The following is a 59,321-nucleotide window of genomic DNA, read 5'->3' as shown; positions in this document are numbered from 1 at the left end:
AAACCAGACAAGGATCCCATCAAAAAAGAGAACTACAGACCAATATCCTTGATGAACACAGATGCAAAAATTCTCACCAAAATACTAGCCAATAGGATTCAACAGTACATTAAAAGGATTATTCACCACGACCAAGTGGGATTTATTCCAGGGCTGCAAGGTTGGTTCAACATCCGCAAATCAATCAATGTGATACAACACATTAATAAAAGAAAGAAGAACCATATGATATTCTCCATAGATGATGAAAAAGCATTTGACAAAGTACAGCATCCCTTCCTGATCAAAACTCTTCAAAGTGTAGGGATAGAAGGCACATACCTCAATATTATCAAAGCCATCTATGAAAAACACATCGCAAATATCATTCTCAATGGAGAAAAACTGAAAGCATTTCCGCTAAGGTCAGGAACACGGCAGGGATGTCCGTTATCACCACTGCTATTCAACATAGTACTAGAAGTCCTAGCCTCAGCAATCAGACAACAAAAAGAAATTAAAGGCATCCAAATCGGCAAAGAAGAAGTCAAACTATCACTCTTCGCCGATGATATGATACTATATGTGGAAAACCCAAAAGACTCCACTCCAAAACTGCTAGAACTGGTACAGGAATTCAGTAAAGTATCAGGATATAAAATCAATGCACAGAAATCGGTTGCATTTCTCTACACCAACAACAAGACAGAAGAAAGAGAAATTAAGGAGTCCATCCCATTTACAATGGCACCCAAAACTATAAGATACCTAGGAATAAACCTAACCAAAGAGACTAAGAATCTATACACAGAAAACTATAAAGTACTCATGAAAGAAATTGAGGAAGACACAAAGAAATGGAAAAATGTTCCATGCTCCTGGATTGGAAGAATAAATATTGTGAAAATGTCTATGCTACCTAAAGCAATCTACACATTTAATGCAATTCCTATCAAAGTACCATCCATTTTTTTTTTCAAAGAAATGGAACAAATAATCCTGAAATTTATATGGAACCAGAAAAGACCTCGAATAGCCAAAGGAATATTGAAAAAGAAAGCCAAAGTTGGTGGCATCACAATTCCGGACTTCAAGCTCTACTACAAAGCTGTCATCATCAAGACAGCATGGTACTGGCACAAAAACAGACACATAGATCAATGGAACAGGATAGAGAGCCCAGAAATAGACCCTCAACTCTATGGCCAACTAATCTTCGACAAAGCAGGAAAGAACGTCCAATGGAAAAAAGACAGCCTCTTCAATAAATGGTGTTGGGAAAATTGGACAGCCATATGCAGAAAAATGAAATTGGATAATTTCCTTACACCACACACGAAAATACACTCAAAATGGATGAAGGACCTCAACGTGAGAAAGGAATCCCTCAAAATCCTTGAGGAGAACACAGGCAGCAACCTCTTCGACCTCAGCCGCAGCAACATCTTCCTAGGAACATCGCCAAAGGCAAGGGAAGCAAGGGCATAAATGAACTATTGGGATTTCATCAAGATCAAAAGCTTTTGCACAGCAAAGGAAACAGTTAACAAAACCAAAAGACAACTGACAGAATGGGAAAAGATATTTGCAAACGACATATCAGATAAAGGGCTAGTGTCCAGAATCTATAAAGAATTTAGCAAACTCAACACCCAAAGAACAAATAATCCAATCAGGAAATGGGCAGAAGACATGAACAGACATTTCTGCAAAGAAGACATCCAGATGGCCAACACACACATGAAAAAGTGCTCCATATCACTCGGCATCAGGGAAATACAAATCAAAACCACAATGAGATACCACCTCACACCAGTCAGAATGGCTAAAATTAACAAGTCAGGAAATGACAGATGCTGGCGAGGATGCGGAGAAAGGGGAACCCTCCTACACTGTTGGTGGGAATGCAAGCTTGTGCCACCACTCTGGAAAACAGCATGGAGGTTCCTCAAAATGTTGAAAATAGAACTACCCTATGACCCAGCAATTGCACTGCTGGGTATTTACCCTAAAGATACAAACATAGTGATCCGAAGGGGCACATGCACCCGAATATTTATAGCAGCAATGTCTACAATAGCCAAACTATGGAAAGAACCTAGATGTCTATCAACAGACGAATGGATAAAGAAGATGTGGTATATATACACAATGGAATACTATGCAGCCATCAAAAGAAATGAAATCTTGCCATTTGCGATGACGTGGATGGAACTAGAGGGTATCATGCTTAGCGAAATAAGTCAATCAGAGAAAGACAACTATCATATGATCTCCCTGATATGAGGGAGAGGAGATGCAACATGGGGGGTTAAGGGGGTAGGAGAAGAGTAAATGAAGCAAGATGGGATTGGGAGGGAGATAAACCATAAGTGACTCTTAATCTCACAAAACAAACTGAGGGTTGCTGGGGGGAGGGGGGTGGGGGGGTGGGGTTATTATGGACATTGGGTAGGGTATGTGCTATGATGAGTGCGGTGAAGTGTGTAAACCTGGCGATTCACAGACCTGTACCCCTGGGGAAAAAATATATATGTTTATAAAAAATAAAATTTATTAAAAAAAAACGTATCTATCAATAATCACTCTCAATGTGAATGGCCTAAATGCACCCATAAAACGGCACAGGTTTGCAGATTGGATAAAACGACAGGACCTATCCATATGTTGTCTACAAGAGACCCATTTTGAACCTAAAGATACTCCCAGACTGAAAGTGAAGGGATGGAGAAGCATCTTTCATGCCAATGGGCCTCAAAAGAAGGCTAGGGTAGCGATTCTCATATCAGATAAATTAGATTTTAAACTAAAGACTGTAGTCAGAGATACAGAAGGAAACTACATAATTCTTAAAGGGACTATCCACCAAGATGACCTAACAATTGTAAATATCTATGCCTCCAATATGGGAGCAGCCAATTACATAAGAAAACTGTTAATCAAGATAAAGAGTCATATTGATATGAATACATTAATAGTAGGAGATCTTAACACGCCTCTCTCAGAAATAGACAGATCATCGAAGCAGAAAATCAATAAAGAAACAAGAGCATTGAATGACACATTGGACCAGATGGACCTCATAGATATATACAGAACATTCCACCCTAAAACAACAGAATACTCATTCTTCTCAAGTGCACATGGAACCTTCTCAAGAATAGACCAAATACTGGATCACAAATCAGGACTCAAATGATACCAAAAGACTGAGCTTATTCCCTGCATATTCTCAGATCACAATGCTTTGAAACTGGAGCTCAATCACAAGGAAAAGTTTAGAAGGAACTCAAACACCTGGCAGCTAAAGACCACCTTGCTTAAGAATGCTTGGATCAACCAGGAGATCAAAGAAGAACTGAAACAATTCATGGAAACCAATGAGAATGAAGACACTTCGGTCCAAAACCTATGGGATACAGCAAAGGTGGTCCTAAGGGGGAAATACATAGCCATCCAAGCCTCCTTCAAAAAAATGGAAAAATCCAGAACACAGCAGCAGTCTCTACACCTTAAAGAACTGGAGATTCGCTTTCTGCCCGTGGACGCCGCCAAGTAAGCATCGTTAAAGTCTCCCCTCCCACTGCCGTCATGTCTAAGTCAGAGTCTCCCAAAGAGCCTGGACAGCTGCGGAAGCTCTTCATCAGAGGTCTGAGCTTTGAAACAACCGATGAGAGTCTGGGGAGCCATTTTGAGCAATGGGGAACACTTACGGACTGTGTGGTAATGAGAGACCCAAACACCAAGCGCTCCAGACGCTTTGGGTTTGTCACATATGCCACTGTGGAGGAGGTGGATGCAGCCATGAATGCAAGGCCACACAAGGTGGATGGAAGAGTTGTGGAACCAAAGAGGGCTGTTTCAAGAGAAGATTCTCAAAGACCTGGTGCCCACTTAACTTTGAAAAAGATTTTTGTTGGTGGCATTAAAGAAGACACTGAAGAACATCATCTAAGAGATTATTTTGAACAGTATGGGAAAATCGAAGTGATTGAGATCATGACTGACTGAGGCAGTGGCAAAAAGAGGGGTTTTGCTTTTGTAACATTTGATGACCATGATTCTGTAGACAAGATTGTCATTCAAAAATACCATACTGTGAATGGCCACAACTGTGAAGTAAGGAAAGCGCTCTCTAAGCAAGAGATGGCTAGTGCTTCATCCAGCCAAAGAGGTCGAAGTGGTTCTGGAAACTTTGGTGGTGGTCGTGGAGGTGGTTTTGGTGGGAATGACAACTTTAGTCTCGGAGGAAACTGCAGTGGTCGAGGTGGCTTTGGTGGCAGTCGAGGTGGTGGTGGATATGGTGGCAGTGGGGATGGCTATAACGTATTTGGTAATGATGGAAGCAACTTTGGAGGTGGCAGAAGCTATAATGATTTTGGCAATTACAACAATCAATCCTCAAATTTTGGACCCATGAAAGGAGGAAATTTTGGAGGCAGAAGCTCTGTCCCTTATGGTTGTGGAGGCCAATACTTCGCCAAACCACGAAACCAAGGTGGCTATGGTGGTTCCAGCAGCAGCAGCAGCTACGGCAGTGGCAGAAGGTTTTAATTACTGCCAGGAAACAAAGCTTAGCAGAAGAGGAGAGCCAGAGAAGTGACAGGAAAGCTACAGGTTACAACAGATTTGTAAACTCAGCCAAGCACAGTGGTGGCAGGGCCTAGCTGCTACAAAGAAGACATGTTTTAGACAATACTCATGTGTATGGGCAAAAAAACTCAAGGACTGTATTTGTGACTAATTGTATAACAGGTTATTTTAGTTTCTGTTCTGTGGAAAGTGTAAAGCTTTCCAACAAAGGGTTTTAATGTAGATTTTTTTTTTGCACCCATGATGTTGATTGCTAAATGTAATAGTCTGATCATGACGCTGAATAAATGAGTCTTTAAAAAAAAAAAAAGAACTGGAGAATCAACAAAAAATCAAACAAATCCACACATAAGAAGGGAAATCATCAAGATTAGAGTTGAGATCAATGAGGCATAAACCAGAGATACAGTAGAACGTATCAATGAAACTAGTAGCTGGTTTTTTGAAATAATCAATAAGATTGATAAACCATTGGCCACACTAATCCAAAAGAAAAGAGAGAAAGCCAAAATTAATAAAACTATGTATGAAAAGGGAGAGATCACAACTAACACCAAGGAAATAGAAACAATCATCAAAAGTTATTATCAACAGTTATATGCCAATAAGCTAAGCAACCTAGATGAAATGGATGCATTCCTGGAAAACTATAAACTCCCAAAATTAAACCAGGAAGAACTCGATCACCTAAATAGACCAATATCTAGTAACGAGATTGAAGCAGTGATCAAAAACCTCCCAAAAAACAAGAGCCCAGGACCTGACAGATTCCCTAGGGAATTCTACCAAACTTTCAAAGAAGAAATAACACCTATTCTTCTAAAGCTGTTTCAAAAAATTGAAGCAGAAGGAAAACTTCCAGACTCTTTCTATGAAGCCAGCATTACCCTGATCCCCAAACCAGGCAAAGACCCTACCAAAAAGGAGAATTTCAGACCAATATCACTGATGAATATGGATCCTAACATTCTCAACAAGATCCTAGCAAACAGGATCCAACAGCACATTAAAAAGTTTATCCACCATGACCAGGTGGTATTCATCACTGGGCTACAAGGATGATTCAACATTCGCAAATCAATCAATGTGATAGAACAAATCAATAAGAGAAGAGAGAAGAACCACATGTTCCTCTCAATTGATGCAGAAAATGCATTTGACAAAATCCAGCATCCGTTCCTGATTAAAATGCTTCAAAGTATAGGGATAGAGGGAACATTCCTGAACTTCATCAAATCTATCTATGAAAAACCCACAGCAAATATCATCCTCAATGGGAAAAAGCTTGCAGCCTTCCCGTTGAGATCAGGAACACGACAAGGAGGCCCACTCTCACCACTCTTGTTCAACATAGTATTAGAAGTCCTAGCAACAGCAATCAGACAACAAAGAGAAATAAAAGGTATCCAGATTGGCAATGAAGAAGTCAAACTCTCTCTCTTCACAGATGACATGATTCTTTTTATGGAAAACCCAAAAGACTCCACCCCCAAACTACTAGAACTCATATAGCAATTCAGTAACGTGGCAGGATACAAAGTCAATGTACAAAAATCAGTGGCTCTCTTGTACACTAACAATGAAAATATAGAAAGGGAACTTAGAGAATCGATTCCATTTACTATAGCCCCAAGAACCATAGGATACCTGGGAATAAACCTAACCAAAGAGGTAAAGGAACTGTACTCAAGGAACTACAGAACACTCATGAAAGAAATTGAAGAAGACACAAAAAGATGGAAGACCATTCCATGCTCCTAGATCAGAAGAATAAACATTGTTAACATGTCTATACTGCCTAGAGCAATCTATACTTTTAATGCCATTCCAATCAAAATTCCACTGGTATTCTTCAAAGAGCTGGAGCAAATAATCCAAAAATTTGTATGGAATCAGAAGAGACTCCGAATCGCTAAGGAAATGTTGAAAAACAAAAATAAAACTGGGGGCATCACGTTACCTGATTTCAAGCTTTACTACAAAGCTGTGATCACCAAGACAACATGGTACTGGCATAAAAATAGACACATAGACCAGTGGAACAGAGTAGAGAGCCCAGATATGGACCCTCAACTCTATGGTCAAATCATCTTCGACAAAACAGGAAAAAACATACAGTGGAAAAAAGACAGTCTCTTCAATAAATGGTGCTGGGAAAACTGGACAGCTATATGTAGAAGAATGAAACTCGACCATTCTCTTACACTGTACACAAAGATAAACTCAAAATAGATAAAAGACCTCAACGTGAGATAGGAATCCATCAGAATCCTAGAGGAGAACATAGGCAGTAATCTCTTCAATATCAGCCACAGCAACTTCTTTCAAGATATGTCTCCAAAGGCAAAGGAAACAAAAGCCAAAATAAACTTTTGGGACTTCATCAAAATCAAAAGCTTCTGCACAGCAAAGGAAACAGTCAAGAAAATAAAGAGGCAACCCACGGAATGGGAGAAGATATTTGCAAATGACAGTACAGACAAAAGATTGATATCCAGGATCTATAAAGAACTCCTCAAACTCAACACACACAAAATAGATAATCATATCAAAAAATGGGCGGAAGATATGAACAGACACTTCTCCAATGAAGACATACAAATGGCTATCAGACACATGAAAAGATATTCATCATCACTAGCCATCAGGGAGATTCAAATTAAAACCACATTGAGATATCACCTTACACCAGTTAGAATGGCCAAAATTAGCAAGACAGGAAACAACGTGTGTTGGAGGGGATGTGGAGAAAGGGGAACCCTCATACACTGTTGGTGGGAATGCAAGTTGGCGCAGCCTCTTTGGAGAACAGTGTGGAGATTCCTCAAGAAATTAAAAATAGAACTTCCCTATGACCCTTCCATTGCACTACTGGGTATTTACCCCAAAGATACAGATGGAGTGAAAAGAAGGGCCATCTGTACCCCAATGTTTATAGCAGCAATGGCCACGGTCGCCAAACTGTGGAAAGAACCAAGATGCCCTTCAACGGACGAATGGATAAGGAAGATATGGTCCATATACACTACGGAGAATTATGCCTCCATCAGAAAGGATGAATACCTAACTTTTGTAGCAACATGGACGGGACTGGAAGAGATTATGCTGAGTGAAGTAAGTCAAGCAGAGAGAGTCAATTATCATATGGTTTCACTTATTTGTGGAGCGTAACAAATAGCATGGAGGACAAGGGGAGTTAGAGAGGAGAAGGGATTTGAGGGAAATTGGAAGGGGAGGTGAACCATGAGAGACTATGAACTCTGAAAAACAATCTGAGGGTTTTGAAGGGGCTGGGTGTGGAAGGTTGGGGGAACCAGGTGGTGGGTATTAGAGAGGGCACGGATTGCATGGAGCACTGGGTGTGGTGCTAAAACAAGGAATACTGTTATGCTGAAAATTAAAAAAAAAATAAAAATTAATAAAAAATCAAAATAAAAAATACTTATATACTATCAGGACAAACACAAATACACAGAAACACTGGCAGAAGAAAAAGTTTAGAGAGTGGTTATAAATTCTCAGTGTGGGCGAGGAAGGTTATTTTGATTCTTCCTGGATGTATCTTGATATCTTTGTTAAAGGACTCAACTTTCCTAAGATAAAGGGGGATTAAAAACTGGTTTACCTATTATTTATTTATTCTCTAATATTATGAATATTAGAGAATAAAAATAAAAAAGGAATAAACTAGACTAAACTAAACTAAAATTTTAAAAAAAATAGAAAAGCAAAAGAAAAACACGGGTGTATGTATCAAAAAGTTTCCGTTAGAAGGTAATTATGGAATTTGATGTACTGGATATCTCACTGAGATTGTAAATAGGTTAAAAAATTATCTATATATTAAAAAATGAACTAGAATAGTGGGAACAAGTTAAAAATAAAAGTTGTATCTATGAAGTAGTGTGGTTGTTCTCTTGTCGTCTTTTTTTTTTTTTCTTTCCTGCTTGGTTTTCTGGAGGAGGGGCCTGCCACGATTGTTTTCAGTCAATGATGTTCCCCGAGTTAAGTCCGCCAGCCCCCCTCAAGGGGGTGGGCTCTGAGGAAACTGGTTTTTCAGGCTTTTGTTCTTGGAGGTTTTTATGTTTGTTCATTTGTTCTCTCACCTTGACAGCTTTTGATGGTGTTTGGAGGTTTAGAGGAAAGCAAACTGCACCCCAATCTCCCTCTCAGAAAGAAGCCTCAGTCTATTCCCCTCTGGGTCTCCAGAGCACATAAAGGTCCCCCTTGGCCACTGGCAGAGCAGGTTCCTAGTCGTGGTCCCTGGAGACGCAGGATCTCCTGCTTGTACCCAAAACCACCGCAGCGGTGGTTCTCTGGGCAGCTCCAGACTGCCAGAAAGGTTCCAAGCAGCGATCGCACACTGAGATTTTCCTGCTGGCCCGGGCTGGGAGTGCCTGGTCTTTCCAGGTCCGAGAGCACCAGGCTTGCGCACACCTCTCTCAGGGGAGGGTGTGGGGTGTGCACGTCTCAGGCTCTGAGAGCACAGCGCGGTGTTCTGCCATCTGGCAAGGCTCCCAGCCCCTCAGGGGAGCCGGACCCCATATGTTCTCGGGCACACTGGCAGCTCAGGGACCAATACCTGGTTTCTCCGCCACACTCTCTCCGGCTCAGTGCCAGGGGAGGCTGTCCTGGGTCCAGGGACTTAAGCCTCTGTCCCTAACTGCCCTGATTCCCACAATTTCCCCCCACAATCCTTTTCTCTTCTGGAGTGCTTTCAACCAGACTCCAAGTTAATGCTGGTTCCCAGTCGCAGGGCACTCTCGTATTGGGGTAGTACTTTCCAATCGGTAGCCTCTGGTGGCTCCCTCCCCCTTTTGTTTATCTTCTGATATCAGTCCGACATTCCCACTCTGCTTTACCTGCCCACTGGCGTCTTCTGCCCCTGTAGAGATCCAGACGTGTATAATTCTGATCTCAGGCTGATTTCATGGGTGATCAGAGTTCTTTGATAGGTAATCAGCTCATTTTACGGTACAGGTTGAAATAGCGCCTCCTCCTACTTCCCCACAATCTTGTCTCCTCCCTCCTTCTAGTTATTTTGGTGAGAGAAGTCTGAGGGGATGTGTAGCTGAATGTATCAACCATGATCCAGGCTAGATGTACCCTGGAATGCTTCTGAGAAATCAGGAGTCCCCACCAAAAAGAGAGAAAAAAGAAAAAAGAGAAAGAAAGAGAGGGACAGGAGAAAAAAAAAGGGGGGGTGGGGGAAGACCCAGGCTGAATGGACCCCAAAGGTAAGATTTCCAAATTATACAAACAAAAACTGACAAAAAAAAAGACCGACAAAAGTAAAGGACAAGAAAAAAAAGAAAAAAGAACCCAGGCAAACTGAACCCCAAGTATAAGATTTATATACTACCAGAACAAAAACAAATACCAGAAACAATGACAGAAGAAAAAGATGGGAGGGTGGGTATAACTTCTCAGTGTGGGCGAGGAAGGTATTTTGATTCTTAGGTGTATCTTGATATTTTTGTTAAAGGACTCAACTTTCTTGAGATAAAGGGGGATTACAACTGGTTTATATTTAGCGGGTATTGACTGGGGAAAGAGGATTACCTTGAAGATTATCTCTATATGAATATTTAAAAAATAGAAAACCAAAAGAAAAACAGGTATATGTATCCAAAAAGTTCAAATTAAAAGGTTATTATGGAATTTGTTGTACTGAACCTCTCATTGTTATGGTAAATAGGTTAAAAAATATGAAAAATTTAAAAAGAACAAGAATAGTGGGAACGAATTAAAAATAAAAGTTCTATCTAGAAGTATGTAGGCTTTAGGGCAAAACCGGGAGCTTAATATCTTCTTTTCCCCTGATATTGGGGTTTTACAGTTATATGAGGACCGTGTGGTTGTTGTCCTCTTGTTTTTGGCTGGCTTTCTGGGGGAAGGGCCTGTCGCGTGGTTTTTCCGGCAGTCTTGCTAGAGTTGAGTCCTCCTGTCCCCTGTCAAGGGGTTGGGCTGTGAGGAAACCAGTTTTTCAAGCTTTTGTTCTCTGGAGGTTGTTTGTTTGTTTGTTTTCCTTCCTTTGGTGGATTTTGGCAGTTCTTCAGAGTTTTAGAGGAAAGCAAACTGCACCCAGTCCTCCACCTCAAAGAGAAGCCTCAGTCTGTTCCCTTTTGGGTGGTCCAGAGCGCATAGACTCCCCTCTGCCACCTCCCACTGGCAGAGCACATCCCCAGCCACAGTCTCAGGGATTGCAGAAGCTCCAGCTTTTCTCTGCACCCCAATATTGGTTCAGGGACCTCGCTTCCAGCAGCTGCTTTTGCCGCAGCTGTCTGGGGAGGTCCAGACCACCAGAGAGATGCCAAACACAGATAGTGTGATGGGATTTTCATGTTGGCCGGGGTTGGGAGTGTTCAGACTCTCGCCAGTCCTAGAGAGCACAAGCTAGCGCCCTCACGGACCTCTCTAAAAGGAGGACGCGGAGCGCAACTCAGACCCTGGTCACCCAGCGCATGTGCAGAGTGTAAAAGACTGTGGTCCTAGAGAGCACCAGCTGGCATCCACACCAGATTCTCTCATGCATGCCACCACCCAGATCTCTCACGCATGCCAGTGGTTCAGGGACCATGGCCTGGATACTTCCCTACACTCTCTCTGGCATGGCACTGGTGATGGTCATCCTGGGTCTGTGGGTTTAGGCCCATGCCCCTAACTGCCTGATTCCACCAATTTCCCCTTAAGATATTTTGTTCTTTTTGGGTGCTTTTAACCAGACTCCAAGTTAATGCTGGTCCCCAACCATAGGGCACTCTTGTATTGGGGTATTACTTTCCAATGGGTCACTTCTGGTGGCACCCTCTCCCTTTCGTTTATCTTCCAATATCAGTCCAATATTCCCACTCCACTTTACCTGTCCACTGGCATCTTCTCCCCCCGTACAGATCCAGAAGTGTATAATCCTACATCTCAGGCTTATTTCATGGGTGTTCAGAGTGTTCTGGTAGATAATCAGCTCACTTTAGGGGACCAGTTGAAACAGCATCTCCTATTGTCCACCATCTTGCCCCCCTCCACAGCTATCTATACTTTCAATGCCATCCTGACCAAAATGCCTGGAGGCATCATGTTGCCTGATTTCAAGCTTTACTACAAAGCTGTGATCACCAAGAAAGCATGGTACTGGCACAAAAAAAGACAGATAGACCAGTGAAACAGAGTAGAGAGCCCAGATATGGAACTGCAATTCTATAGTCAAGTAATCTTTGACAAAGCAGGAAAAAAATACCCAGTGGTTAAAAGACAGTCTCTTCAATAAATGGTGCTGAGAAAATTGGACAGCTATGTGTAGAAGAATGAAACTCGACCATTCCCTCACACCATACACAAAGATAAACTCAAAGTGGATGAAAGACCTCAGTGTGAGGCTGGAATTTATCAAAATCCTAGATGAGAACATAGGCAGCAACTTCTTTGACATCAGCCACCTCAACTTTTTTCAAGACATATCTCCAAAGACAAACGAAACAAAAGCGAAAATGAACTTTTGGGACTTCATCAAGATCAAAATCTTCTGCACAGCAAAGGAAACAGTCAACAAAACAAAGAGGCAACCCAGGGAATGAGAGAAGATATTCGCAAATGATACTACAGACAAAGGGCTGATATCCGAGGTGTATAAAGAACTCCTCAAACTCAACACTCAAAAAACTGATGATCATGTCAAAAAATGGGCAGAAGACATGAACAGACACTTCTCCAAAGAAGACACACAATGTCTTTTCAAATCCTTCATTTATCCCAGCCTCACACTCAGCTTGGAGGAAGTGAAGAGATGACTGACGTTTGGAGTGGTTAGGGTGGCAGGTAAGTGAGAGACACTGCCAGTCTAGAATGCCCTCTTACCTACTCGGAAGTTCAAGAGAATCATCTTTCCCCCAGTTGTACAAAGTGGTTCCTGCCCCAACAACCCAAGGCCAGAGGAATCAGCTTGGGCAGGCTCAAGTCTTAAAGGAAGCTTCCCTTGCTCTGGGCTGAGCTTCTTTTCTAACCCCCTACTCCCCAACCCTTCACACCACCCCACAGACCCCTTTACTTACCCACCACCCCCTCCATGTCTTCACTCTTCCCGCCCATTGGGATTCTCCTCCAGCTGGCCCTGGCCCCACCCCCAACACTCCCTCCATCCCCCACCTCAGTTGCAGACTACTCTGTCCCCTCACTGACCTGAGGCTGCAGTCCCCACTTCACTTCCACTTCCAACATGCCCCTGCCTGCACAGTACTTGGTCCTCCCTCTCCCTTGCCCATGAATGTGGCCTCTCCTCCCCCAACCCCAGCATTTCTATCCCATGTCGCCCCCTCCCCTGTTATCCCTACCCTCCATTAACCAGAGTGCAAGGGGGTGGCACCAATGGGCCCATTACAGGCCTTGGCTGACCTCAGGTTGGGTTGCTGGAGTGTACCCCCACCCCCACTGGGAAGGAAGTATCTGGCTGCAGGGTTTAACCCAGCAGTTCAAGGAAGCCAAGAAGGTGTTCATCCTTGTGGTTCTGCAGCTTGGTTCCTCTTGCTGGGCCTGAGAAAAAGGGGTCGGCAGTGGAACTAGGACCCAATACAGTTGTTACTCCAAAAATTAATTTTAAATGGACCTAACTCGAAGAAATAGGCGCTATCATGGGAGAATGTATATTTTGAAGAGGGGGAAGTCTCAGATTTGACTTTAAAACTGAAATATCCAAACATTAAAAATTTTAAAAGTATAAACTGGGGAATACTTGCAACACATATGGCAGGTAAGTAATTTCTATAAAACAGAATCCATACAAACCAATTCTTTTTTAAAAATTATTATTAACATATAATTTATTGTTTCAAGGGCCCCATCTGTGCTTCATCAGTCTTACACAACACACAGAACTCACCACAACACACACCCTGCCCAATGTCCACCACCTAGCTACCCATCCCCCATCCTACCATCCAGCAACCCTCAGTTTGTTTCCCAAGATTAAGAGTCTCTTATGGTTTGTCTCCCTCTCTGCTTTTGTATTGTTGCATTTTCCCCTCTCTTCCCCTATGGTCTTTTTTCTTGTTCCTTAAATTCCACTTATCAATGGATGATGTGGTAATTGTCCTTCTCTGATTGACTTCGCTTAGCATTAAACCCTCTAATTCTATCCATGTCCTTGTAAATGGCAAAATTTCATTTTTTATGGTTGTGTAATATATTATATGCATACGTATATACATATATGTGTGTGTACATGTGTGTGTATGTGTGTAATATTCCTATCTTCTTTATCCATTCATCGGTCAATGGACATCTGAGTTCTTTCCATAGTTTGACTATTATGGACATTGCTGCTTTAAACATTGGGATGCATGTGCCCCTTCAGATCACTACATTTGTATCTTTGGGGTAAATACCCAGTAGTGCAATTGGTGGGTTGTAGAGTGGCTCTATTTTCAATGTTTTGAGGAACCTCCATACAGTTTTCCAAATTGGCTATACCAGCTTGCATTCCTACCAATAGTGTAAGAGGGTTCCCCTTTCTCCACATCCTCTCCAACATTTGTTGCTTCCTGTTTTGTTAACTTTTGCCATTCTGACATAAGGTGGTATCTCATTTTGGTTTTTAATTCATATTTCCCTGATGCTGAGTGACGTTGAGCACTTTTTCATATGTTTGTTGGCCATTTGGATGTCTTCTTTGGAGAAATGTCTGTTCATGTCTTTTGTCCATTTCTTGACTGGGTTATTTGTTCTTTGGGTGTTGAGTTTGAAAGTTATTTATAGATATTGGATACTAGCCCTTTATCTGTCATTTGCAAATATCTTCTCTCATTCTGTTGGTTGTCTTTTAGTTTTGATGACTGTTTCCTTTGTTGTACAGAAGATTTTTATCTTGACGAAGTCCCAAAAGTTCATTTTGTCTGTTTCTCTTGCCTTTGGAGATGTGCTTAACAAGAGACTGAATGGCCAAGATCAAAGAGGTTGCTGCCTGTGTTCTCTTCAAGGATTTTGATGACTACCTGTCTCACACTGAGATTTTTCATCCATTTTGAGTCTACTTTTGCGTATGGTGTAAGAAAATGGCCCAGTTTCACTCTGCATTTGGCTGTCCAATTTTCCCCACACCATTTGTTGAAGAGACTGTCTTTTTTCTCCATTGGATATTCTTTCTTGATTTGTCAAAGATTGGTTAATCATTGAGTCGAGAGCACTCTTCTCAGTTCTCTGTTCTGTTGCATTGATCTATGTGTCTATTTTTGTGTCAGTATCATACTGTCTTGATGATTGCAACTTTGTAATAGAGTTTGAAGTCCAGAATTGTGATGCCACCATATTTGGCTTTCTTTTTCTCAACATTCCTTTGGCTATCTGGGGTCTTTTCTGGTTCCATACAAATTTTAGAATTATTTGTTCCAGTTCTGTGAAAAAAGTTGATGGTATTTTCATAGGGATTACACTGAATGTGCAGATTGCTTTAGGTAGCATAGACACTTTAACAATATTTATTCTTCCAATCCATGAGCATGGGATATTTTTCCATTTCTCTGTGTCTTTTCCAATTTCTTTCATGACTATTCTATAGTTTTCTGAGTACAGATCTTTTGCTCTTTGGTTAGATTTATTCCTAGGCATCTTATGATTTTAGATGTAATCGTAAATGGGATTAATTCTTTAATTTCTCTTTCTCCTGTCTCATTGTTGGTGTAGAGAAATGCAACTGATTTCTGTGCATTGATTTTACATCCTGCCATTTTGCTGAATTCCTGTATGAATTCCAGCAATTTTGGGGTAGAGTCTTTTGGTTTTTCCACATAAATAATCGTATTATCTGCAAAGAGTGAGAGTTTTACTACTTCTTTGGTGATCTGGATGTCTTTTTCTTTCTTTTTGTTGTGGGATGCTGAGGCTAGAACTTCTAGTACTATGTTGAACAGCAGTGATGAGTGGACATCCCTGCTGTGTTCCTGACCTTAGGGGAAATGCTCTGTTTTTCTCCATTGAGAATGATACTCACTGTGGGTTTTTCATAGATGGCTTTTATGATACTGAGGTATGTATATCCCTACACTGTGAAGTTTTAATCAAGAAAGGATGCTGTAGCCACTTTGGAGAACAGTGTGGAGATTCCTCAAGAAATTAAAAATAGAGCTTCCCTATGACCCTGCCATTGCACTACTGGGTATTTACCCCAAAGATACAGATGGAGTGAAAAGAAGGGCCATCTGTACCCCAATGTTTATAGCAGCAATGGCCATGGTCCCCAAACTGTGGAAAGAAACAAGGTGTCCTTCAACGGACGAATGGATAAGGAAGATGTGGTCCATACACACTATGGAGTATTATGCCTCCATCAGAAAGGATCAATACCCAACTTTTGTAGTAACATGGATGGGACTGGAAGAGATTATGCTGAGTGAAATAAGTCAAACAGAGAGAGTCAATTATCATATGGTTTCACTTATTTGTGGAGCATAACAAATAGCATGGGGGACAAGGGGAGTTATAGAGGAGAAGGGAGTTGAGGGAAATTGAAAGGGGAGGTGAACCATGAGAGACTACGGACTCTGAAAAACTATCTGAGGGTTTTGAAGGGGCTGGGTGTGGGAGGTTGGGGGAACCAGGTGGTGGGTATTGGAGAGGGCATGGATTGCATGAAGCACTGGGTGTGGTGCAAAAACACTGAATACTGTTACACTGAAAATAAATTTAAAAAAAATTTTTTTAAAAAGAAAGGATGCTGTGCTCATACAAACCAATTCTTACAAGGACCAACAACTCAACAAAAAACTTCTAAAGAGCACGAACAAGCAAATGACAGAAAAAAGAAACACAAGACTTTGTAAACACCTGACATGATATCCAGTTTCACTCCTAACTGAACACAAAATAAAACATGAGAGAAGTTTTTACTTGTCAGACCAGAAAACAATAGTTTTAGAGAAGACTCATGGAAATGGGAATTTTTACACACATACTGGGAAATGCATTTGCAATTTCAATCAAAATACCAGAAATAACTACCCTTTATCAACTTACCCTGCAAAGTCACACACACAAGATGGTGTGCCAGACTATTCAGCATGGCATTGTTTATAAAACAAAAAATAGAAAAGAACCTATGTGCTCTACCAATAGGATACGCTACATGAATCGTGGTACATCCATACAATTCACTATCACATAGCAAAGAAAAAAGAAAGAATGACATAGATCTTATAGGCTAATATAGAACCATCTCCAAGACACACAAATTAAAAACAAAACAAATCAAGGTGTAGACAGTCCATATCCTAAGCTCCAGATTATGAGTGTGTTTAAAGGGAGATACATAAGACTATAAATGTAAGGACTCTCTCTGGAAGATCAAGAAATTTCCAAGTTATTTCCAGAGTATTCCTAACCTGGAGTGCTCTAGGCTAGAAGGAAGACTTACTCTCTGTTGTTTCCTTTTGCAAATTTTGATGAGAAGGGTCTTTGGAGGGACATTGAGAAAGTAGCCTGGAAGAAAGGGGCAAAGGCTTTGACCCAGAGTTATTCTAACATTGACTGTGAACAACACTCTTGAAAGTAGGGATTATAAAAGAACTTCCCTCCTCAGGTGAGGACTAAATCAGATAAAGAATATTTGGCATTTAGCCTCCCACACAGAAATCCCTCAATAATGGGGTGGTTACAACCTTGCTACTAGGACTTTAGTTGCTTCTCCCAAACCCCTGCCCTACAGGGGCAACTTACCCCTTGCAGGGTAAGTTGATAAAGAGTAGTTATTTTTGGTATTTTGATTGAAATTGCAAATGCATTTCCCACTGTGAACAAAGGGTGGCCCCAGAGAGTCACAAGGAAGCCAGGGCTTCTCAGGTCTGGGCCAGGAATGATGGGTCACAAGTCATGTTTCACCAGAGTGTGGAGGCTGATTTCCGGCTTGGGGATTTGCTGCTTGATCTTTCATGCCTCTAAGGCCTGCTCATTCCATCTGTGCCTTTTATTCTGGCCCCAACACCGCCTGAGTCAGAATCTCCCTTGTAGTCTGACAAAAGCCATCTGTATGGTCTCCAGGATTCTTTTCTCCCCTCACCAGCCTAGCCTCCACACTCCAGCCACAGCTATATGTCACAATCAGTGTGGTTATACATATTCCCTGACTGAACTCTGTCCACCATTAGGTCCTTGGTAACTGTCTCTTTATTCCCCAGTTCCTTATTCTGCAGCTCTCAACTACCAAACTCCCCGAAATTTTCTCATCACTCTATGACCATGAATCTTGTTTTGTTTTTTGTTTTTAATTAGCTTTTCTCCTCCTGATCATAAAAGTAATTGAGGTATATTGCAGAAAATACACATGGGGTGCCTGGGTGGCTCAGTGGGTTAAAGCCTCTGCCTTCGGCTCAGGTCATGATCCTGGGGTCCTAGGATCGAGCCTCGCATCGGGCTCTCTGCTCGGCGGGGAGCCTGCTTCCTCCTCTCTCTCTCTCTGCCTGTGTCTCTGCCTACTTGTGATCTCTGTCAAATAAATAAATAAATAAATCTTTAAAAAAAAAAAAAAGAAAGAAAGAAAATACAGACAAAGCAGCAAAATTTAATCATTAACCATGCCATGTATTGCTGTCTTTAGTCTTTTCTATGCATGCATATTTAAGAAAACTGGGCTATCTGAACCCACCATTTAATTTTGTACTTAGCATTGTCCATTTAATATTGGGAATATTTTATAATACTAAATATCCTTTAAATTATGATTTTAGTGGTTGCATAATATTCAAGCATATCATAATTTAATCATTCTCCTATCACTAATCACTTGGGTTGCTTTCTTCTTCTTCTTCTTCTTCTTCTTCTTCTTCTTCTTCTTCTTCTTTCTTTCTTTCTTTCTTTCTTCTTCTTTCTTCTTTCTTCTTCTTCTTTTTGTAAAACAGTAACACTGGCAAAATATTCATTTTTAGGATAGCTAGGTGGTAGTACTATATCCAAGCATATCAACATTTTTTTAAATGTTTTAACTTCCCCTAAAAGGATAATGAATTATAATGACTTAAAATGTATAAATAATAATGTGATGAGGAGAACAAATCTCTATAGGATGGAAAAATGCACTGATATAACCTGCCAAATCCCAAAGCAACTTGGCATTTGGAAACCCCAGGTATATTAAGGGTGGGAGGGACAAGTGAGGCTAAAAATAACTGCATTAACCAAAAGTCTGTAATAACACTTGATTTTCTTCTCTCCCACTCCTTGAGAAGCATTATGTCATCCAAACCCCAGATAAAAACAGCAGAGGATTTCCGGCTAAAGAAGCATATGAGCCCCACACAAAAGATCTCAGCATTCTGGCATTGGAGGTTTCCAGGGAGTTTGCTCCCTACCAAGTACTCTAGAAGGATGCCTCTTAACTGAGTAAATCCCACTCCCACAGAGATCTCAATTGGACTTTTGATACATACACAGAGATTTATTTGTATCTGTCAGTAAGAATCACAAAATATTCAAGGAAAGTCTCCAATGAGTAAACAAGAGAAAAAAAAAAAAAGGACCCAGGGGCAAGGGCATGAAGGGGTGAGATATCAGGTGACAGAGAAACCTTTAAAAAAAGGTATCTCTAAAATGAGAATAGTATGCTATAAAAAGGGAACAAACGGGGTTGGGGGGGGGCTTTTTAGAAATTATTGCCAAAATCAGAAATTCACTAAACAGGTTGAAAAATAATGAAGGTATTCTCCCTGAAAATAGCACAAAACAAGGACATGGTAATAACACAGAAAACAGTTGAGGATCAATCCACAAGCTTCAACATTTGATTGACAGGAATTCCAGAAAGAGTAAAAACGGGGGGGGGGGGGAATGGAAGGGGGAATCATCACATAACACAAGAAAATTTCCAAGAATAAAAGTAACTTGAATCACTAGATTGAAAAATTCCACTGAGTATACTGTGAAATCGAGTGCACCAAGAATAAAGAGGTGACTTTAAAAGCTTCCAGGCATGGGCGTTTGGGAACGGATCACAGTAATGCAAGTAGTATTTACTGTAAAAGAAGAATCAGACTGGAGGGACTCAGTTGGTTACGTGGCTACCTTCAGCTCAGGTCAAGATTCCAAAGTCCTGGGATCAAGTCCCACATCAGGCTCCTTGCTCAGCCGGGAGCGTGCTTCTTCTCCCTCTGCCTGCTGCTCCCCGTTTGTGCTCTCTCTGACAAATAAATATATAAAATTTTTAAAAAATCAGATTGGAACCAGGCATCTACACGTTCTGGGGAAATTTTTCAAGGTAAAATTACAGAGCCAAAGTACCAATCACAATTGAGGACAGAGAAAGATTTTTTTTATATATAAGTCCTCAGTAATTTTGTCTTTCATATACTCTTTCTTGGCAAGTGACTTGAAAGTGTGCTGCAGTGAAATGATGGAGTTAATGAAAAAAGAGAAACATGTACAATTCAGGATACAATGAAGTTCCGTATAACAACGGAACAGTGGGCAGGAAAACGTCAAGGACAGAACACCGCAGGAAGCCAGAGATCACTTGAAGAGAGAAAAGAGGACTCAACAGAGTATCTAATTGAATGGAGAATCTGAAAATCACTCAGAGTATGCTAAAAGCCATCAGTACAAGGGGAAAAGAAAGACAACTAAAAACTACAGTAAAAACAAAACGCAGTGTGTGTGTGTGTGTGTGTGTGTGTATAGTCATAGCAAGCTACTTAGATCTGCAATATTTATATGGTCATAATAACATCCATGCTGTTTATTTTCAATTTTTAGAACAAGTCAATAAACAAAGCATAAAGGACTAACTATGGTTACAGAATAGAGTTCAAGAATCAGACTTGACATTGTCAGAGGCAGAGAGGTGGAAAGGGAAGGAGAAAGAAAATGGCAGGGTATAGCCCACATCTTAAAATACAGATTTAAAATACTGCTTATAGTTAATACAATAAAACCAAATATGTAAATATAATAATTTATTCTCTTCCTGATTATAAAATTCTTGTTCCTTATAGAAAATGTGGAAATTACTTAAAAAAATGACTTTTAATCACCCATAATTCTATAATCTATAGGATTAGGTTTGAACCTAAGTTCTGCAGTTTACCATCTATCTGTATGGCTGTGAATATCATTTAACCACTTACATTTTCTTATACTTCCTTCATATAACTTATCTGCTATGTTTTAACAGTACAGAGTATATGAAACATTATATGAGAACTGTACTATATACACAATTAATCCATTTTTCTCACTTTAAAGCATAAAGTAGATACATACCATATGCTCTTCCATACTTCTAAATATATACTTGCTAAATGGCAGTCAGAGGGCTCCCAAAGATGAGATTGGAATCAAATCTTAAAAGAAATCTAAAGCTAGGCTCAGTAGATAGGGGGGGTGGATAAGAGGTGGTGGTAATAAGCACCGGAAACAGTGTGATCAAAGGCACAGAGAAAAGCAAGCCCATGCCTCCAGTCTACAGTAAAAAGTACATGGAAACTGGAAAGATAAGGTTGGAAAGAAACTGTAAAGACCTTAGTAAATCATGTTAAAAGGTCCAGAGAGGCTTCCTATGAAACATCAGGATTTGGTAGGCCTTATTTGCCTTTGGACTCCAGGAACTAGCACCATATTTGCCACAGAGTGAAAAGTACTGTTGTAGCAAAAGAATGATACACAGAAAGCCAGAAATACGTCCTGGATTTCCAGTTTGGGTGCTGGATAATGCTGTAATTTGCTTAAGGAAGGAATCCAGGAAAAGCAAGATATAGAAGGTTGTTTTGGGGCAACATCCAGAGCTTCTAGACCTCACTTTTTTTTTTTTTTTTTTAATGCCACTGGCAATTATGTAGTACAATCCCCAGGTGTGACTTTAGGCCCTAGAGGATTCAAGAACTGGCCTCAGTGAAACTATATGCTCCCACAAATGAGCAAAAAACTGAATGTGCTATCCGCATTTCTTTGGAAGAGGCTTTACAACTTCCATTAGATCCTCAAAGGGACTGTGAGCCCAGAAAGATTGAGAACACTGGATGGAGGAGCAAGCAAAGTGACAGATGTGAAAGGACACCAAATTGCCTCGGCAAGGGAGGGAAGGGACCCAGAACATAGATTAGCTTTGTCCAAAATCTTCGTCCTGAGCTTGGAGGAATCCATGGGCAATTGAGGGGTGTGAGTGTATGTATGTCAATGATGATCCTCTCCCATGCCCCCCAAAGTACAAGATTTTATTATCACTTTCACATCACTGTGCTCCCCTTAATACATAACTGTTGCACCCACTTGAGACTTCTTGGCTCTACTCTTAATACCCATCAATTGTCCTGGCTCTGATAGCTCTCGGCAATTTAAGAAACAGGGCTTGAGTTCCCACTCGCTTCTAGAAATAACAGCCAAGGGAGAAAGGAGTTGACTTCTAGGAAAAGAAAAACCTAAGCCAACAGTGACAACTGAGAGTAGCCACTTCTCATCTTCCCAAAACCATACCAAAAAAGGAGGGCAGTAATTTATTTTGAGGGCTAGAAATGAATTGGAAGTAAGATTTGTTAGCTGAGTAAGGATCTGGCCTGGTAATCCACTAGGCTCACATGATTTGTGTAGGATTGGAGGTCCTGAACCTGGGTGCAGGTTTGTGGAAATAAAGACCTGGAAATGAAATACAGTAGAAATGTAAAAAGTAATTTTGTTGAATGGGGAATATGAAAGTATGTTGTGCAAAACTTGATTTGCTCATATATATATTTGATATATTCACCTAAAATACAAATAAAGTTAGGGCACACAATCCTTACAGCCAAGGTACAGGATATCCAATGCAGCCAAGATTGTTAGCATCCTGTTTTGCTGAAACCACACAAAGCACTCTGCACATCTACATCTTTATACTAGAGCTTCCCCACTCCACCTTTGAACACATGCATTTGTGGCCTGCAGAATTTATTTGACTGAAGTGTCCCCTTATCTTGGTTACACACTGGGTTCCCCTCCAGAATGGGGGGGGCGGGCAACAAAACAAAAACTTGATCCTGAGAATGAAAAAATAATTTTAAGTACACTAGGTGATTCTAACATGCAGCCAAGTGAATACCACTGTTAACACTACAAGGCTGGGTCAGTGATGCCCAAATCTAGCTTTACATCACAATCACCTGCATGGCCTTTTTGAACTGCCTAAGAACAACAATCTTTAGCAAGGAAATCACAATCATCCATGACAATCATTCAAATAGGAGGATGAACATACAATGTGAAGCTAAAACAATTTAACTGTCCTAAGGATCCTAACCTGGTTGTTATCTTTCAGGAAAGTGCACTTTTGGTCTTTTGACAGGTCCATGTCACAGATTTATTCCCAATCTTCAGACCTGCTCTCCCTCTCTTCTGGGCTTCCTAATCCTGCAGGGGGTAAAAAACCCAAGCTCGTTCCTCAGCAGATACATGGTATTATCTTTGGATCTCTCCACTCCCAGGTGGGGGACAGGAATAGTTACTTTCAAGGTCAGTGAGTGCATGAGCCTTTTTGATTCTCACTTTTGAATCCTATTAATTTCTTAGAATTGTGTATGATTTTAGAGTGCAAACTTGGAAAAAGTGGTGCACATGCTTGAATGAAAGACCATGGTTGAAGGGGAGAAAGAGGAAATAAGCTTTCTTGTTTATGCCTTCTGTACATGAAAGTGCTCTGTAAAATATAAAACAAATGCGCCAGCAAGAAGAGTCCCAATGGTGGGACTTCTACATAAGAGTTGCACCAGATAGCTTATCACCAGGTAGGGCTTTTTTATATGCTCTTGCCCAGCAGGGTGAAGAGGCAGACCCAGAACTTGGGAAAACTCAAATTCCGGTTTCAGATTTGCTGCTTACTAGTCACACTGCCTAAGGCACATCCAAAAACCTGTCACCTCAGCTTCCTCACCTGATAGAGACCATATACCTCCTTCTCAGGCTCTCGGCAGATCTGAGTGGGAATTACAGGTGGTTAGACACAGCACAGCAGAACAGAGAACCCGATTTAAATCCTGGATTTGAACGTAAGCTGTTCTTTGTTGTTTGACCACTTTTAGCTAAATGGGGCAAACACTTCTTTCAGTGTTCTAAGGATCTATGTGAAAGCATAAGAGAAGAATTGGGGGATTTTGATTCTATACATGAAGGTATATAAACAAAGAATTAACTTCTATATTAAATACAAGGCAGTATTATATAGCTCTACCTATTGCATAGTTTTATAAATCATTTTTTCCAGGAATAAAGGCTCAATGGTAACAAAAGTTTATCTTACCTTAGCCAGTTTCTTCATCTTTCTAAGTTTTCACATTCCAATACCTTTGAACTTCTCAAAAAAGTAAAGACCTTAGAAGTCCCACTCTGCCTCCTCCCTCTTCCTATATTTCCCTCTTTGGTCCTCTCAAAATTAGGACTCCATTATTTCTTCTGAAGACCAGCCAAAAAGTGAGAATGACACTCAAACTGAGACCCCTGGCTGGGTCTGAGCAGAACAAGCATAGGTAATATGAGCATGCCTCTCTGCAAGCTTTATTCTTTGACTCTATATGGGAAGGGGACTATTAGAGGTATCTCATTATGATAGAATGCAATGAAGTCAGGGTCACTTGGGAGAGTTGTTTATGTTAGCAAATGAATACTGCCTGGCAGTATTTGTGGCCCCGGTGTTTTGTCTCCATCAATCCTCAAGTGCTTGGCCACACAGACGGCAGAATGGAAGACTCATGAGATGTCCCTAGAGCTTTACCATAAGGTACATGAGGTATACACAATTAAGAGAAATAGCTGTTTTCCTACTTCTATCCATTTTAGGAGCAACAGATGGTTGTTTTGGTTTTCTTTCTTTTAATGTTTAAATTGCCTAAGGAATGGAAAGCTTATAAATGTTCACAGGTGAGTTGTTGGTGAATTGCTACCCCATGCAGTCTCCTTAACTAATCACTGCTTCCTAACCCAAAATACTAAAATACAAGATTCAAAGTTCAGAATCCCACCACGCAGCCTTATAAATAACCTGCCCGTTGCTCAAGAAACTAAGAGTTTTAAAAAACAAGATTAAGTTAAAATACCTTTCCTCAAATAGGATCTTTATCACTTAGGTTTGTATGACCCATTTCTAAGAAAGCCATGTTCCGTTTCTAACATGACCAATGCTGGTACAGTTAAAAAGAGTCCTTGCCTTTAGGTGCTTAGCTTCCATGTTTTTTAAGTCAGCCTCTGAAATGCTTCTGTGATACATTCTTGAAAACTGTTACTTTTAAGAACATGGTGGGTCTCATTTTTACAGAGGAACAAAACAGCAAAGACGTGTCCAATCAGGGTGTAGTGGATTATGATCAATGCCTGGAGTAACAAGTACTTATTACTCAACAAGATGGGTTCTGTGGTGTCGCATGAGGTGTGAGTTAGAAATGAAAGCTGCACCACACTTGGCACACTCATAGGGCTTCTCCCCAGTGTGGGTTCTCTGGTGCACAGTGAGGCTTGACCTCTGCCGGAAGGCCTTGCCACACTCATTGCATGTGTAAGGTTTTTCCCCATTATGAATTCTCTGATGAATAAGCAGGTATGAGCTACACGTGAAGGCCTTCCCACACTCATTACACACATAAGGAAGATCTCCACTGTGAATCCTCTGATGCACAATAAGGCAAGACAGCTGACTGAAGGCTTTTCCACACTCACTGCAATCATAAGGTTTCTCCGCAGTGTGAATTCTCTGGTGCACAATAAGGTGTGAAAAACAACTAAAGGCTTTTCCACACTCTTTACACTCATATGGCTTTTCACCAGTATGGCTTCGTTGATGTACAATAAGATTTGCACTCTGGGTGAAGGCTTTGCCACAATCATTACAGGCAAAGGGCTTCTCCCCAGTGTGGATCCTCTGGTGGACAATGAGGTTTGAGCTCCGAGTAAATGTTTTCCCACACTCATTACATTCATAGCATTTTTCTGTAATGTGAACTTTCTGGTGCCGAGCAAGTTGTGAGCTATAACTGAAGGCTTTTTCACATTCACTGCACTTAAAGGTTTTTTCTAAGGAGTGGATTTTTTGATGTACGGTCAGATTTGAACTCTGAGTGAAGGCTTTCCCACATTTTGAACAAACATATGGTTTCTGTCCAGTGTGGATTCGCTGATGCACAACAAGGTTTGCACTCTGAATGAAGGCTTTCCCACACTCATGACATTCGAAGGGCTTCTCCCCTGTGTGGATACGCTGATGCACTACGAGGTTTGCACTCTGACTAAAGCCTTTCCCACACACACTACATGTAAAAGGTTTCTGTCCAGGCTGGCTCTTCTGATTTTTTAAAGAGCTACAACTAAGGCTGTATCTTTCCCCAGATTTCTGACATTTCTGATCTTCCTCTACTTTGAAGCTTTCAGGTACATGACAGTCCTTCACTGTCACATGTCTGAAATCTTTCTTTTCCCTCTTAATTCTCTGCCTCTTTAACATGTTCCCTTTTTCACAGGCTTCTCCTAACTCAGGTCCTTGAGGATTAACTTTCTGGATTCTTCCTGACTTTATGAATGGTTTTTCTGCTTCATCACATATCTCAGTTTTTGGAACCAATAACTGTGGGTTCTTGGTTTCAGCACCTGAAACAATAAATAGAAAGTACAAATGTCAGCTGACATTCTGGCCAAGAAAAAGAACAGCATCATCAAGTGATAAATATCAGGAAGTACGTGACTACAGTGTACATAAAATGTCTTCATCAAAGGAAAGAATTCCCCCCACATCACCTCTCCCTCCCACACCCACAGCAGAATCCACTGATTCATGGTCTTTCCAGCACTTCCAGTAGACGTCCAACCTACTGCCTCATGCCAGGAAAGCCATCTTCAGACAGCTCTCCTGATTGTATGATGAAGGACTTTTTTTTTTTTTTAAGATATTTTTTATTTATTTGACAGAGAGAGAGAGAAAGAGAGAGAGGTCACAAGTAGGCAGAGAGGCAGGCAGAGAGAGAGAAGGAAGCAGGCTCCCTGCAAGCAGAGAGCCCGACGCGGGGGTCGATCCCAGGACCTGGGGATCATGACCTGAGCCGAAGGCAGAGGTTTTAACCCACTGAGCCACCTAGGTGCCCCTGTATGATGAAGGATCTTACAAGTAAGACCAGTTATGAAGGACACCAATCTCTACCCAGGCTTGCTTCCTTACCTTAGCCACTTAGTGTGGATTTGCTTACAACCAACCAGTTAATTAGGGACATTCCATCCCTGGAAATGAAGATCTATGCAACCTAGACTTTTGTGTATGAGGAAGCTGGATATCAAAGAAAGAATAAGAATGGACACAAAGGGTCATACTGCATGCCAAAAGGACCAGAACAGCTAAGAGACCTGAAACATTGAAAGGCTATGCAGCACAGAGGTTAAGAATGGGGATTGTGGGGTGCCTGGGTGGCTCAGTTGGTTAAGCAACTGCCTTTGGCTCAGGTCATGATCCCAGGGTCCTGGAATCGAGTTCTGCACCAGGCTCCCAACTCCACAGAGAGTCTGCTTCTCCCTCTGACCTTCTCCCCTCTCATGATCTCTCTCACTGCCTCTCTCTCAAATAAATAAATAAAATCTTTAAAAAAAAAAAAAAAGAACATGGATTGTGGAGCCAGACTGCTTGGTTTCAAATACCTGCTCTGCCACTTACCAGCTGCATGACTTTGGGTTAGTAATTTAACTTCTCTGTGCCCGTTTCCTCATCTCCAAAGTAGGGACAATATCTATCCCATAAACCCTGAAAACATTAACTGAGTTAGTCTATAGCAATGTCTGAGAATAGCCTTGGAGCATAGAATGTGGCTCTGTGAGGGTCTGCAGTGACTTTGAGCTGTGCTATGGGTCCATATGTCAGGGCCCAGGAGCAAAGATGAACCTTAGGGCATAGGAGTTGTTATGGTGATAGATGGCAACCCTAGAAGGGACTAAAGAATGTGAACAGAGTAAACAGCTGAACCCTTGTGTTGAGCTAGCAGCTTCGCTTTGTGTCAAGGAAAGCTAATCTTTCTAAGTTGGAGACATTATGCAGCCTGTTCCATTATGCCAATATCACAAAAACACCAAAACATCCTAAGTTTTAAAACTCTTGACCAGGATTCTAGTTGCCTCAGAACCCTAATGGTGTCAGAAAAGGGGGCCTGCAGTCAGTAACATCATAATTCTTTATGTTTGTCTCCTCTCTACCCCTACTACCCTTGATCTAAGAATGTGCACCCATAGAGCTTAGTGTTGGAAGAATGAACCTTTCAACAGTATTTGAATTATACCAAGCTCAAGAGCACTACCCAGATAAGAAGAAACAAGGGCAATCAGCAGTGGGAGGAAAGCCTCCAGAGGGGAGATGTTCCTACTGGTGTCAGCTTAGAAGCAAGCAGGAAAGCTGTGAGCTGCAGGTCATGCAGCAGCTGTAGAGGGGAGAATCTAGCATCTACAAAACATCCCACCAGCACAGACCAGGCAATTCTCCAACCTAGTAGATGAGTGAGTGAGAGGGATGTCGGGATACAAAGCATCAAGGGCGGGCAGGGAAACAGCCCACTATGCCTGGTTATGACAACAGTGACATGACACTCCCATCACAATCATTCAGATAAAGATGGGTGATGCTGGAAAAAGGAAATGCGTGAGGGCTGCATATAGCAGAGCACTGAATGTGCCGACAACAAATACTAAAATGCTACTATTTTTCCAGTTATTTCTATTCCTACTCTTCTGGTATCTTTCTCACATCTATTCTATTTTTCTCCCTGTAGTTTAACTGCCCTTACCTCATTTTTTTCTTTATTTTTTTAACTGAAGTACAATTAACATACAGTCTTATGTTAGTTTCAAGTGTACAACATATTAATTGAACAATTCCATACATACATTCCATGCTCACCACCCTAAGTATAGTCACCATCTGTCTCCATATCTTCTTTCTTATTTTTTTCCCCACTATCTCTTTCCCTTACTGCCACTTCATTTCTCCTCTCTTGGTTTTTATTTTAAAAATTAGTGTGTGTGAAATATTCTGATTTTTTCCTTGTAATGGTTTCATGTGTCTTCTGCTTTTCTTTTGCTCATGACCTTCTTCTCTTTTATGTTCTCTACTTCTCTTTTTCCCATACATCTCACCTAATTTTTCTCGTTTCTAACATTCCCCCCCCCCGCTCTTTTCCATTTCCTCCTTCTTTCCTTTAGCCCCGTATCATCACTTAACCCATCCCCCATCAAGCTTCTCTCCAACAAGAGCAAAGTCCAAGAATTCTTTAGTCTATGACCTCAGTTCCACCCCCTGACCTCATTCCTACTTGTTTTACCATGAGATTGAGAACACTAGAAAGACATGAAAGAGAAGACTGGTGGGAATTATGGACCAATTAGAACCAATAACAGAAACAATTCCTCTTATTTGCATCATGCTCTCTGTCAAAATTATTTCAGAAGCAGGTACAACTGTGGCCTACAAAGGTCTCCATGTAGTGGTTATTTAACAGTTGCATCACAGGGATGAAGAGCGAGGATCTTGGACAATGCCCAGGGTATAAGAAAAGGAAAGAAGGCTCATTCTGTGTACTCAAGCTCAAATCCCCTTGGGTTATTAATTAGCCAATAGTGTAGAATCTATACCTCTCGCTTATTTGAGATGGTATTTTTCCTTTTTTGGATCTTGAAGGATTATTGTAACCCTAGTAAAGAAATAAACTAAAAATGTACTTATAATCAACTAAAGGGTAGGCAAAGTAATAACTTTTGAAATCAATTCTTTCCTTTCATTTTTTTAAAAAGAGATCTGAAATGCCATACAAGTCTGCCATCTTACCTGGTGAATGTATTATACAATAGGAAAGGTAATTTAATTTACTAAATTTCTAAGTCATTAATTAGATTTACAAAAGCCATGTGTTTATCAAGATTTTATACATAAGATTAGAAAGTCTGCCTACTTAGGTGTTTGAAATGTTTTAAAGAATTGTATATTAAATTTGAAACTTAATACATTTTATATATTTTTATTTGAGAATGAAAATGAGCAAATTTTTATATAAAGAAATTGATATGTAGGTAGAACAAAATGCTTTAAAAAGTTTTAAAAAATTGTAAAACCTCAGGTTAACGAAACATGAATCAAAGAAAAAGTACAAATATTCTCATTTTTATAAAAATTTTTCTAGGTATATAAGTAGAATAAAAATAAATTATGTTTAAATGTTTAAAAACTTTTAAATGCAAAACTTTAATAAATTCAATAGTAATTAATACATAGGAAACTGCAGATAAAACTCTTTCAAATGTTAACCACCAGTAACACAACAAAATTTCCAAAACGTATTCATGTGTATTATACATTTTATCATCAAGATGAAACTATTCTCCTTCACCTCTGTGGGAGCTTAAAAAAAAAAAAGGACAAGACTGTTTTATTCACCCTTATTCACCTATCACACTACCCAGCACATAGCAAGCAGGCCCCCGTAAAATCCTGTTTTACTGAATGAATACACTCCAGCTGACAGAACAGGAAATGGAGGTCGAGAGAGAAAGGATTTGTTCAAGGTCACAGAATTATCAAATGCAGGGCAGCAACTGCATTCAGATCTTTCTCTTGTCACTGCTGTTACCTGCTGCTATGCAAACAGCTGGCAGCACACAGAAAGGTAAATTTTGGCTTGGAACAGGGTCTTGAGGTAGGAGGCAAAGAAGGAAAACAGTGACTGGGGGATGGGTCTCAGTGCTAGAGTTAACACAGTGAATGACCACCAAAGCAAGCAAACAGAAAAGAAGTGATAATATACAAAATGTACCAGAGAGAATGGAATAGAGAGCAGAAAGTAGGCAACAGAAGCTGCTGACAGTTAGGGGGAATGATTAAAGAAGAGACAAGAAAATGAAAGGTAATAATCCTAACCTTCTGCACAATACTGATTTAAGAAAGTGGTTAGTCTGAGGAATGGGTTAGAGAACAGAGTGGGTTCAAAATATTCAGGTGTAGCTCTGCACCAGGTAGATTTATTGAATGTGAGTGCCAGAAGGGCCTTGGCAGTCATCCAGAGATTACTTCTACAACACAGGACCCATGGATACCATATTCTTGATCCACAGTTACACATCACTCCTCCATAGGTAAGCTTCTGCCATTGTCAGTCAGACATAGCCTGAGTCCCAGCTTAGAGACAGAACCAGGTGATAAGCCAGCCATCTGTACCATCCATGAAGACCGAGCTTTGAACATCAGCATAGCTGACACACCTGCTCAAAATCCTCTGGAATCTGCATAAAGATTTATAAAAACAGAACATTTCCAGGACATTTCCTTAAAATCACCACAAAAACTGACGATTCCTATCTTAGTTAGCACCAACCAATGATAAACACAAGGCATATGAAGAGGATGTGTCTCCGTGTGTAAATAGATATAAAACTTGCTAATCAGTAAATGTGATTAAAGGAGAATTTGGGAGTCCACCTGTGTTTGTCTGATGTCTTAAGACTGTGTGCAAAATAAGCCATCTCCTGTGACAAATGCATATGCATCTTTTGACATTCCTCTATCCAGCTCTCCCTGATAGTTCTGATACCTCAATACTCCATGCTTCTCAAGTTAGGAGACCAGACCACCAGTCTCTTAATAGATTTTTGAGAAACCCCAGTGGTCAGATTCTGAATCCGGGGGTTGAACCTTACCTAGAGAGGTCATGATCCCATGAGTCTCCAGTATCTCACTCTTGGCCAGAGTCCCTGGTAATGAGTAGCTGCCAATGGCTGAGGTAGCAGGTGCCTCCTGTGTTGCTTTCAGGATAACAGCCATGTCCCAGAACATGTTTGGACCCTAAAGACAAGAAAGCATAGGTCAGTTTATGAGGGGATTGTCAGTGGGAGGTGATCTGATTAGTTCTGAAGATGAAACATAAGTACCTATTCCTGGAGACCATAAAAAACACATTTTTAAAAAGATTTTTAACTTGAAAACAAAAACAAACAAACGAACAAAAATAAAGGAAAATAAAGTCAGGGTCTTCTCTGATCCCTAGCATGAGTCAGAGAATCAAGCCTGCAATGTTCTTCTCTATCACTTTGATTTCACTGCATTGCCCACTCTTGCATCCAAAACTAGCTTGCCAGAAAGTGCATGAAAAGAGCATATGAGGAGATTTTCCAGGGTAGAGTTTTCTGAGGTCTAAAGATCAGAGAAGCAAGATTATGATCTTTGGGAAAGAGATTTCCGGCTAGTGATGTTAAGGAGCAAAGTTTGAAAACATTACAGAACACAGTACAGTGTATAGCCTCGCTACATGAAATGCAACCCACAGATCACCATCACCTGGGAATTTGTGAAAAGTACAGAATCTTAACCCAGACCTTCTGAATCAGAATCTGCATTTTAACAAGACCTCCCAGTGATTAAAATTTGAGATATTAAATCATATTAAATTTTGAGAAGCATAAGTTAGAGCTATCTATTCTGACTGGAGTCACCTGAAGAGTTTTTAAAAAACACAGATGTCTGAGTCACACAGCAAGATTCTCATTTAATTGGAACCAAGTATGGCATGAGCATCACAATTTTCTAAAAAGCTCCCCAATTAATTCTGTGTAGCAAGGTTTGAGAACCACTGGTTTACAGGAAGCACCAAATGTCCCATCAATCAGAAGAAACTGTTTCTATTATATTCCAAAGGCTAAAGGCCAGAGACCTAGCCAGGAAATAATACTCTAGATGTGGAAGCAGAGGGACATAGTCCCCTCTGAAACCACTTGAGGTCTTCAGGTCTCTCCTCCCAGACCACTATTTACCTTTTTCTCCTGTTCTGATATATCAAGGCCTGTCTGAGGACCTTCCCCAGAAGCCCAGATTTTTATGTTCTCAGAGTGTACTTGTTGGCTGGATGCCTGACCCATGAAGTTTTCTTCCTCTTCCTCCTCCTTTTTCACTGTCAATGAGCCCCAGGGAGCTAAGGCCATGGCCTCTCTTGGTTGTGTACTCATCTTCTTTGCTCAGGACAGGAACTCTTATAGCTGGGGGCTGCCCAGCAGAGGTCAAGCCCCATCTAATCTTTAAGTTTCAAAAACTTCTTTCTGAATTTCTTCCCAGGGCCAAGATGAAGGCTGTCTACTGAAAAACCAGAAAACATTGTTAGTATCAAGCAGAGGTTTGCCTGGATACCGTTAAGCCTATTGGCCAATTCACCAGTGCTTAGGCAGCAGCCACTACAGCAAGAGTCAGCTCTAGTCCTCCTTCATAGGAAGGAGAGAGTTCAACTGCAAACACGTAATTTATTCCCACAGCAGTCACATTACAAACAGCTTTATGTTTGTTGATTTTTTCCTGATTATACAGTTAATGTATTTTTATTATAAAACCTGAAAAATACAGGAAATGACTAAGAAACATCAGCCCTACTCCACCCTCAAAAAGCTGGAGCACTGAATTTAAGATATTTCTTTTAAGAGAAAACTTTATAAACCACTGACAACTATGAATTATTAAATTTTTTGTTTTTAACTATGGGGATATATATTTTCACAATTATCACCATGGTTTTTTTGTTTTCTTTTTTTTTTTTTAAATACACAATAGCATAAACTAAAGAATCTCAAGAAAAAGACTGAGAGTCTAGACACCATTTAAGGTGGTCATCTCTAGGTGACTGTGTTTATTTACAGGTAGTTTGAGCTTCTTCTTGTTTGATGTTTACTTTTTCCATTTCTTCCAAATGCCTCATATTACTCTTAAGATTAAAAAAAGAGAAGCTTTATGTTATCATTCTTCATGGTTATTTTCAGTAGCTATACAATAACCTATAGTATTAATTCTCCTAATCTGTCATTCTCATACAAAAAGGATCAAGATGTGCAAGTAAATACATGCCCTACACACATACAAACTGTAGTTATCAGTCATCAATGTTTTCTCTCCATTTCCATTCAGATAATGTATACCTTTACATATACTGCTTATTTTCCCCCAGAGATTAGATCACACTTGTGCATTGTTCTGCATTTAAACTCAATTTCTATATTTTGCATACTATTCCAAAGTCTTAGATAGATATTTCAGTATAATTACATGCAGAACTACCTCATTCTGGCACAGTATTACCAATTATAGCTATATTATAACTTAACCAACCCTATTTATGAGCCATTACTTTAGTGAAAGGAGTTTTGATTGTTTCCAGTTTATAGTCTTAACAATGTTAAATTTTTTTCTGTGCAAACTTTTTTCTTCTGCTGAATTATACCTTCAGGATAGAGATTACTGGTTTAAGGATTTCATGGTTGATATACAGTGCTAAATTGCTTTCTAAAAAGATCACAACAAATCACACCACCAATACCCTTGTATCAGAGTCAAGCCAGCACATCTTTGTTGTTGTTTTTGTTGTTTAACCGGTGAATAAAACGAGCTTACTAGTTTACTTTACAATGAAGAAATTAAAATTTTTCTATTCCCCTTCAGTTTTATTGGGGGGGGGTGCTAAATTTTATTAAGTCCACTTTTGCTATTATTGAAGTAATCCCATGCTTTCTCCTATGTCAACTTACTGGAAATTTACCGGACACATGGAATTTCTTACATAAGGCAGTAATACTTTCACTCCTGGAACAATTCTCAATCCTGGAGGCTTATTCTTTCCATGACTAGTAAATTCTACCATGTACGAGGCCCTTCACACTCATCTCACCTGCTTACAGGCGGACTGCCTCCTTTGAGCACTCTTACCGCCACACCAGATAACAGTCCCCTATCAAGGGCTTCCCTTTCAGTGTCTTTTCCCTATTTCCAGATGTGGCAACCCACCTCCTCCCCCCTTCATACCTCAAACAGCCCTGTTCCCGTGGTGAGCCTGGCCCCTGGTGCTGTCCGTGTCCAAGGTCCGCGTCCAGACCCCCAGCAGGCGGCAGCCGTGTTTCTAAAGTGGTGGGACGCGGAGCCGCCCTAGGGACAGACAACCCTGGGCCCCCGAAGTGAGGTCGCGGCAGTCCGCCCCCGGGATGGCCCCTCCCGCACCTGCGACGTCCGTGCCCACCCCGGCCAACCCCACTGACCGTGTTCACGGAAGAGAGCCGGCCGGAGCTCACCGGCTTTGTAGCAAAAGGCTGGCAGGATCCTACGAGCTGCGCCTGGCGGCGCGAGAACAATGACCGGACAGGAAGTGCCTCGAGACGGGCTTCCGGCTTCCCAAGTCGCCAGGCCGGCCTCTCTAGGAATCTCGGAGGTGCTGTCTTCTCTGTGGGTGTCCAATACCGCCTCCGACCAGGGATGGGAGCAAGTGTTTAGGAGGGTGCAGGTGTATTGTGACCCTGAGCTTCAGCGGAGGGTACATCCCCTGACTCGGCAGTGCTTACGCGAGGCGCATACGCAGGAGCCTGAAGCCAGAAAGCATTTGTATCTAGAAAGCTCTGAAAATTTTGCCTCAAACGTTTTATTTTGAAATACAAACGGTACAGAAAAGTTGAAAGAATGGTACCATGAATACCTGTATCCTGCATCTGGACTCAACATGTGGCTACGTTTTCCTTCTCTCTATATATATACTTAAAAATATTTTGAAAGTTGTAAGCATCAAACCACTTCATTCCAAACACCAAAATGCATCCTTTAATAATAATATTCTCCAAACGTTATAATACCACCATTACATAATGGTAAGAAAATTAACAATTTCCTAATATCATCTAATATCCAATCATATTCAAATCTCCCCAACTATCCTAAAATGTGTATTTCATCATTTTGCTTTCAAATCGGTTTCACACAGTGCTTTTGGTTATGGCTTTTTTAAGGTCTTGTTTTACCTTTTATTTTTAAAGACACCCAGGAAGTTAGAAAGATAATACCCTTCCCCCAGTTTCCCTCAACAAGTACAACTTAAATAATTATTAATATAAAATCAGGAAATTGACACTGGTACAATGTTTGTGTAGACTTCTACATCATTTTACCACGTGTATTTGTGTAACCACTATCACAATCAAGATACACTACTGTTCCAACATTACAAAGACCTTCCTAAGTGCTACCCCTCTCTCTCCCTCCTATTCCCTCCCATCATCCCCAACCTCTGGCAACCACTAATCTTTCACCTCTATATACTTTTGTCATTTTATAATATTATATAAATAGAACCATACAGAATACAACCTTTAGAGATGGGATTTTTTTTCAAACTCAGCATAATTTTCTTTAAATTCACTTGTCATTGCAGCAATGGGTCATTCCATTTTATTACAGAGTAGTAAGTATTCATGGTATAAATAGAATACTATTCTGAAGGGGCGCCTGGGTGGCTCAATTGTTAAGTGGCTGCCTTCAGCTCAGGTCATGTTCCTGGGGTCCTGGGATGGAGCCTCGCATCCAGCCGCCTGCTCAGCTGGAAGCCTGGTTATCCCTCTCCCACTCTCCTACTTGTGCTCCCTCTCTCGCTGTGTCCCTGTCAAATAAATAAATAAAATCTCAAAAAAACAGGAAGTTTTGGCCACTTGTTGAAGCTATTTGTGTTACTTACAGATTCTATTAGATCTTACTTACAGATTTTAGATCTTATTTACAGATTTTGATTATTAGAAATAAAACTGCTGTGAACAGTGATGTACATGTGTTACATCTGAGTTAAGTTTTCATTTCTCTGGGGGGTAAATGCTCAGGAGTACACAAACTGGGTCATATCATAGTGCATATTCGGTTTTGCAAGCAACTGCCAAACTGTTTTCCAGAGTGTATCATTTAACATCCTCAGCAACAGACAAGACCCAGTTTCTCTGCGTCCTTGCCAAGATTTAATAATGCTATGTATGTTTTTCTTTTTTAAAGCTATTCTGTTGGGGTGCAGTCATTTTTAACTTATATTTCTCTACTGGCTAATGATGGTTAAGTATCTTTTCATTTGGTTATTTCCTATTTTGGAGAAATGTTTTTACATGTATTTTGCCCATTTTTTAATTGAATGAATCTATCATTGTTGAGTTTTGAGATTTCTTTATATAGTCTAGATACAAGACCTGTTGGATATATATATGATTTACAAATATTTCCCCAAATCTGTAACGTCTTATCACTCTTAAAAGTTTTTTTCTTTTTCAGAGCAAATTATTTTAATTGTGATGACATCCAACTTACCATTTTTCCTTTTATGGAGCCTGCTTTTGATGTCAGTCTAAGAGTTCTTTGATTAGTCCTAGATCCTGACTATGGATGGATAAATGGATGGATGATATATGTCTATGGATATCAAATTCCACCAGTAGCCTTTGTTGGAAAAGATATCCCTCTTCTACTGAATTACTATTGTACCTTTGTAAAAAATCAACTGGGCATTTGTGTGAGTCTATCTCTGGCACTTAGCATCTTATGGTTCTTTAACATCTTTTAAAAAATAACCTCTCACCCCCACTTCCTATACATTTCATTCTGGAAATTTTAATACATATATAAAAGCAGAAATCAGTACAATGAACTCCCAGTATTCATCCAGCTTCGACAATTATCAACTCTTCCTTTTTCATCATATTTTTGAAGAATCCAGTGCAGTTTTCTTATACAATGTACCCTGTTCTAAATTTGTTTCTTGTGGTGTCATTTATCTTGTTTGTCTGCTTCCTGTATTTCCTATTAACTAGCAATTAGGTCTAAGAAGCTTAATAAATTCGGGTTACACTTTTGGCTTATTGCATCACATGAGGAGGCACATAATGTGGTCTTGATCTTAGTGATGGATAAGAGGTGAATGCCAGTTTCTCTGTTAGAGTACAACTTTCCCTTTATAATTACATAATCTGTAGTGATTCTTCTGTAGCAGAGATACAAAGCATCTCCATATACATTACCTCGTAAGAACCTTGTGAGGTAGATATTCTCCTCCCTGTTATACAGATGAGGAAATCAAGGCTCCAAATAATAAACACATCTGCCCAAGGAAAGTGGCAGAAGCTCACTTTTACCTAGGTTTTAAGACTTTAAATCTTCGGCCCTTCCATTTTTCACTCTTGTTTACCTTTGAGTCTAATGAAGAAGCATTCATTAAGGAATGCTTCGAGGAAGCCCTCAAGGAACTCCGCCTGAATTAGTAACATTTATCAACACATCAGCTCAATGCAACTATTAGAAACACAATCTGAATATTAAGGTATTAATATAGTCCAGCTACAGAACTGGGAGTTTTGAGAATTACAATATAAAACTAGCTACTCAAGAATATAAGATGAATTAAATCTACAAATGTACAAAAGAGAAAAGACTGAATGAATGATTTGTTCACAGGCAGTAATGGGCCTGACCAGAGGGTGGATTCTGAATTGATTTAATCAGAGCTTTAAGGAATTGGTTCTGTGTGAAACTTGTGTAGTAAGTTGAGTACTGAAACAGAATCTTTGAGTAACAAGCTTTCATATGTCAGCAATGGTGAAATGTATATTAGAATTGAGAATGAAATGGCAGGAATCATTAACTCAGGGGTTGGAGTTGAGGATTTTTCCCTATAAACAAAGAAACCAACATAGGACTGTCCTTCCATTTTGACATTCTGTATCTGCCAGGTTTCAAATTTGAAGGTTGAAAAGTAGTATTCCTTGGCATCAGTGTTAACAGCTGGACATCATAATGTTTTTCCATAAAAGCCAATATTTCACCATCAAAACAAACTAGGCATATTATCCATTAATCCCATCAAAATTCTGAAAACTATTTTTTAAAAAAAGTCTTCTTAGACTACTAAAGTTGGCTATTTACCATACTTCCTCTTACTATAAATATGAATATTTTTGAAGTTCCCAGAGCCCTAATATTGACATGATGAGCAAACATTACATTGTGCCATGTTCTAGATTTTGACCATACCTCTTTTACTCAAGAGTAAAATTGACAACTAAATTATTTCACAAAGTTTGTTCACAAATAGCTTTTCACTTAATCCTCAAACCCACTGAGGTAGGTCAACATTTGACTGACAGAGATACTGAGGCCTAGAGGCTGACTTAACATTACATAGCTAGTAAGAGAAAGAGCCAGCACCTAAACCTCAGTCTTCTAATCTTTTAAGTTGTCCTCAAACTGCAGACTCTTGCCCACTCAACTCCATGTCTGACATGCCTTGATCATACAGTCAACAGAGACTTTTTGTAGCAGTGATGCTATTTTTAAAATGTACAATATACACCGTTTCAGAAACAATGTCCACTTTTTAATACAAAGGTATTTTTGTTATCATTTACAACTACATCATTACATCTCATAAGCTTCTTCAGTCTTCAAGTGCTCTAAGGTCCCTTTCCAGAGTCTTAACAAGTGGTCTAAGACGTAGCATTCTTTAACTAGAATTTGGTTTATGTTTTTTGTAGTCTTGAAAGTCTAGATTAACTTTCGTTCACATGAAAACTGCTTGTCTATAAAAGGGTCAATCATGAATTTTTTCCTTGCAAGGACCATATATTGGCATCTGTCTAACGGTTACGTAAGTAGTCAGGGATTCTATCCTATTTTACAAATGACATTAGATTTTCTGAATCTCTCTCTTTGACTCATTGGCATTTTGGAACCAAGAGAATTCCTTCACAGTATGGATTTCTTGTTGAAGATGAAGGTTTGAAGTCTGAGAGAATTCTTTTTCAGACTCATCACATTCACAAAGTTTTCCATCTGTATGAATTTTCTGATGTACAGTAAGGTTTTTTCTCTGCCTAAAAACTTTACTACAATCATTACACCCATATGGTTTCTCCCCTGTATGGATTCTCTGGTGGCCAACTAAATTCCTCTTAGAAGTAAAAGATTTTCTACACTTCTCACATTCATATGGTTTTTCCCCAGTGTGCATCCTCTGATGTACAACAAGGTTTTTATTCTGACTGAAGTCTTTTCCACACTCATTACATTTGTAAGGCTTCTCTCCAGTATGGATTCTTTGATGTACCATAAGATTTCTACTAGAGGTAAGAACTTTTCTACATATATGACATTCATAGGTTTTTTCCCCACTGTGAATTCTCTGATGTTCAATAAGGTTTCTGTTGTAAGTAAAGCCTTTCCCACACTCATTACATGCATAGGGCTTCTCACCAGTGTGGATTCTCTGATGCGCTATAAGGTTTGAGCGGTAACTGAAGACTTTCCCACAGTCACTGCATTTATAAGAGTTTTCCCTTGTATGAATCCGCTGATGTCCAATGAGGCTTTTCTTCAAAATGAAGCATTTACCACACTCATTACACTCATAGGGTTTTTCACCACTGTGGATTCTCTTATGTTCAATGAGGTTTCTGTTAGAACTGAAAGCTCTTCCACATTCACTGCATTCAAAGGGCTTTTCTCCAGTGTGGATTCTCCGATGTACGAGCAGGCTTGAATTATAACTAAAAGCCTTCCCACAATCCTCACATTTGTAGGATTTCTCCTGTGTATGTAGTTTCTGATGGACCATGAAGCTTTTGCTCATGATAAAAGTCTTCCCACACTCTCGACATTCATAGGGCTTTTCCCCATTGTGTAGTCTCTCATGGTCAATCAGGTTTCTGTTAGAACCAAAGACCTTCCCACAGTCTTTACATTCATAGAGATTCTCTCCAGTATGGAACCTCTGATGTAAAATGAGGCTCTTCTTTAGAATGAAAACTTTCCCACACTCATTACATTCGTAAGGTTTCTCTCCATTGTGGAGTCTCTGATGGTCAAAAAGGTAAGCACTCTGAGTGAAGGCTTTCCCACATTCAGTACATTTATATGGCTTCTCTCTGCTATGCATCCTCTTATGGTCAATGAGGTTTGATTTTGAACTGAAAATTTTCCCACATTTTCTGCAACCAAAAGTCTTCTTTTCTGTGTGAACTCTCTGGTGTAAGAGGAGGCTTTTGCTTCGAATGAAAACTTTTCCACATTCTTTACACTTGTATGGGTTCTCTGCACTGTGGAGCCGCTGATGGTCAACAAGGTAAGTGGTCTGAGCAAAGGTTTTTCCACATTCATCGCATTTATAGGGTTTTTCCCCAGAGTGGATTCTCTGGTGCAGAATGAGGCTCTTCTTCAGAATGAAAGCTTTCTGACACTTGTTACATTTATAAGGTTCTTCCCCTTTGTGGAGCCTCTGATGGTCAATGAGGTAAGCATTCTGAGAGAAAACTTTCCCACATTCATTACATTTATAAGGTCTCTCCCCAGAATGGCGCCTTAGATGTATAATAAGGCCTGAATGCCTATAGAAGCCCTTTCCACACTCCTTGCATTTATAAGGCTTCTCCCCAGTGTGGATTCTCTGATGGTTTAGAAGGTAAGCACTCTGAGAGAAGGCTTTCCCACATTCATTACATTTATAAGGTTTCTCCCCAGAATGGTTCCGTAAATGCATTAGAAGGCTTGAACGCTGAATAAAGCCTTTTCCACACTCCTTACATTTATGAGGTTTTTCACCAGTGTGGATTCTCCGATGGTTTATAAGATGAGAGATTTTACTAAAATGTTTACAACATATATCACATTTATAAAACTTCTTTCCTTCAGTACCTATTAAATTTTCAGAAAGAGCAGAACCTGAAGTCAAACTTTCTCCAAATTCCTTCCACTTCTGGCCTTGTTTTTCTGGTAGTGTCCTTTTCTTCTTATCTCTTTCACAGATGGAAACTTTCTTTAGGGTATCTCTTTCCCCTGTTTTAGTTCCCCAATGACTTGCCAAAACTTGCCATTCACAAGCTTCCTCAAAATCAAGGGTCTGAGGAACGCCTCCCTGAAGTCTTTTGGATGTTCCTTTCTGAGAATCAGCTCTTTGAGAAATGCTTGGCTTTGGTGTCACCTCCTCATTCTCAGTCATGGTCTCCCATTCTGGTAAAAGGAATTAAAAATGCAAATGTTACCATGTCCCTGTGTTAGTGAGAACAAGAACTTCAAATGACTTTAAAGCAAGCCAGTAGGGTACATTTTTATATAAATACAAAAAAAAGATACTTTTCATTAAATGAAAGCACAAATACTACCCTGACAAGATTGTGTTTTAACACAGAACTCAGACACTTCTAAGCTCTCTGTCATCATGGAGCAGATGGAAAAATATAAATGATATTGAGTAAACAGATGTAAGGAAGAACCAGAGAGAGAACACGGGATCATGTGTAGGTTGTTCAGACCATGAAGCTGGATGGAACAGGGAGAATCATTTGGCTTATAAAGGACTGTCTCTTTATTTTCTTCCTGCTAGGATGGTGGAAACTCTAATGGAGAGAAAATATACCTCAGGACCCTAAAATAATCTTTAATTTTTGAAGAGTCAAGTGCACAAACATTTTTTAATTACTTGAAAGCAAGTAACCTATAGGGAAAAAATCCACTAAAAAGCAACTTAATGCTTAGAATTCATCTATACTCCCACTATTCCTTTTAAAATTGAGAAATGGAAAACATCAGGACTGAATTAGATTCAACTAAATACAAAAAGGAAGAGGACTGCCTGGGTGGCTCAGTTGGTTAAGTATCTGACTCTTGATTTCAGCTCAGCTCATGATCTCAGGTTCATGAGATTAAGCCCCACAATGGGCTTTGCACTCAGGATGGAGTCTGCTTGTCCCTCTCCATTCCCCTGCTTGTTCTCTAATAAATAAATGAAATCTTAAAATATACATAAAGAAATACAGAATGGAAAAAAAATTGAAAGAGACATTTTAAAAACATAATACATCTATAAAATGATGTGGCTGAACTAGTAAACTGCCAGTCCCTTTCTACTCCACATTCTCAAATATTATAAAATGAGAAATTAATCTTTTTGAAATGTTTTGGCAACTTACTTTCGCCATTCAAATATAAGGAGAAATTATGTACTTGTTCCCCAAATTATCTAGTAAGTAAAATAATGTGAATAATAGTGGTATTATCTTCTATTAGTGGATAACAACAGTTCTAGACAAATAGAAAGAAAACACATAGGAAAGAAATAGCTATTTTATTCTATTATAAATTTAATTTATGAGAGGGTGAGGATAGAAAAAACCTAATAAATGTCAACTTGAACTACATTCTTAGGTCAGGTTCTCCAGGATGTACCTTTCTCCAGGATTCAGGCAAGACTGCCAATCACACTGCTTCACCTGACTATAGGGATAGGCATGTGTCCTATTCAATATTGGTATTCCAGTTTCCTCATTCACAATGATTGGATGAAGGAATGGCTTCAAAGTTTAACCTGGATGCTGGTTTCAGGAAAGTTCTGTTTAAGCAAGTAGAAGTGTTTTAAAGAAGTAGAAATGCTTTTAAGAAGTGGAAGTGCTGCAAGTGGTTAATTGAGATGAAAAATGGTTAAAAAATTAGCAATTCTTGGGGCACCTGGCTGGCTCAGTCATAGAGCATGCAACTCTTGATCTTAGGGTTGTGAGTTCGAGACTCACATTGGGCACAGAGTTTACTTAAAACAAAAAACAAAAACAGAAAGACAGAACTGCCTTAAAATACGTATTCTAAATGCCTTGAAAGGAAAAAAATGCCTGGGTGGCTCAGTTTAAATGTCTGCCTTTGGCTCAGGTCATGATCCCAGGGTTCTGGGACCAAGTCCCACATTGGTCTCCCTGCTCAGTGGGGAGTCTGCTTCTCCCTCTCCCTCAGCTCCTTCTCCCTGCTTGTGCTCTCTTTCCCTTTTCCTGTCTCTCTCAAATAAATAAATCTTTAAAAAAATAAAATTCTTAAAAATAGAGAAATCAGCAGTTCTTGGACACACAGTCATTAGCTGGTTGAACTATTTTAACCAATTTTGGTACAGAAATTTTTGCATAGAAATCAGACAATGTATAGGCCCAGTGAGCTTTAGCAGACTTGGTAGGAAAATGTCAGACTGATAAGAGGAAGCTGGTTACTTTCTTCAATCTTTGATAAAGCCTGCAAGAAACAAAGAGGATTCCCTACTTCCAATCCTCCCTTTTTCTTTAATCCATGTCCATTCCACTGCCAATTATCTTTCCAATAGGTAAAATTGATCATGTCACTCACCTGCTCAAAATACACAATTCTTCATTGCCTAGAGGATAAAGCACAAGTAACCAGCACAGCCTAAGAGATGCCCTCAGCTGCTCTCTGCCTATCCTTCTGGTTTCACTTCTTGCCATTACTCTTTATGCCCTAGACTCTAGCCAAAGAGAACTACACGTAGATACCCATACATGTCATGTTTCTGCTTGCTTCTCTATCACTGTCCATGCTTTCTTCTTTTCCTCAATTGTTCTTCCTCTTCCCAATTCACTACAAGCCCAATACCCTACACCCTTAAAAATAAGCCCAAAAGTCACCCCCTCTAGACATTACCAAATATTACAGAAATAAAAAGGATTCTAAGGGAATGCTAGAAATGATTCTGTGCAAATAAACTGCACAATTTAAGATGAAATGGGCAATTCCTTGAAGGACACAAATTACTAAAACTGACTCAGGAAGAAACAGAAAATCTGAATAGATCTCTAAACTGAGTCAGTAATCAAAAAACCCCCTCCAAAGAAAAGCCCAGGCCCAAAGTACTTCACTGATGAATTTTACCAAACATTAAAAGAATACCAATTTTTCACAAACTCTTCAAGAGAACATTTAGGAACACTTTACAACTCACTCTGTGAGACCAGTATTACTCTGATACCAAAACCAAAGACATCACAAAAATTTTTTTTTAAAAAAGAAAGAAATCTACAGACAAACAGATCTTATGACTATAGATATAAAAATCCTCAACAAGATACTAGCCCACATAATACGGCCAACACAGGAAAAAAAAAATATGCACCATGATCAAGTGAGATTTATCACAGGAATGCAATATGGTATAATACTGAAAAATCAATTAATGTAATATACCATATCAATGTAATAAAAGACAAAAATCACATAATCATCTCAACAGATACAGAAAAAGCATCCAGTACCCCTTCATGAATAAAGCACTTGATATCAAGTAGGAATAGAATGAGAACTTCTTCAGTGTGATAAAGATCTACCAAAAAATCCAAAGCTAACATCAAACTTAATGGTGAACAATTGATGCTTTCTCTCTAAGAACCCTTAACAAGAAAAAGATTTCTGTTCTTGCCACTATACAACATAGACTGCAGGATTCAGCGAGGGTAGTTAGGCAACAGAAAGAAAGAAATCATCCAGATTGAAAACAGAGAAGTAAAACTACCTCTATTTGCAGATGACAAGACCTTATATGGAGAAAATCCTAAAGAATCTACCAAAAAAACTGTTAAAACTAAGTAAATACAGCAAGGTTGCAGGATACAAGATCAATAAACAAAAAACAATGGGATTTCTACACAACAGCACTGAACAATCCTAAAAGGAAATTAAGAAATAACAGCATAAAAAAGAATAAAAGACCTAGGAATAAATTTTAAAAAGAAGTACAAAACTTATACTCTGAAAACTACAAAACATTGTTGCACGAAGTTAAAGACTAAATAAACGAAAACAAATCCCTTGTTCGTATTGTTCGTATTTGGAAGATTTAATACTGTTAAAACAGCAATAATCCCCACACGGATATACAAATTCAGTACAATCATCCCTATCGTAAAAACTGACAAGCTAATCCTAAAATTGATATGGAAACTCAACAAGCCTAGAAGAACTAAAACAACACTAAAAAAGAATAACAGAACTGAAAGGCTCACACTTCCTGATTTTAAAATGTACTTCGAAGCAACAATAAGAAGACAGGGTTCCACTGACATAAGGATAGACATATAATCAAAGGAACAGAACTGAGAGTCCAGAAACAAGCCTCCACATTTATGGCTAACTGATTTTCAAAAGGGTACCAAAACAATTCAATGGGGCGGCCGGCGGGGGGGGGGGGGGGAATGCTGCTGAGATAATGGATTAGGGCTGAGACATGGAAAGAATGAAGTTGGACTCTTACATCACATACAAAAATTAACTCAAAAGGGATCAAAGAACTAAACACAAGACTGAAACTATAAAACTCTTAGAAGAAAACACATATACAAATCTCCATGACCTTGAATTAGGCAATAGTTTCTTAGATACAGGACAGCAAACCACAAGCAACAAAAGAAAAGATAAATTGAAATTCATCAAAATTAGTAACTTTTGTGCTTCAAAGGATATCACTGAGAAAGTGAAAAGACACAGAATGGGAGAAAATACTTGAAAGTCCCATATCTGATAAGGTATTTGTATCTAAAATACATAAAATCCTACAACTCAAGAATAAAAAGACAACCCAATTAAAATATAGGCAAGAATCTGAAAAGACATTTCTTCAAAGACATACAGCCAATAAACACATGAAAAGCTGCACAACATCTTTAGTCATCAGGGAAATGCAAATGAAAACCACAATGAGTTATCTCTTTAGATCCACTAGGATGGCTATAATCAGAAAGATCATAAACTATTAAAGACTGTAAATGCTGGGGAAGATTTGGAGAAACTCTGCGGTGCCTGGGTGGCTCTGTCAGTTAAGTATCTGCCTTCAGCTCAGGTCATGGTCCTGGAGTCTGAGGATGGAGCCCTGCATAATGCTCCCCGCTCAGCAGGGAGCCTGCTTCTCCCTCTGACCCTCCCACTTCTTGTGCTCTCGCTCTCTCTCAAGTAAAATCTTTAAAAAAAGGATCTGGAGAAACTGGAACATTTACATACTACCAGTGAAAGTGTAAAATGGTGCGGTAACTTTGGAACAGTCTGTCAGCTCCTCATATGATTAAACGTAGTTACCTTATGACCCAGTGTTTTATATTGATGGATGTTTCTACAATTTGTCTTGCATAACCAACCACCTAGACTGCATGTATGCAGGCAGGGTACAGAATCTTGTTTGTGAGACTCAGGTTATGTGAAGAACCTTGGAAGCCTCATTATTTAAAATATATTATCTGGCCTCCAGGTCAGAACTAGCCCTTCTGGATGCCAAGAATTATAAATCTAGCCTCACATCCCCTCCTCCTACAAGCGGGGCTAACTTCCCAAGTATGTAACCTGAGAGGGGAGGCAAACACGAACAGCCCTGGCTTCTCGAAAATAGAAAAACATGGTAACATAGAAACGTAGCTCACTCCAAACCACACATAGGGGTACAAATGTTTTAACTTCAGACCCCATCATATCTGCTCTATAAGTATGGCCCTTATGGGGATGATCAGTTGGAAGTCTCGCCTGAAGGGATGAGAGGCTCCACCCAAGCCTCTCAATCTGGATTCCAGCCAGGCTGTCTCCACCAGGCTTCCCCAGCTAATGAGGTTGGAGGTTGTGTACCCTACTTAATGTAGCTTTATCTTATTTCTCACTTACTGCTTACTACTGCTCTCATTTATGTGTAGATTCCTTTCCTCTTCTGTTTCTATTAAATTTCTATAATAATAATAAAGTTTTCTTTCCTTTTAGAAACCAAAACACAGGTTGTGCATCTTTTTACACATCACCCAGCTAGTCCAATCCTTGGTATATATCCAAAAGAAATGAAAACATACATCCACACAAAAGCTTGCACACAAATATTCACAGCACCTTTATATAGATCAATGGTGGGAACAAAATTTTTATATGTCTATCAACTGATGAATCAATAAAATGTGATATATATACACACAAGAGAATATTATTCGGCATTAAAAGGAATAAAGTATTAATGCACACCACTACATGGATGAATCTTGAGAACACTATGCTAAGTAAAAGCAGTTACAAAGACCACATACTGTATGATTCCATCTATATAAAATGTCCATAGAATAGACACATCTAGAGAGCTAGAAAGCAGATTAATGGTTGCCTAAGGCTGGGGTGGAGGGGCATCTGGCTGAAATGAATATGACTGCTATATGGTATAAAGCTTTTTTGGGGGGTGATGAACCGTTCTAACATTAATTGTGGTGATGGTCACACAATTCTGTGTATTACTAACAACCACTGCACTGTAATCTTTAAATGACTGAATTAAAGATGTGAATTATATCTCAATAAAACTGAGCCACCCTCTCTGTAAATCTTTCCCTAGCTACCCACTCCTGCCCCACCCTCCTAGTCCTACTATCCTAAGCTTCTATGGGCTCCCACACTTGTGCACACTTTTATTACATAGCATTTGTCATGCTGTATTGTAATTATTAGTATAAATGTCTACCACTCCAACTTGAATGTTTGGAGGCTGGGGTTAAGCTTAATATATGGGAAGGACTCAATATGACCTGAATTTCTTTTCAATTCTATTCTAATCCCTTATATAAACATAAACAAATCTTTTATAACTCAAACAGTGTGAGCAAGCCATCTGAGAATCTGCTTTTCCACCAAATAGTTTATCAACGCATGGAAACTGAGAGCACATAATTGTCATATTTGAGAGTGTCGTAATGTAATTCCATGTCAAACACCATAGTTTGCTTAATACTTTATCTCGGGGGATTAGGGTGTGCCCAACTTTTAACCATTATAAATACTTTGCTGGTACCATCCTTAGACATGTTACTTATTTTCCTCTTTCTGAACCATTTCCTTAAGCCTTTCCTTAGCCTTTCATCCTCAAATGAAAATCAGGTCAAAGGGAATAAACGCTTGGGTATCTTAAGTTATTGCTCAAGTCCCAACAATATTGCAGTTGAAGCCTAACTTATTTGTTAAAATTGATTCAAATTTCTCTTTCCTCACAGAGCTAGACTAAATAAGCAATTCCATTTTCTTCTCTTTTTTTTTTTAGTTTACCTCAGACCCATCAAGAATTTATTTTGGCTTACAGAATGAGTTATATGGATCCATAGTGAGTGTTTTTCATAAAATTCACCAATTTACTCATAAAACATTTTTAAACTCTTAGAAAAGATGGATTATACCATTACAACTACTAAAAGCCACTTGGGTTAAAAAACAAAGAAACAAACTGGATTCATATGTCATTCTATATATCAAGATAAATTTTAGAGGTAGTAAAGCTTAAACATAAAAATGAAACAATAACAGTATCTGAGAAAAATACAAGTGATTTTTTAAAAGAAAAATAATTTTACTGGGGTGCCTGGGTGGCTCAGTCAGTTAAGTGCCTGACTTTTGATTTTGGCTGAGGTCAAGATTTCAGGGTCACAGGATTGAGCCCCACAACAGGCTCTGTGCCCAATATGGAGTCCACTTCAGATTCCTCCTCTCTCTGCCCTTCCTGTTTCCTGCTTGCATACTCTCAATAAATAAAATATTAAAAATAAATAAATAAATAAAATAATTTTACTTAGAAGATCACAAAGACCAAAAACGAAAATACTGCTAAATTTAATACTACATAAAAGATTTCCTAAGGATTAAAAATAACAGTTCATAAATAACTGAAAGGCTAATAAATGGGAAAAACATACACAATACTTGGCAAAGGTTGAGCAGGTCTCATAAATAAATGAAATATGTAGAAGGGATATGAATAGAAGTGAAACATTTCACAATAAATATGAGAAGATTTCAACCACACTAATAATCAAAGAAATTAAAAACAAAAAAATAATATTTGTCTTCTACCTAGCAGAGATTTAAAACACTGACCAAATCATAAGCACATATAAGGGAGATGGGCCCTCTTCTGCTCTTTTCATGGGAAGGTAAGTTGGTACATCATTGGTAGAAAGCAGTCTGGTAACATGTATCAAAATATAAAAACTACAGATTGTTTGGCCCACTATCGGCACATCTAAGATAGTAAAAGATACATTCCAATTAAGTGTAAAAATTTATAGTGTAAGTTACTGTGAACAATAAAATAATAAGGTTGCAACACACCCAAAACAATCAGTATTTTCATATATGTAAACTACAGTCAATTAGGAAACATGAGAAAAGATTCCAATTCCAAAGAACCAATATAACCTGAAATATGCAAGATCCAGAAGAGGACAATTTTAAAATAGGCCTGAAACATAAAAGCAGTGCTAAACAAATGGAAAGGCATGTAATGTTCCTGAATAGAAATTCAGTATCCTAAAGCTGTCAATGTAAATCATGATATACAGACAATGGGACCATATGCAACTATTTAAGCTGACACTATAAATCTATATTTCAGCCCAAATGAGATAGTGCATTAGTTGATTCCTCAATTTTTAACGTATATTTGTCCAAACAACAATCTTTCCTTTTTCTTCAAAGTCTAGCACAAAGTTACCTCCTTTATGGCCTTTCCTAATCTCAGGAATGGTACTGGTTGCTTGGTCCTCTTTATTTCTATCTTAAAAGGTTTATCACACTCTTATACTAATTATTTTACTTTGCCTAATTTATTCTTTCTGTGCTCATCTCCCAAACCATGGTAAGCTACTTAAGGGCAGAATCATTTCCACAGTTGCTATCACATGATAGATATTTTCATGTTTGTTGGAAGCACAAATGGCTACTAAATATTTTTAAATGTTCTTACTTCATTACTAGTGATAAAAGTCCTCCAGAGAATAAAGATATTACAACTTTTAAAAAATTGTATCAGCAACAATTTAAAAGAATGGGATTACACAGTATCAACAAAGGCAGAGCAAAAAGCGTGTTATGTATCTCTCCATGAGCACAGAGATCACCTGGGAAAGCAATTTGATAGTATGAGAGAAGAACCTTCAAACAATTCGAACATTTAGGCCTAGTAATTCTACTTCTAAAAAAATAATGAGAAATAAGGAAAGACCTTAGCTACAGAGACAGATGATTATTACAGAAATTATCTAGAATAAGGAAATGGCTGAATTATGGCACAAATTATGTAGCCAATTAAAAAAAAACTCATATAGGAAAATATAGAAAGGTAGTATGTCAAAATTTTGATAGTAGTTGTCTACAAAGACTGGGTTTAAGCTGTATTTTCTTCTAATATCCTATGCTTTCCAAAATAAGTATATTCTACTTTCATAATCAGAAAACAAAGGCTGATGAAATAAAGGTAAGAATGATGGGAAGACAGAATCCTTACCTAGGGAGGTCACATTTCCGTAATTCTCCAACATCACATCCCAGTACAAAGCCCTCTGAATCGGGCCCAGACACTCCCATTCCTCTGAAGTGAAGCATACTGACACCTCCTCAAACATCACCAACTCCTGAAATGACAGGTATGTGTGAGATTATCCATGCCCAGGAGCTCCCCTACTGAAAAGTTCCTTTCACTTTTAGTAAAGGATACATTATAACGCGATGAGGTGAGCAAGGGCTATCAGACAGACATAAGGAAACCCCACATAGTCTACCTTCCAATCACATGGACTGTGATTTACAGATAGGAACTGACTGGGCCCCAAATACTAGGATGACAGAGAACACCTCAGCCACAGTTTGGTAGTGCAGAGAGGGCCTTAGGAAGGAAAGAGAATGTAAACCTACCTGGGGCTGGGCTGTTAGGAGCATGAGGGCCATTAATTGATTTCTTGGGTTCTCTTCCTGGGAAAGGGCAGAAGCTTCAGGTGCAGGGGAATCTGAGGAAGGAGCAAAAGCTGCATGTGAAATCACTGCTATTCCTGACTACTAATCCAAGTCCCATTTCTTCTACAAACAAGGAATTCAGAAAGACCCACAACTCCCAGGGCTAGACAATGATGGCTATAAAATGGCTTACAAACCTCTTCTGAGTGACCTCCATGTACAGGACTGGAATAATAAAAGAACAGCAATAAGAATGGATAAAAGGTCACAGGGACCCAGGAAAGGATAGGTGGGAGAATAACAGAAAGAACTTGGTACCATAAGGATTTCATGTACAAGAAAGAAGAGGAAGCAACTAACTGCTAGTTGTGGAAGGACCCATAATAAAGATGCCAAGAAAGTCCAAAGCCAGGATCACGAAGTACCATGTTGAGGATCCTGGAGATTGAACATCACTGCGTCAGTAAAAGGATTTTGGCAAATTTCAGTTGCTATGTGGCTGCCAATGGGTGCATGAGGAACTGCTGTTCCTGGAGTGCTCATCCCTTCCTGAAGGTGGTCCTGGTCCTGAACAAGAACTGGAACCTAGGAACAAGCAGAACAAAATAAGCTGACTCTTCTTGTACCTCCAGAAAACAGACTCACCTAACCACTACAGACCTCTTTCTGCCCACAATCTAGAACTATGATATCAAAGATCCACCTCAAGTATCAAGCATCAAAACAGCAGTAAACCTTTGCCTTGAGAACAATGGAGCTGGCCCTCTAGCCCCACTCATGGCACCGGTGACCTCTCTCACTGAGACTGAACAGAATGGTGGAAACAGAAGAGAGATCTGGGTGTGGGCTAAGGAGGGAATGGGAAGTAGTAAGTAAGAGTATGGGTTTTAGCTTCATACCTGGTTTTACATCAGACTTGGCTGGGTTCAATACACTCTTCTACTTATTTACCCCTTTATTATCCCTTCCTGCTCCAACAGAAGAAACGCCAATAGTCTAAACACATGGTTTTGCTGCTAGCTAGATATATGACATAAGGAAATCCAGTGAATCTTTCTCTGCCTCCACCTTCCTATCTCTCAAATAAGGAGTGCCTTGGAATGAAATATATAGCTCTAAAATTCTTCATTTTTATGATTAAAATAAAAGTCCCTCCTCGGTGCCACTCCCAAGTTTAAGTTATGTTTCAGACTTTTTATATACAAATGTTTCTAGTGGACTACAGACTGACAGAAAGAGATCTCACACACACTAGGAAATATATTAAGATCCCAATTTAATGGTCAAGAATAATAAAATCTTTCCAAAAGTAAGTATCTCAACCCAATCCCTCGGCTCACAAAATCCCCATTAGGGGCACACAAGGGGAGGTCCTGCCAGATTTAGAAAGCTTCAAGAAAAAAGCTTCAAGAATGAAGCTTTCTAAATCATTCTTTTATACTCCAAGCTTATATCATCATTCTTAATAAACTTATACAAATGATACATATGCTTCTGTTTAGGGGAACACTTAGAAATACTATGTTCCTTGGGTTATTCAACCAAATTCTGCATTAGCAGGCATCACCCAGAGGGATAAAATGCAATCAATGCCTTTTTGCTAACCCTGAATTAGGCCCAAGATGCCAATCATAAATCCATTTCTCCACAGATATTCTATGATCTGAAATAGCTCATGAACCTATTGTAATAAGCATTAGGGTTGCTAATGAGCTATTAATTGTTTATGAAACTTACAGGATCACCCTCCAGCCCAGCTTGCCCTGCCTTAATTCTCTCTTTCCTTCCATCCCAAAATTTTCCCCTCCCCCTTTCTCACTTTTAGTGCTGGTCCATCAAGGTCTTTTTGTAGCTCCTCTACCAGGGCCACGGCCTCCTCACCACTCCCAGGGCGATGGATCTGCACCCAGGTCCGAATCTCCCCAGGCAGAATGCTCAAGAACTGCTCCAGGACCAGCAGCTCCAGGATCTGGGCCTTAGTACGGGCTTCTGGCCTCAGCCACCGACGACAGAGCTCCCGAAGCCGGCTCAGTGCCTCGTGGGGTCCAGATGTCTCATTGTAACGTAACTGTCTAAAGTGCAGGTGGGATGTCTCCCAAACAGAGGAGCTGCTTCCTTGGAAGCTGGTTCCCCATTTCCAGGTATCATCCTTCCCTTTAACAAGACCCTCTTGTCTCAGAGCACTGTGGGCCCAATTTTCTCTTGTCATTGTTGTCATTTAAGAAAGGCTCCTCTCCAGGCCCTCTCAATTCTTGCTTGATTTCTTCCTTAAAGCCTGAAGAACATCATGTAGAAGACCTCAAGAAATCATTGATAAAGTTAACCCAAAGCAATAACCAAAATTTCCAGACCCCAGTCAGTTTCCAGTGATGAAGAGAAGCTCCCTGCATGCAAGGTTCTAAGTTCTGGGCAGTGCCTCCTCTGACAGAAGCCCCTGTCCAAGGCTCTAAGGACACAGACACTGATGTTACCCAGACCACTGTTGCAAACAAAGTTATGAAATCCCTTTAGTCTTTATTCATAATGTCTCCTCCACCTAATTATAATAAATCTTTATCTACCACTCTAACAATGGGCATCCTGGCTACTCCTGTGTGATCTTGAACAAGTTACTTCACTACTGAGTCTATTTCTTAACCTGAAGAATAGGGGTAATAATAGGTCCTACTATATACAGCCTTGTGTAAAATTTTGATATTTACATACATTTCAAGTTTTGAACAGTATCTGCATAAGGACTCAAATGTCAGTTATTATCTTTTTTTAAAAGATTTTATTTATTTATTTATTTTACACAGAGAGAGATCACAAGTAGGCAGAGAGGCAGGCAGAGAGAGAGAGGAGAAAGCAGGATCCCCGCTGAGCAGAGAGCCCCATGCAGGACTCAATCCCAGGACCCTGAGATCATGACCTGAACCCAAAAGCAGAGGCTTAAACCACTGAGCCACCCAGGCACCCCAGTTATTATCTTTCTATAAACAGAACTCTTTCCTATGTTCCTTACAGTCAACAAGTAAGGTCTTAATTCTGATACACATGAGACAAAATCCTCACACCTTCTCAATTAACACAAAAAGCTAAACTAAGTTAGCTTTACTTCACATACTTTAAATTCTCTGAAAATTGTTCATTACAACAATAAAAATATTCAGATCAATTTTACTTTTATTATATAAAAGTTAGGCTTGCGGCTCTCTAAAAATCTTTTTTTGGAAATAACATTAATTTTCTCATTACAAACATAAAATTTGTAAAATTGGACAAGACAAAACCAGAGAATAATCACTGCTATTGTTTTGTACTACATTCTTCTGATCATCTGCACCAATTTGTATCACAAGACTGGAACCAACAGTACATCTCTGTAACTTGCTTTTCACATATATCTTGTAAACATATATTACATAATCCTCATCATTATTTTAAGAGGATATGAGACCATTCATACTTAAGTACTCCCCTGTTGTTAGACATTTAAATTATTTATAATTTCCTCCTATTATAAATTAGGCCACAATGACTATCCTTGCTAGTGAATTATTGGTTACATCTCTGCTTATTTTTTCAGGAAAAATTCCCAGAAAAAAAATTGCTGGGCTGAAAGGTGCAAATAGTTTTAAGCTTTTGAGAGTATAACAATTACTTTACTGTCAATGACATATGAAAGCACCCTCACTAATTTTATTTAACACTTGGACCCTTACAGAGCATGTTTTATAACTAAGCTGAGGAGGCAGAAATGTAAACACAATTTCAATATAGTATATAAATAAAATTAATAAGAGATCACACCAGCACAGAAAGAATTCATGAAAGGTTATTTTGGATTGGACTTTAAAGAAAAATAAAAAGACCATTGGAGTATTAGGCAAGCCATTCCAGGAAGAACTGTATTTCCAAAAGCATGGGAATAATAGCACATACAGCCCTATTAGAAATGTGCTTTATATGGAAAGATGGAAGGCAGGCAGGCAGGGAGGGTACAGAGATAACTTAGAAGATTACTTAATAATAAAATCCTTAAAAAAAATATATCTTAGAAGTCTTTCTGGTCACACACAGCCCCTCCTGTCTTTTACTGATGCATGGTATCACTATACAGGTGTATCGTAATTTATTTACCCACTCCATTACAGATGGGCAGTTTTCAATTTTTTCTTCTTAAAAACAATATTATCATTAAAAACCTTGAGCATACATCAATTTGCATGTCTGTAGGCATAAACATGAAAAGTTCCTCAAGGAACTGCTGGATCAAAATTTATATGACCTTATAATTATTTTTTAGATTTTACTTATTCATTTGATGGAGAGAGAGAGAGTGCTCGCACATGCACACAAGCAGCAGGGGAGGGGAGAAGAGAGAGGGGAAAGCTTAGCAGGGAGCCTGACATGGGCTGGATCCCAGGACCCTGGGATCCTGACCTGAGCCAAGCACAGATACCCAACCAACTGAGCCACCCAGGTGCCCTGCAACTTTATCATTTTGATAGTGACTACTGTGTACACACTGTTTACACTGCAAGAAAATTAGTCCTTTGTTATAATGGGAGTGGAAATTTCTTTCCTTTTCTCATGTCTTTGCCATACACCTTATGTGACTTTGTTTATATTTGTTTTGCCATGCAATCAATCTTTTTCTTCATGCTCTAGGTTTTGTGTCATAGTTAGAAAGGCCTTTCCTACTCCAAGCATGAATGTAGTATTAACTAACAGGGTCAAAAATCTATATGGGAGGAATGATGGGGGAGGGAGGGCTACATCTCAAGAAGGCCAGTGAAGTTTAACAATGGTCTAAACAAATGATTAAGTTCTAAACTATGTAGCACTTGGATAAAATATCTGAGAAAAACTGAACAGATTCTTAGTAACTGATCTGAGGGTGATGGAAAGGAACTTTCAAAAAGGATTTCTATCCCACGTTCACAGACAGAAAGATTCAATACTGCCAAAGTGCTAGTTCTTCCCTACTTTATCTTTAGTTCAGTGCAACTCCAATTACAACCTCAGCTAAATTATTTTGTGGATACCAACAAACCCATTCTAAAGTTTATAGTAGAGGCAAAAGACCCAAAACAGCCAACATGACATTGAAGAAGAACAAAGCTGAAGGACTGACACCACACATGAAGAGTTATGATAAAATTATAGTAATCAAGATAGCTTGGTGTTGGTGAAAGAATAGATGAATTAATGGATCAAAATACAGAGTCCAGAAATAGATCCACACAAATAAAATGGTTATTTGATAAAGGAAGAAAGGCAAGAAAATACAGTGGAACAAAGTATTTTCAGCAAATGGTGCCAAGATATCTGGACATTCACATGCAAAAAAAAAAAAAAAAAAAAGAACCTAGATAAATCTTACACCCTTCACAAAAATTAACTGAGGATGGATCTCAATGTGAAATGCAAAACTATAAAATTCCTAGAGGATATCAGAGGAAAAAATTCAAATGATCTTGGTTATGGTGATAACTTTTTGTGAAATGCAAAAGCATAAAATTCCTAGAAGATAACAGAGGAAAAAATTTAAATGATCTTGGTTATGGTGATAACTTTTTTTTAAATATTTTATTTAATTATTTGACAGAGAGAGAGATCACAAGTAGGCAGAGAGGCAGGCAGAGAGAGAGGGGGAAGCAGGCTCCCCGCTGAGCAGAGAGCCCGATGCAGGGCTTGATCTCATGACCCTGAGAACATGACCTGAGCTGAAGGCAGAGGCTTAACCCACTAAGCCATGCAGGCGCCCCTGGTGATAACTTTTTAGATACAACACAAAAGGTGTGATCCATGAAAAAAACAGTAAGATGGACTTTGATAAAATTTAAAAACTTCTGCTCTGTGAAAGACAATGTCAAGAGAACAAGAAGACAAGCCACAGACTGAGAAAAATATTTGCAAAAGACATACATATCTGATAAAGAACTGAACTCTTACAACTCAACAGTAAGAAAACAACTCAATTTAAAAAATGGCCCAAAGACCTTAACAGACACTTTACCAAAGAAGATATACAGATTCTAAACAAAACATGAAGGGATACTCCACATCATATGTCATCAGAGAAATGTAAATTAAAACAATAAGATACCCACTACACACCTATTAAGATAGCCAAAATCCAGGGGCACCTGGGTTGCTCAGTGGGTTAAGCCTCTGCCTTCAGCTCAGGTCATGATCTTGGAGTCCTGGGATCAAGCCCCACATCGGGCTCTCTGCACAGCGGGGAGCCTGCTTCCCCCTCTCTCTCTGCCTGCCTCTCTACTTGCGATCTCTGTCAGATGAATAAATCCTTAAAAAAAAAAAAAAAAAAGATAGCCAAAATCCAGAATACATAAGAACACATTCAGACAACACCAAATGCTGGTGAGGATGTGAAGCAAAAGGAACTTTCATTCGTTACTGGTAGGAATGCGAAATGGTACAACCAACTTTGGAAGACAGTTTGGCAGTTTCTTGCAAAGCTAAACATAATCTTTACCATAAAATCTGCCAATTGTGGTCCTTGGTATTTATTAAAAGGAGTTAAAAACATATCTATACAAAAACCTGGACATAGATATTTATAGCAACATTACGCATAACTGCCAAAATCTGGAAGCAACCAAAATGTCCTTCAGTAGGTGAATGGATAAACTGTGGTTCATCCCAACAATGGAATATTATTCAGCACTAAAAAGAAAAGAACTGTTAAGCCATGAAAAGATATGGAGGAATCGTAAAATGCCTATTACTAGGTGAAACAAGTCAATCTGAAAAAACTATATACTGTACAATTCCAACTACATGGCATTCTGGAAAAGGTAAAACGTTGGAGTCCATAAAAAGGTCAATAGTGGCCGTGGGTTGGGAGGAGAAACGGATGAACAGGCAGAGCACAGAGGATTTCTAGGGCAATCCTAGTATTTCTAGGGCAATATAGTATTGTCTGTACAATACTATAATGGTGGCTACATTACACATGTCATTTTCCATTTGTCCAAACCCATGGAATGTATAACACCAAGAGTAAATCCTAATGTAATGACTATAGAATTTGGGAGATTATGACATGTCAATCAAGGTTCACTGATTTTAACAAATGTACCAGTCTGGTGGGGGATGTTTTTAGTGAGGAAAGCTACGCATGAATAGGGGGTAGGCAGTATACGGAAAATCTGTTTTCTGCTCAATTTGGGGGTGAAACTAAAACTGTTCAAAAGAATAAAGTTTATTTTGAGATAAAACTTGGGAGAAAAAGGATTTTCTACAATAAATTATTAAAATTCTATTTACTCTAACTTCACAGATAAAAATAAATCCTAAAAACTACAGTTTGTTTGCTTCTTATGAAAGGCTTGTGAGCTGTAAGTTAGAGCAAAAGAAGGCTCAGAGGAACTAAGCAGTTCAAGGCCACTGGACTGGTCAAGTTGTGGGAGCAGATTCTGAAATCATGGAACTGAATTCCGAAAGTCCAAAATACTTCCATCTAAAGACTTCCGAAAGCCAAACAACATTCATTCTAAAGCAACAGTTTCCAAACGCTGGTTTGTTATAAACACGTAATCTGGCAAACCGTAAAACGAAAAACACAGTAACTATACACAGTCACTGATACAGGTTGGCAATGACCTTTCTTGCAAGAAGGGCATTTATTCTGAATGTACAGCGTCAGTACTTAGCGTTTAAATATACTCCCTTAAGTAATGCAGGTATGGTTGGTGGAAGTTTGCTTTTTAAATACCATTACAATACCAAATTAAAAGATGGAAATTATTCCATCCCTACCAAAGAAACAAGTCCCTAGGAGTCTCCTTGCCACAGCTTTAGAAGTCTCAAGCTGTTTCTATCAACCTCAAGGAAGACTGAGGAAAAGCAGAAAGGCCTGGCTACTGCAGTCGCTGTCCTCATTATCGGACTCCAGCAGCACAGACACACACAGACTCAGAATCTGTCCTCACTACCTTCCCCAGCCTGCATCCGCCCAAGTCGAGGCCAGGGCGTCCACGCCAACACCCAGCTAAGGAGGGACCATGCTGGGGGTCAGCACCGGGGACTGGCCGGCGAAGACTGCGCAGCCTCACAGAGCTTCAGCCCCTACCCCCGACCGCCCTCCGCGCCCGCCCGGCTGACCCGAGCCCACCCCGCTCACCGGGGGTTCTCACTGCGCCTCCAGCGTTGGGTACCTCCCCGGAGGCCAGGACGCCGACAGATAACACTGGACCGGACGCTACGGCCGCCGAGGTCCAGAATAATGGCTGACCCGGGGTACCGCAACTTCCGGTTGCTAACCAACCCCTCCCAGCCCTGGCTCTCTGGGAAGACACATCTCTATGATTCCTTGTTTTTGCCAGAATAGGCAAGAATGTCGGAGTTTCTGTGCCTTTGGGTTGTCATTTCTCCCAACTGACTGGTGGGAGCTGTTGCATTCCAGACTGGAAGATGCGTATGTGCTTCAGGACGGTTG

The 59,321-nt window shown here is 39.6% G+C and overlaps 2 protein-coding genes across 9 annotated transcripts; both read right to left on the bottom strand.

Moving 5' to 3' along the window:
* Positions 1–22,592: 22,592 nt before the first annotated feature.
* On the bottom strand, positions 22,593–34,613 carry ZNF35 (zinc finger protein 35). 5 transcript variants are annotated; one of them, XR_004380880.1, is made up of 5 exons: positions 34,573–34,613; positions 32,317–32,632; positions 31,207–31,351; positions 23,459–26,139; positions 22,593–22,920 (listed from the first exon to the last, which is right to left on the bottom strand). XR_004380880.1 is itself a non-coding variant. In XM_032842864.1 (4 exons), exons 2-4 carry the CDS (start codon positions 32,506–32,508, stop codon positions 24,893–24,895), a joined length of 1,584 nt encoding a protein of 527 aa, XP_032698755.1. In that variant the 5' UTR covers positions 32,509–32,632; positions 34,573–34,613; the 3' UTR covers positions 22,593–24,892. The 5 variants fall into 5 exon arrangements, 4 of the variants coding, with proteins under 4 accessions (XP_032698755.1, XP_032698757.1, XP_032698756.1 ...); XM_032842864.1 differs by having other exon boundaries at positions 22,593–26,139; XM_032842866.1 differs by having other exon boundaries at positions 22,593–26,139; positions 32,317–32,635; positions 34,573–34,603.
* A 3,940-nt stretch (positions 34,614–38,553) lies between these two features.
* On the bottom strand, positions 38,554–59,048 carry LOC116858208 (zinc finger protein 197). Of its 4 annotated transcripts, none has more exons than XM_032842862.1 (6): positions 59,007–59,048; positions 52,692–53,161; positions 51,298–51,457; positions 50,834–50,925; positions 50,427–50,553; positions 38,554–41,329 (listed from the first exon to the last, which is right to left on the bottom strand). In XM_032842862.1, exons 2-6 carry the CDS (start codon positions 53,088–53,090, stop codon positions 39,012–39,014), a joined length of 3,096 nt encoding a protein of 1,031 aa, XP_032698753.1. In that variant the 5' UTR covers positions 53,091–53,161; positions 59,007–59,048; the 3' UTR covers positions 38,554–39,011. The 4 variants fall into 4 exon arrangements, with proteins under 4 accessions (XP_032698753.1, XP_032698752.1, XP_032698751.1 ...); XM_032842861.1 differs by having other exon boundaries at positions 52,692–53,170; positions 59,007–59,044; XM_032842860.1 differs by lacking the exon at positions 59,007–59,048 and having other exon boundaries at positions 52,692–53,628.
* Positions 59,049–59,321: the final 273 nt, after the last annotated feature.

Source organism: Lontra canadensis, unplaced genomic scaffold (genome assembly GCF_010015895.1).
Source record: "Lontra canadensis isolate GAN:19392208 unplaced genomic scaffold, GSC_riverotter_1.0 scaffold133, whole genome shotgun sequence".
NCBI lineage: Eukaryota > Metazoa > Chordata > Mammalia > Carnivora > Mustelidae > Lontra > Lontra canadensis.
The sequence above is the reverse complement of the archived record's forward strand: the minus strand, read 5'-3'. Positions and strand labels throughout refer to the sequence as shown.

Coding starts and splice junctions, on each gene's coding strand:
- ZNF35 (XM_032842864.1), bottom strand. CDS start 32,508: ATGAGTACACAACCAAGAGAGGCCATGGCCTTAGCTCCCTGGGGCTCA. Junction 31,352..32,316: donor TATCAGAACAGGAGAAAAAG/GTAAATAGTGGT, acceptor TCTTGTCTTTAG/GGTCCAAACATGTTCTGGGA. Junction 26,140..31,206: donor TGGGATCATGACCTCTCTAG/GTAAGGTTCAAC, acceptor TTATTGTTTCAG/GTGCTGAAACCAAGAACCCA.
- LOC116858208 (XM_032842862.1), bottom strand. CDS start 53,090: ATGACAACAATGACAAGAGAAAATTGGGCCCACAGTGCTCTGAGACAA. Junction 50,554..50,833: donor TCCTAACAGCCCAGCCCCAG/GTAGGTTTACAT, acceptor CTGTCATTTCAG/GAGTTGGTGATGTTTGAGGA. Junction 41,330..50,426: donor CGGAAATGTGACCTCCCTAG/GTAAGGATTCTG, acceptor TCCTTTTACCAG/AATGGGAGACCATGACTGAG.